Below are 72,089 nucleotides of genomic sequence, written 5' to 3'. Positions count from 1 at the left end.
TAATCTAACATTCTAGACCACACATAAACTTTGTTATCCTCACACTCATATCCTGTCTTTTCTTTGTACAATGATATAGTCTATTAAATGTCAATGTTTGTTGCAAGGGTGCATCCGCAAAATTATGTAGGTTAAGAAAAGACAGGGTTGGTGATGAGGTCTTAAGATGTACAACTCTTCCACTAGTGAGAAACTGTGGTTGTAGCTATTTATGACTTCATCTTCCCAAGAACTCCTTACTTTGTCTGATAATTTGTGCTTATGCTTGCATGAAAATCATTCAGAATTACAAACTTGTCTTCTTTTGTCTTGATAATGGTCTCCAGTTCTTCATAAAAAATTTTTTTTGATCTTATGAGGATCAACATGGTATGAGCATATATACTGGTAGCATGGCATTCTCTGGCAAGTGGCAATCATTGTCATGAGAATGTCATTCATTCCTTTTGGTAAGCATACAAGCTTATTGATTAAAATAGTTTTGATTTGCAAAACCTGAACCAGCTTTACAGTATTCCCTTTCACTATAGACATTCCAGAAAAATGTGTGTTCAGTTCTCATTTTTGTGAGCTGGCCTTCATTTGCCAGCTTTGTTTTACCAGGCCTGATATTTGGATGAGATACCTACTGAGATTTCTTGCAACAAGGACTATTTGTCTTTCATGCCTCCTGAATTTCATGTTGTCCATAAATCTGTGTACATTCCATGTATTTATAGTGAATAGAATCATCTTTGCAAAAGTTTTTGTATAATGTGTGTGTATGTGTTTTGACTACTGGGTGGGAACCTTGCCTGCTACAGTAAGTAGGCTAGGGTTGGATAAAGCAGATATTTTTAGGGTACCTTTTCTAGCTCCTTGAATAGTGTAGTCCTTTAAAAAGACTGATCAAACATACAGGAGGCTGCCCAATCTGATTGTGACTTTAATTCACTGAGAAGACAACTCTGTGGGTTGGGTGGCTTGTGTGCAGGATTGTAATGATAGCTCCCTGTGTATCCATAGCTTCTGCTTTGTCATTTGCTTTGCCACAGAATTTTGAGGTAGGTAAAAACACCGTGGATGTTATCTTTGGATTTGTCTATAAATTAGATTTAAATAAGGTAGAGTTGTGCAAACTTGTTGCTTATTATTCTGTCTTCCAGAGACATCAAAGTCCAGTAGCAGACACAAGTCAAGATGACTGATGATGGCTTGGGATGCAGTGGCTTGACTGGCATCTTTGGTGATCAAATCAAATTCTAATGTTCTAGAGCATCTGCTCTGGCTGCTTTCATGACTGTTGGAGATTGAAGCATAATGATCTCATCTGTTCATTCCACCAGATTAAGCCTTCACATGCTTGGGGTAGCTACCTCTCTAATTTACCAAAGGGTCTGGTTACCCTAAACCTGGTTTAACCCATCTGCCAAAATAGTTTACTGGGATGTCTCTGCTGCATATGTCATGGCTTCTTATAGCCACAGTAAGGGTTGGGTGAATTAGGTGAAGACCAAAGGTAGAAAGCACTTCTGGGGCAGAACCAAGATGGCGAAGAATATACACATTTTCTTCTGAACTTCTCTCATGACCTCAGACTAATATTAGTTCTGGACTAGCACAATCCACAAATATTGAGAGTGTAACAAATTACCAGCAGAAGATATTTTGAAGCTCTCCAAAAAATATCTGTTTCAATTTGGCACAGAGGGAGGCAGGCCAAGTGCAAGCAGGCTGAGTACAGATGCATAGTGCAGGCAGTGCACAGATCCAGGGTGGTGTGGGCTCCATTGTTCAGAGAATTTATGAGGAAGAACCAACAGCAGTGTTGGCTACTCTGCCCTAGAGGCAATCCAATAGATCAGCAGAGAAGTTATAAAACATCCAACACAAACAAAAAAGGTAAATAGTAAATCCCAAAACACCAGAATTCCACTAGACTTGACCATGCCCATCCAGCACCTGAAGTCAATCACCTAACTGTTGCTAACTGTAGAGGAAGCTTGGACAATCTCCCTTGCCCTAAAAGCAGATCTCAACTTTAAAAAAAATGAGTGAAAAAGTGAAAAGAACTCTGATCATAGATAGTTTTTATGGTGAAAGATAGAACAGATTTCAAACCCTGAGGAGACTAAAAGCAGATCATCTCCAGATGAAGCCCCATCACACAAGGCTCTCCTAGAACAAATTATAAAAATCTTAAAAGAGAACTAGAAGGAAAATAGAGAAAGGAAACCGACTCCCTGAAAAACAGAAGTTGTGTAATGGAAAAAGAAACTCCTTAAAAAACAGAATTTGTGAAATGGGGAAAAAATCCATAGAACAAAACAACTCAATTAAAAATTCAATTAGACAAATACAAAAAGAACTAAAAAAAAAGGTAAATGAAGAAAATAATTTACTAAAAATCAGAACTGAATAAATGTAAATGAATGACCCAATGAGACATCAAGAATCAGTCCAGCAAAACCAAAAAAATTGATAAAATAGAAGAAAATGTAAAATACCTACTTGGACCAGGAACAATTGACCTGGAAAATAGACCTAGGAGAGACAATCTAAGGATTATTGGACTTCCTGAAAACCATGAAGAAAAAATGAGCCTAGTCATTATTTTTCAGGAAATCAGGGGTAGTCATCCTGATCTCAGATCAAGCAAAGGCAAAAACTGACCTAATTAAAAGAGATATGGAAAGAAAATATTTTACTAAAGAGTACCACAGATAATGAAGCAATATCAATACTAAACATATATGCACCAAATGGTATAGCATCTAAATTCCTAAAGGAGAAGAAAGCTGAAAGAAGAAATAGACTATAATAGTGGGAGATCTCAACCTTGCTCTCTCAGAAATCAAACCACAAAATAAATAAGAAAGATGTTAAGGAGGTAAATAGAATACTAAAAAGTTAGGTATGAAAGATCTTTGGAGAAAATTGAATGTAGACAAAAAGGAGCATACTTTCTTCTCAGCAGTTCATGGAACCTATACAAAAACTGACCATATACTAGGATATAAAAACCTCATAATCAAATACAGAAAGGCAGAAATAGTAAATGCATTTTTTTCAGATTATGATGCAATAAAAATTACATTCAATAAAAGATCAGGGGAAAATAGACCAAAAAGCAATTGGAAACTAAATAAAATCATCCTAAAGAATGAATGGGTAAAACAGCAAATCATGGACACAATAATTTCATCCAAGAGAATGACAATAATGAGACAATATACCAAAATTTGTGGGATGCAGCCAAAATTGTAATAAGGGGAAATTTTATATCTCTAGATGCTTATTTGAATAAAATAGAGAAATAGAAGATCAATGAATTGGGCTTGCAACTAAAAAAGCTAAAAACAACAAATTCAAAACCCTCGATCAAATATCAAACTTAAAATAAAAAGATAAAAAAAATAAAATTAAAAAACTATTGAATTAATAAATAAAACTAAGTATTGGATTTATGAAAAACCAACAAAAAGGATAAATGTTTAGTTAATTTAATTAGAAAAAGGAAAGAGGAAAATCAAATTGTTAGTCTCAAAAATTAAAAGGGAGAACTTTCCACCAATGAAGAGAAAATTAGAGCAATAATTACAAGTTACTTTGCCCAACTTTATGCCAATAAATTTGATTACCTAAGTGAAATGGAGGAATAACTATAACAATATAGATTGCCCAGATTAATAGAAGAAGATATAAATTACTTAATTAGTCCCACTTTAGAAAAAGAATAGAACAAGCCATTAATCAACTCCCTAAGAAAAAATCTCCAAAACCAGAGGGATTTTCATGTGAATTCTACCAAACATTTAAATAACTATTAACTCCAATACTACATAAACTATTTGAAAAAATAGGGAAAGAAGGATTCCTACCAAATTCTTTTTATGACACAGACATGGTACTGATACCTAAACCAGGTAGGATGAAAACAGAAAAAGAAAAGTATAGATCAATTTCCCTGATGAATATTGATGCAAAAAATCTTAAATAAAATATTACCAAAGAGATTACAGAAAGTCATCCCCAGGAAAATACATCATGACCAAGTAGGATTTATATCAAGAATGCAGGAATAGTTCAATTAGGAATACTTTTAGCATTCAATATTAGGAAAACTTTTAGCATATTTAACTATATCAATAAGCAAATTAACAAAAAACATTATGATTATCTCAATAGATGCAGAAAAAGCATTTTATGAAATCCAATATCCATTCCAATTAAAAACATAGAGAGTACAAGAATAAATGGACTTTTCCCTAAAACAGTCAGTAGCATCTACTCAAAACCATCAGCAAGCATCATATGTAATGGGGATAAACTAGAACCATTTCCAGTAAGATTAGGGATAAAAAAAAAGTTGTATATTATCACCATTACTATTTTATATTATATTAGAAATGCTAACTTCAGCAATAAGAGATGAAAAAGAGATTAAAGGAATTAGATTAGGTAATGAGGAAACCAAATTATCACTCTTTGCAAATGATATGATGGTATACTTAGAGAACCCCAGAGATTCTACTGAAAAGCTATTAGAAATAAGCCACATCTTTAGCAAGGTTGCAGGATACAAAATAAATCCACGTATTTTTATACATCACTAACAAAATCCAATAACAAGAGATGCAAAGAGAAATTCCATTTAAAATAACTGTTGATAGTATAAAATATTTGGGAATCTATCTGCCAAGGGAAAGTCAGGAACTATATGAGCAAAACTACAAAACACTTTCATGCATATAAAGCCAGATCTAAACAATTGGAAAAATATCAAGTGCTCTTGGAAGGTTGAGTGAATATAATAAAGATGACAATACTACCTAGACTAATCTATTTATTTAGTGCTATATCAATCAAACTCTCAAGAAACTATTTTACTGACCTAGAAAAAATAACAATAAAATTCATCTGGAAGAACATTGTCAAGAATTTCAAGGGAACTAATGAAAAAAAAAAAAAAATGAAGGTGGCCTAGCTGTACCAGATCTAAAACTATATTATAAAGCAGCAGTCATAAAAATCATTTAGTATTGGCCAAGAAATAAACTAGTTGATCAGTGGAAAAGGTTAGGTTCACAGGACAAAATAGTAAAAAACTATAATAATCTAGTGTTTGACAAAGCCAAAGATCCCAACTTTTGGGATAAGAATTCATTATTTTGACAAAAACTGCTGGGAAAATTGGAAATTAGAATGGCAGAAACTAGGCATTGACCCATACTGAACACCATATACCAAGACAAGATCAAAATGGGTTCATGATCTAGGCATAAAGAATGAAATTATAAATAATAAAAGAACATAGGATAGTTTACCTCTCAGATCTGTGGAAGAGGAAAGAATTTGTGTTATTGATCACAAAATAGAAAATTTTGATAATATTAAGTTAAAAAGCTTTTGTACAAACAAAACTAATGTAGGCAAGATTAGAAGGGAAAAATAAACTGGGAAAACTTTTTTTTACAGTTAAAGGTTCTGATAAAGGCCCCATTTTAAAAATATATAGAGAATTGCCTCTATAAGAAATCAAGCCATTTTCCAATTGATAAATGGTCAAAAGATATGAACAGACAATTTTCAGATAATGAAATTGAAACTATTTCTACTCATGTAAAAAGGTGTTCCAAATCATTATTGATCAGAGAAATGCAAATTAAAACAACTCTGAGATACCACTACACACCTGTCAGATTGGCTAAGATGACAGGAAAAGATAATGACGAATGTTGGAAGGGACGTAGGAAAACCGGGACACTGATGAATTGTTGGTGAAGTTGTGAAAAAATCCAACCATTCCTGAGAGCAATTTGGAAGTATACTCAAAAAAGCATACCCTTTCATTCAGAAGTGTTACTACTCACTTATATCTTAAAGAGATATTAAAGATGGGAGAGGGAAATGCTTGTGGCAGTCCTTTTCTTAGTGGTTGGAAACTGGAAATTGAATGGATGCCCATCAGTTGGAGAATGACTGAGAAAATTGTGGTATATGAATGTTATGGAATATTATTGTTCTGTAAGAAATGACCAGCAGGATGAATATAGAGAGGATTGGAGAGACTTACATGAGCTGATGCTAAGTGAAATGAGTAGAACCAGAAGATCATTGTACACATCAACAGCAATACTATATGAGGATTCTGATGGGGCAATGAGAGGATTCAAATCAGTTGCAATTGATCAGTGATGAGTAAAACCAGCTACCCCCAGCAAAAGAACCCTGGGAAATGGGTGTGGACCACAACATAGCATTTGCACTCTCTCTGTTTTTTGCTTGCATTTTTGTTTTTCTTCCCAGGCTATTTTTACCTTCTTTCTAAATCCGATTTTGTGTATGTGTGTGTGTGTGTGTGTGTGCAACAAGATAACTGTATAAATATGCATACATATATTGTATTTAACATATACTTTAACATGTTTAACATGTAGGGGACTGCCTGCCATCTAGGGGAGGGGGTGGAGGGAAGAAAGGGAAAAGTTGGAACAGAAGTGTTTGCAAGGGTCAGTGTTGAAAAATTACCCATGGATAGGTTTTGCTAATAAAAAGCTATAATAATAAAAAATTACTCAGCATGATCCTTGGCTCATACATAGTAAGTGCTTAATAAATGATAAATGTACTAAATACTACTAAATAAGGCCAGCAAAATTTATAGATGTTACACATATCTTGGGTGTAAACATACTCTCAATTTTTCATTGTTTTCATTTCACCTGTTCCACACTCCTCTGTTATCATATAATTTAAATTTAAATCTAATTTCTTACCTTTTGACTGAGATATAATAAGCTAGTAGTCCAGAATAAGATGTGCATTGTCAGACAGGATCAGCATGTTGATCTGTTTTGTTGAAGAATACTTATATATCTTAAAGGCAGGACTTTTATTTGATGGTATGTGGTCTGTACATGGATATTGATGGTCAATGGATAATGATAGACTTACAAAAGAATCACTTAAAACCTTAAGAAGCATAGAGGAAAAAAACAAAATAGAAAACTCAGAAGCAGACCCCAAAAAATAAGGCATATTTTATTATCTACTATATTAAGTTTTACATATGCTTAAAATTATTTAATAAGTATATGGTTTAACCAAAGTAATAATATCTTTTCTTCTTTGTATTTCAAAACATTCTTTATGATTTTAAAAACTTTTACAAGTTTTAAAATTAAATTACTCCCCTAATTATTTTATACACATTTAGAGGCATCCACATTAGTTATTCCAAGAGGACTCTGGTCCCCAAGACTATGTATTAATTCATTGTTTAAATAAAGCATCATAGATAGAAGGAGGAGGAGGAAGAGAAGGAGAAAGAGGAGGAGGAGGAGGAGAAAAAAGAGGAGAAGGAGGAGAGCAAAAGACACTTCCTGCCTCCTCAAGGAGCTTACACTCTACTTGTCATTTTTGCCTTTATTTTAATATTCTGGATCTATAACTTTATCAATTGTGAATACTCAGTAAAACCTATTAAACATGTATTATTTACTAGAAATTCTGCTAAGCACTGGATATACAAAAAATAAATAAATGAATGAATGAATGAATAAATAAATAAATAAAGGCAAAAGATACTTCTTGCCCTCCTCAAGGAGCTTGCATTCCACATGATATTTTCCCCCTTTATTTTGATATTCTTGATCTATACCTTTATCAATGTGAATCCTCCTTTCATGGGAACATATTGTAACATTTTTATCTTTTTTCATTTTATGTGATTTGTGTCCATAAATTTCTAAGTCCTCCAAAGAGGATGCATACAATATGCTAAAGACCTTTCTCCTATTCTTTTAACATTTGGAAGCTACAAAGATAGAACTGTTTGTATTTATTTGTTGAATTAAATGAGTCCAATTGATCCCTCCATTTTTTTCCTCTTACCTCTTTTTTCTGAATATCCTTTTTTTGATTATTATTTCCTTACTAATTTCTTTTAATTTTTTTTCCCTAAATACTGTTAATTACTGGTAATTTGCTATCTTTCCATTGCTTTTTGAGTTACTCAAAATTTTGATTCTCCAGGGATTGCATGATCTGAAATCAAGTGGCAATGATAAACCAGAATATTGAAAGCACGGAACAATCTTTCTCTGCTCCAAATAACTAATCATACTTATCTGAATTCAATCAAAGGTTTACTGTTGTGACCCTGGATATCTTAGAATCAGCCAGAGTCAGGATAAGCAAAAGTCTTTGTTCTTGGTCTTTTGGGTCGGTGTCAGGGGATTAGATCTAGCAATCTCCACACCTCCTTCCTCTCTCTCCGCCACCAAAAGAATGATCCTGCCTGTCCTACTCCACCCTCTCATTTCTCTCTTTTCCTTCTTTGTCCACACCCACTGATCCAGCACAGAATAGTTGGGAGGCATATGTTAATAGAGAATTGTCCAATTGGTAATTAGCTCTACATGCTAGGTCACCTTGCATCTGCTCAGTTCTAGCCCTTTACAGTTTACAAGGAATTTTCCTCACAACAATCCTGAGGGTTAGATTTTGTTAGTTCCATTTTTTTAGATGAAGAAAATGAGGTACAGAGAAATTGACTTATTCCTGATCATATTAAAATAGCTAGTAAGTAGTAGATTCAAACTCATATCTCTATTTTTATTTATTTTTTACTTTTACATTTAACTTATTAATTAATTAGACTAATTTATTTAATTAACTAATTAAAATTAGTATTTCATTTTTTCAATTATATACAAAGAACAATTTTTATCATTCATTTAAAAACATAAGTTCCAAATTTTCTCTCTTCCTCTCTTACCTCCCCTCCCTTAAAAGATAAGAATTCAAAATGGATTATATATGTAAAAATATGTAAAACATTGTCACATTAGTCGGGTCAACTCACATCTCTTTAAATCCAATGCTTTTCTTACCATGATTTACTACTTCAAATTTATTAAATATGATCAAATCTGATTTCTTCCTCCTCTTTTCATGACCAAGTTCATTTTTAAAAAATTCAGCAGTAGTAGTGTAAGACAGAAGGACAATTGATGAACTAATGGGTTACCCATTAATTTCATGCATAATCTAGGAGAGAAATATTTTTCATTCACTTTGTTTATTAAATATATTTAGGCTCACTTCTTTCAATTGATAGCAGCTTTCTTTGAAGAAGAATTTTGTTCTATTTATTTAGTATTTAGTATTTTTAGTATTTAGGAGCATTTAAAGAATGTTGCTATCTTATCTGATAGAACAAAATTGATTTCATTTTGTTATTGTTGGGTTTGATTTGGTCATATCTAGTGCCTTCCAATATACTTCAAGTTTTCATGATATATTATTGAGGATTCTGAATAGTTTTGCAAGTCTTTCATTTTTCAGTCTTGGATTCTATTTTCCAATTTTTATTTAATTTTTTTTTTAACTATCTTCTCTTTTGTTTCACTTTGACATCGAAGTCATTGAGTTGCAAGACCTAAGTTGATTTCATTTGGAGAATCTTGTAAATTTTTTTTCATTGAATCTAATCCTTTGCAAAAAAGTATTGATACATAAGCAATAATTATCTCCATGATGGTTTGTTTGCTTCAGTCATCTGGAGCATTGCAAATCAAAATGACCAAGTGAAATTATGTTTCTTATTGCTTTGGGGAATATTATGAATCCATCTTTGCCAACTTTTTTTTCTTCTCTCTGATAAAAACCTGTGAACTGTTTCTCCATTGAGATAGAATTTCTTCAAGTTCTCTAGTTTCATTTGTATCAAATATGTCAATGTAAGTGAATTTTTGCCACCAGGAAATGAATTATTTAGGGAATAGTGACTCATAAAGGCTTCTTTCTAGGTATGAAATTATTTCAATCTATATAAATGAAATTACTAATATTTTGAAATAACAAAGTAAAATCTAGAAATTAAATCTTGGAGAGCTAACATGAAACTTCCTGCTTCCTGGGATCTGATTTACTATATATGTATCCCTTGAATCCATCATAATTGAATTAATAATTAAGTGTCCTCCCCACATAAGCTTATACCTTTTTTTTTTTTTTTTTTTTGTGAAGAGGCTTCTCACAACAATCTTTCCTTGAAAAAAATTCATTGTTCTCCAAACCTAATAGCTGTGCTGGTTTTTAAATCTTTCTTCCTTTTAGCCACCTCTCTTTCAGTTATATTTAGAGAAGAAGAAGAAGATAAGGGAAGGTAAGAATTATTTATTAGGTACCAACTATTTGCTAGGTACTTCACAAATATTGTCTTGTTTGATCCATACAAGCCTGAGAAATAGATGTTATTATTTTCCCAATTTTACAGTTTAGGAAGCTGAGGCAGACTTACCTAGTCATATAGATAATAAGTAGCTAAGGCCACATATAAATTCATGTCTTCCTTCCTCACTTCCTTACTTTATTCACGTACAACCTAGCTGTTTAGAAAAGATAGCAGAAGGTCCTTTTATTAATTTTCTCCTCCTCCACTCCATTCTTTTTTGTCTCCTTCTCACTTCTTTTTTCATGATCCACTTCTTCAACTCTTTTCTCCTGCTCCTACCTTCTTTAGTGTTCCTTCCCATTTACAACTGCTAACAGGCACCCATCATTTCCTTGACTAATGTTAAGAAAACTGCATTTGCAGAATTCCTTGATTCTGTTATTTCTTGCTGTTGTTTTAAAGATTTAAATTCTCCACAACATTTTTCATGACTTGTGTTCATTTCATGCTGTTACACTATCTCTCTTCATATACCTCATGATTTGCTTCCTTGAACTGCTACAATATCTGTAAATTAACTTCCTCCCCTTCACTATTCCTCTTTTCTAATCTTCTAATCTAATATAGCCATACTGGCAAATTCAAATTTTTGAAACAGTTATAGCAAGGATACTGAGGCACAGAATATTTAATTATCTTTCTCAAGCCATTTAGTTGGTTACAGGCAAAGGCATGGTTGGAATCCAGGTCTCAATTTCTAGCTCAGTGCCCTTTTTATTCAACTATTATAGTCAGATTGGAATAACTAGCTAAAGTCCTTGACCCTTCATAAAGGACACAGACCAATGAAAGACCTTCACAAAGAAGTCTCTCATATCCTGGACTGATGTTTCAATGCAATATGGGTTACATTAGTCATGTTATGGAAGGATGCAAAAGCTTTCACAGTAATGTTATATATTGAGTGAGATATGCTATGGCATGACTTTGAATTTTTTTAATAAACTCAAGTAAATTACAGGGTGACAATCCATTAATTATGCTGCTTTAAAATGGTCCCCATGTTGTCTATAAAAGATTATGTTTTTTTCCTTGTAGTTATCTTTGTTGGGTGTATGGGCAGCAGAGAATTTATTGTCCACTTCTGCTTTCCCCATAACTACTTGTTTCCTGTATCTTTAAGTCTTTTAAATTTAATTCAATCACTTTAATATCTTGTGCACTAAAGAGACTAAAAGCAAAAATCAGGTTTGTTCAGTTAGATTGATAAACAGATGCTAAGCCGATGTGACACAGCTGCTGCTGCTGAGCCAGGAAAAGCGGGTCAAGGTCATAGGGAGAAAGTGCAGTATCGTCACATAGCTGTAAGCAAAAAATTCCCCACGTGGAATCCCCACTCTCCCCTTCCTCAAGCTCTTCTATCTGTGGAATGTTTAGTGTGACAAAAGGAGATATACTTAAAAACGTCCCTGGAAGTAAAGAAAATTCAAGAATTGATCACTTTTTAGTTTGCAATATTTAACTTAGTCTTTCCTGATCTTCAGAAAAACCTTTAAGAGATCTTGTGTAAAATAACAATGAACATTTCTTACTTATTGATTATTTTTAAAAGAAAAATGGGGTCATGCTTCAAAGACACTAGACATTTTGAACAAATGCATCACATACAAAAAAAGCAGATCAGCATGCCACATAATAAATACAAGTCTTCTGATTTCAGGTTTTTTTTTTTTTTTTTTTTTTTTTTTTTTTTTTTTTTTTTAGTGAAAAGAGTTTAGGTAGCTAAATTTAATTATTTGTTCAGAAAGACTTGTTCTCTCTAAGGTTCTTTAAGTCATTCCACAGAGTTCTGATTGGAATTTGGAAGTATTTTAATTAGTGTCTTATAATGATAAAAAAAAAAAATCTGTCATAGAAGCATTTTAAAAACTATAACATCATCTTAGATTTAGAACTGGAAAGAACTTCAGAGGTCTTCTTTTCCAAATCCTTCACTTTACAGATGATATAACTAAATTCCAAGAAAGAGAAATGATTTAAGGTCACAGTGGTAGAATCATTCAAACAAATGCCTTCTAAAGCCAGCGTTTGCTTTTCATTGTTGCTGGTAGTTTAAAATTATTTTTAACTGTACATCAGGAGCTACCAATCAATAAATCATAATTTGTCAGTAGATCTTGATTGTTGACCCAGGAATCTTCACAATATACCCATTTCCATGGATCATTTTATTTCAAGGACAGTAGAAGCCCTACTCTCTTTTCTATCTTCTAATCCTTTTCTACAGCCTAGGGACTTTAATAGCAGTAGCATTTTTTTCTCCTCTCCTTCTTCAGAATGAAAAAAGGATCTTTATGGAAAAAGTCAAGAACAATTCTTTAAATAGGATTTTGGAATTTCTACATTGTGTCAATCCACTAACAAAAAGGGGTATATTTTATATTATATCTAACAAATAAAAAAACAAAAGCACCTAATCAATTATAAAAGGGTACCAGTGATGTAATAATGATGAGGATTTTGAGACTACTGGTCTTGGAGGCAGGAATTCTTAGTTCTACTCTGGCCAACTACCTATGTAATTGTCAGACTTACCACATGATGTCATTGATGATGAAGAACAGAACAAGTGTATATAATATTAATCACGGCACCTTCTTTCTCGAGACAGCTTCCTCATTTGTAAACTAAGGTAGTCATACCTCCAAGTATGTCTCTATGAATTCCTAAGATTCATTAATTTCAAAGAAGACTACTTATTAGTCTAAACAAGTTGACTCACAAAAGAATAAATCATAATTTTATATCTTGTAGAAGGATTTAATTAATTAATTTATTTTTAAATTTTATTTATAAATTTTTTGACAGTATATATGCATGAGTAATTTTTTTAAATAATATTATCCCTTGTATTCATTTTTCCACATTATCCCCTCCCTCCCTCCACTCCCTCCCCTTGATGACAGGCAATCCCATACATTTTACATGTGTTACAATATAACCTAGATACAATATATGTGTGTAAATACCATTTTCTTGTTGCACATTAAGTATTAGATTCCGAAGGTGTAAGTAACCTGGGTAGATAGACAGTAGTGCTAATAATTTACATTCACTTCCCAGTGTTCCTTCTCTGGGTGTAGTTGTTTCTCTCCATCACTGATCAACTGGAAGTGAGTTGGATCTTCTTTATGTTGAAGATTTCCACTTCCATCAGAATACATCTTCATACAGTATTGTTGTTGAAGTGTATAGTGATCTTCTGGTTCTGCTCATTTCACTCAGCATCAGTTCATGCAAGTCTCTCTGTGTTCCTCCTGCTGGTCATTTCTTACAGAGCAATAATATTCCATAACCTTCATATACCATAATTTACCCAACCATTCTCCAATTGATGGACATCCATTCATCTTCCAGTTTCTAGCCACTACGAAAAGAGCTGCCACAAACATTTTGGCACAAACAGGTCCCTTTCCCCTCCTCGGTATTTCTTTGGGATATAAGCCCAATAGCAGCAATGCTGGATCAAAGGGTATGCACAGTTTGATAACTTTTTGGGCATAATTCCAGATTGCTCTCCAGAATGGTTGGATTCTTTCACAACTCTACCAACAATGTATTAGTGTCCCAGTTTTCCCACATCCCCTCCAACATTCATCATTATTTGTTCCTGTCATCTTAGCCAATCTGACAGGTGTGTAGTGGTATCTCAGAGTTGTCTTAATTTGCATTTCTCTGATCAGTAGTGATTTGGAACACTCTTTCATATGAGTGGATATAGTTTCAATTTCATCATCTGAGAATTGTCTGTTCATATCCTTTGACCATTTATCAATTGGAGAATGGTTTGATTTCTTATAAATTAGAGATAATTCTCTATATATTTTGGAAATGAGACCTTTATCAGAACCTTTAACTTTAAAAATATTTTCCCAATTTGTTACTTCAGAAGGATTTATCAATTTCTAGTTTGTTTCTAGCTTTCACAAGAGATATTCACTAAAATGGTTCACTAAAACAGGAATAGAAATATAAACATATCTTCCCAAACAGGAACATGCTCTCTCTTTTACCATCTTAGTCCCAAGAAAAATAGGCTCAGCCTTAGAACAATTGATAGAAAGCATTTGATTCACCAAATTCAAGTCTGGATATGGCATAGCCCCTGGATAGAGCTGCTCCCTTGGCACTACATCTTGTCTGCATGGTTGACCTTCACATTGTTCTTCCCACTGGGCTCAGCAGCTGGCCTCAGTTATTGAATCTTTGCTGGAGCTTTTGAAACTCATAAGATCATAGGCTAGTCTGTTCTTCCTCCAGCATTCATTCATCTAAGATAAGCAAAAGGATAAAACAGGAAAGAAAGAAAATCAGACTCATTATGCACTCAAGGCTTTATGTCAGGCTGGGTGAGAAGAGCAAGCTACTGATATTACCTCTCTCCTCTCCCAGAGGCTTATACTGTGATTAACCTGATCCCCTTCAGCTAAAAATGATTTTTAGACATAACTTTTAAAATAAATTTTAGCCATTTCACTAATTTCAGTGATGGTCAGTGAGATAGTAAGAATATATGCTATCATTCTCATTTTGCAAATGAGAAGATTGATGCACAGAAACTCAAATCAATCATTCAATATTTATCAAGCCTCTATAATGTTTCAGGCACTGGAAATACAGAGAATACAGCAAAGAAATAACTTGCCTCAGGCTCATTCATTAATTTTGGGTAAAGTTTGGATTATAACCTACAGAATTTGATTCCTATGCCCATGGACAGAAGTTTGTTCTTGATCTGTTGTGTAACCGAGAGTCACTGAGGGGTTTGAGAAGGGATGAATACAGTATGGTTTAATTGGCATGCTTGATGGACAATTTTGCCTTCAATATGAAGTATACTTTGAACTTTCGATAAGATGAATGTGAAGATGCCCAAGAGGAGGAGGTGACAGGATTAATTATAACTTAACCATAGCCTGACAAATGCTTATGTCAAATAGGCCAGTAGGCCTGGAAGAGATACTTATTTATAAGCTAATTTGATCTTCTTTGCAAGGATCTGTTGGTATTTTCAGGCTTCATGTTAAAAATAATTTTCTCAATTTACAAAGTCTATTTTCCATTAGGTGCAACATATAACCAATTACAAATTATACACAAAGCTTTGTGTAAAGACATCTTTCAAGAGATATATGTCTGGGAAAAGTATGTATGCAAATTCTGATGAGGTATAGGGCTATGGTATCATTTCCTTATTTTTAAGAGACTTAGAGGAAGGTGAATTTATGACAGGATATAAAATAGAGTCCAATAGATTGGGAAGGTATGGACAGATATGTTTAAACATTTTAAGTATATTTTTATAATTAGGCTATTTAATATTTAATATATGTAGTATATTTTAATTTATGTTTAATATTTTTAAGATTAAAAGTCAGAAGGTTATAAGGCTTTAATTTGAGTATCAAAGTAACCCTGTGAGATAAGTACTAATATTATAATTGGTATTCTATGGATAAGGGAGCTGAGTTCATGGTGATTAGTTGACCTGTCTGGTCACATAGTAGGATTCAAACCTAAGCAAATCTTTGGCATTCTTACTGCAGTGCGTTATCTACTATAACCCAGCTTCTTAAACTGTGGATAGTGATCTCATGTGAGATCTCATAACTGAATGTGGGAATTGTGATGATTTATTATCAGTAAATGTTTGATTTGTATACCTATTTTATATATCTATGTAATTGGGGGGTTGTGTAAAAATTTCTCAGGGTCTCAAATGGAAAAAGTTTTAGAAGTTCTGCACTATACCATGCTATTAGAAGATACTACCTTTACTGGTACAGAATAGCACCCAACCATTTTTCTTCATCTTCTGTGGTTTTAGAGTTCAACTTTCCAGGAGCAAGCATCTCTTGAAGCCACCATTCTTCATACTCAGTAAGAATTAGTGTAGCACACAAATGGCTGTCCATGTGCTTATTCCTTTTACCCACAAAATCATTGACCTACTTCCTTTTTTAGGTATCATCTCTTTGATAAAATATTATGCATCATTTTATTCCTTCCCATTGCAAGCCCAGTTATTCTCCAGACTCCAAACATTAGAATGAAAAGAAGACAGGAAAAAAAAACCAAATGCAGACCTTAGCTGTCTCCAAGCCTATTGATAATAAAAAGAGTTGGCTAGAGTTGTTAGAAATAAGAGAGGAAGGGGGGAGGAAGAAATTGGAAAGCTTGTATATTCAAAGAGAAAAGGCTAGAAGCAAAGGGGCCTGTTTCTCTTGCTTAGGATCCTAGGGAGAGGAAGAAACAAAAAAGGGAGTTCCATTCAAGAATGTGCTGGAGCCAGCATTTCTTGGTTCTGAAAACCTGATTATTAAATTTCTAGTAGGCATTTTCATCTTAGAAATTGGCAAAAAAAAAAATAGGCAAAATCAGGGCTTGGTTTATTGTTTTGCTGATTGTCTAGACTAAAGAAAGTAATGAGAAAATGTTGCTAAAAACATATTTAACAATATGTTGTGCACTACCTTTTTTTTCTTATTCTTCTGAAACGGAGACAGAGATAGAGATGTTAAATAGAATGATGATTTGACTCATATATACTGTCTTTTATTTCTCAGGATGCTTTCTTATTTCTGCTGTGCCACTTGTAAACAAGAAATCATTTTTCTGAAACCCTTTTAGCCTCACTGTGTGTCCTATTCTTGCATTTTGGGTTGTCTATTACCAGTAATCATGACTTGTTGGCATGCTATTATTTCTAGGCACATAGAAGCACAGATAGGTTGATATTAGTTGATATTAAAAACACAAAACTTTTATAGCAAAGGAATAATTCCAAAAGAATGGAAAAAATAAAAATTGACAGGATATCTGGCAGGGTCTCTAGAATAGTGGTGGCTGACAGTTATATTTTTATTGAGAAAGGAAGATACATTGAAGAAAGTTTTCTACAAGGACACTGACATTCAGAATCCAGCAGAGTGATAAATATTCAACACAAGAATTTCATTAGAACTACACAAAAGGAAGACATTTTGTAAATCACTTCTTTGCCACACATATATTCTTTTTTTTTTTTTTCTTTTTTTCCTGAGGCTGGGGTTAAGTGACTTGCCCAGGGTGACAGCTAGGAAGTGTTAAGTGTCTGAGACCAGATTTGAACTCGGGTCCTCCTGAATTCAGGGCTGGTGCTCCATCCATTGTGCCACCTAGCTGCCCCCTTGCCACACATATATTCTAAAATTGAATCAATTTTCCTGTAGATCCTATGGGTACTTGTGGGAAAGTATGTCCCAGATTTTTGAGGAGAGTAGTTTTGGTACCAACTGTATTTATTATATTTGTTTAAAATAGCTCTAAAAAAGGGCAATCACTGGGAAGAGAAAACAGTACTAAAAACTTTCAATCCCTAGAATATAAAGGGAGATGTAGCTGACTCTCCTTCGGGGATCTGACATGTTAGTACAATTGAATTGGGAGGATGAGTACACAGAGATTGCGAAAATAATTAACTGATTTACTGAGAAAGATTATATCTAGATAGATCTATTGACAGATGATATATATCTGATATAACATCTATATATAAAAGATATAAGGATCACCATACCTATTGTTCATTGATTACAGAAAAATAAAAGAAAGAAAAGAGAGAGAGGTATCTTAAATGTTTTTGTAAACAAGATTACTCTTATGTTATCATGATATAAGATTCTAAGACAAATGTAGCACTTTGTTTACTAGTACATATCAGCATTAGACAAAAGGTGTTCTATGGAGTATATGTGTTTAGACAAAGTTGCAAACAGAAAAGGATTCCTGATCACTAGAGATGTTTTCCAGACTTTTCTGTTGGGGGATAATATTGTGTTGATTGCATCAAATCCAACAATAGCACAAAGACACCTAGAGGTCAGTATTCACTCAAAAGAGATTGACCTAATGGTCTATATTAGAAAAACAAAGTGGAATTTAACTAGGTTGTAGCCACATTTGGAATGACAGCCTATTGAATTTATTCATTAAGCACATATATCTTGGATTTTATACACACACACACACACACACACACACACACAAAACCCCCCCATACACACACACACACACACACACACACACACACACACACACACATTAAATTTGCAGATGGACAATGAATTGGGACTAGAATTAGATATAAAGAGATTGCCTGCTTCTCCCAATTAAAAGGTACTAGCCAAAGTATTAGTTGACAAAACTACTAGGATTTAAGTCCCACCTAGAACTGTTTGTGTTTTATAAGATTTTTTTGTCTATTTGTTTGGAATAAACACCAAAGAAATAAAATTATAAGTATAGAATTTGGGCTCATCAATTCAGTAAAACATTTATTCATAAACACTGTTTTGGGTACTACATATGCAAAGGGAGGACTTGCCTTCATGGAACCTACAATCTATTGGGGGAAACAACAGGTAAACAAAATATACAAAGCAAGTTATACAGAAGAAAAATGAAATTTAAGTAGAGAAACACTGGAATTAAGAGGGATTTTGGAAGATTTTCTGGATAAGATGGAAATTTTATTGGAACTTAAAAGGAACCAGGGAGATTAATTATTAAGGCAGAGAAGAAGAAATTTCCAAGTAGGGGACAGATAGTTAATGCCTGAAGCTGAGAGATGAAATATTTTGTTCATGGAACTATAGTTGCTGTATTTAAGAGTACATGTCAGGGAGTAAGGAACAAATAATCTGGAAAAGTAGAAAGATACTAGATGGTGAAAGGTTTTGAATGCTAAGCAAAACATTTTGTATTAAATTTCAGAGGCAGTAGGGAACCACTGGGTTTATTGAGTGGGAAGGCGTTGTTTGATGGTGGTAACATGATTAGACCTGTGTTTTAGGGAAAAAAAAAATTGTGGCTGAATGGAGAAGCGAGGAGATACTGGAAGAATCACCAGCATGCTATTGCAGTATCACTCTGTAGGTCTCCTTAAATTTATACTTCATTCCTAATCTGAATTATAGCCTATCCTGCTTCTACCCAAATTGATGATAAAAGACATCATATTCTGTAGCAGGATCCTCTCATAAGGTTCTTTCACAAACCTCTTCCAAATGTTTCTCTCACAAAGGGCAATCCCTTTGGTGACTTCTTTGCCCTTTTAAAGCTATGCATACAGTTTTCCTTAACCAGGGTTCACCTTTGTAAGAACATTGAAGGGAGAGAAGGAGCATTCAGTATTCTCTGAAAATCTCAAGGTTTTCTGTTTGTTTTTATTTTTTTTTCAAGAAAAGGAATTAAAAGTTCTTTCAATTTTTATAAGGTAAAACGTAGGCACAACTGAGAGAATTAGGGGCTACATGACTCCTTTGAGAAAATCAGGCAGGAAATGGTACTTATTCAAAACCTTCCTGAACCCTCAGCTCTGGAAATTTGGGTTACAAATGTCATGAGAACAGGCTCTCTGGCAAGATTTCTAACTGTATTCCTTCCAGTTCTGACTGGATATACCAGAAGACCAGCCTTTCCCAGGATATTTTAATGCTTTGGGTTCTGGTGCTGACTGGAATCAGGCACAACAACAACAACAACAACAACAACAAAACTCCCTAGTAAACATTTATAATGTTGGCAAAAAGTCCAATATTAAATATTACAATTGAATATGAAATGTAGCACTAGAGAATATGGACAAAATAAAAGGGTATATGTATATATGAGTTAGGGAAAAGAGGAGGGAAAGAAGGAAAGAGGAGGAGGGAAGGAAGGACAGAATTCGAGAGAAACAGAGAGAAGAAACAGAGCTAGAAAGACAGGATAGGGACAGAAAGAAAGAGATAGACATAGACAGAAACAGAGACAGAGACAAACAGAGAAACAGAGACAGAAACCCAGGGACAGCAGACAGACAGAAAGACAGAAGCAGAAAAAGAGAATATTTTTCCTAACATATCCCTGAAAGCAGGAATCCATTGAATATTTGATAATACTGTTCCCTAAACAGTAATGTTCTTCTATTCCACACTAACTCAGCTATATTGTTACTAGACTAATGTAATAGTTGTGCCCTTTATAGTTAATTGTTAATCAAGGCCAAGCATAATTTACAGTGTCACCCTGTGAGGAAGAAATACTAGAAAAATGAAAAAGTCATTTTATTACCTTTGTCCTCAAAAATGTCTGAAAAAAAATATGGGATAATAGTGACAGAAATGGCCAAGACAATGCTATTTTAAAACCCAAATAAAACTTTGGTTTCTAGTCTGGTGTCATTTCATCTATAAAATAAAATCTATTGAAAGGAAGCTGAAATAATATGATCCGTACTCTTAAAACTACTTTCAGCCTTCATGTTTCTGAAGATACTTATTTTGCAATTTTGAGATGCCACTTAGTAAACCTATTGTCAACAGGGGAGAGAAAAACACAACAGCAGTTAGTCAGGTTTTACAAGGTCATACATCTAAATCAGACTATAAAAACATTCTATTATTACTTTCTTTACCCTGTTCACAACTGTAACTTTTCTCCAAATCTAGGGCTCATACCATTTTAGATCCTTCTGCAAGATATCAGCCAACCATTAAAAGTTTGAAGTTTCTATTTTCTTTGCTAAGTAACCCCCATTGAAGCCTATTAACACCATTTTTATGGAGAACAGAGCAAGAAGCCACCTCCTGACATGTGTTGGCACTTTCTAAAAGGTTGTTAATAGTCCATATTTTCAGGGTATAACAAATCCCGAAAGACTGAGCTGAAGCCCAGCAGGTCTGAAATAAAAGTTAAAGAAATCACTGATTGACCTTGATAAAATATATAGAATTGGGGAACTAGAAGACATAATTTTATTTTCTAAAATCTTAACAGATTTATAGAAACATTTCGGATCCTATGGATTACATGGAAGAATCTAGAGAAACAAATACTTTAAAAGTAGCCCTTTGATTTATTTCAGTAACAAAATCCTCATTCAACAGATTTTTATGACATTAAAAGACATAGTGTAGTTTGGTAGATTGGCTTGCTTCCCTTGGCCCCCAGCCAAAAAATCTAAGAATATGTATGATACTGTCTAGTTTATTGAGACCTACTTGCCACTTATAAACAAGTGTTTCCACAACCTAGCCTCTTTCCGTCTCTTCAGTTTTCTTATTATTTTCTTTCTCCTTTATCACTACTCTCATATTTTGCAATCCAGTGATGCTGACCTCTCTGTAGTTCCTCATAATAGTTATGTCATCTCTTTACTCTGGATATTTTCATTTGCTATCTCCCTCCACATCTTTGGTTCCTAATTCTCCTAGCTTCCTGCCAAAATCCCACCTTCCACAAGAAGAATTTCTTAACCCCCCCCTTTTTATTGGTGCCTCTTTTGATTATCTCTAATTTATCTCTTGATATTTCTAATACATTATCTTGTATATATCTTGTTTGTATGTAATTGTTTTTATATAATCTCCTTCTTTAGTCTGTAAGCTCCCTAACAATAGAAAATATCTTTTACCTTTTTGTTTTTTACCCAGAGCTTAACATAATGCCAAGGTACTTAGGAAATACCTGTTGACTGACAGTTTCCAATATTATACATATTTTAAAAAATAACATAGAAACAAAAGAAAGAATCTTGAGCAGAGATTATGAAGTCTTATAGTTAGGAAGGACATCAGAAGAAAGGATCATAAAAGTCAGTTAGATCAACCTCAACCCCTTCATTTAAGAGATATCAAAACGAAGGTCCAGAGATTAAATGACTTACCTCACAAAGGTAAGGAGTAGCAGAGTCAGATGATCTGATTCCAAACCTTATGTTCTTTCCTCTGTATCGTCATAGAAGTCATCACTGAATAAATATACTCTCTACAATGTATGTACACATGTGCTCTTCCAATTTTTGCTCAACATCATAATATATTTGGACACTCTTCATTCCACCTTTGGGGAGCCATAATTGCTAGACACTTTTCCTTACTTACATCAAATCTACAATATGCCTGTTTAAAGATTCACTCATTATTCCTACTTCTGTTTCTCTGGAGTTAAGCAGAATAAATCTAATCTCTTTTCAAAATGATAAATTTTCAAATACTTGAAGGTCAAGCTATATATCATCCATCACCTTCAGTTTTCTCTTTGGCCTGAAAATTTCATCAACTGATTTTCATGTGGCATACATAATCTTGAAATCATTCACTATCCTCATCATCTCTCTGGATGTTATTTTTTTAGTTAATAAATTGTGTCTGACTCTTCCCTAGTGCCATTCATGATTTTCTTAGCAAAGATATTAATTTATCCTTTCCTTCTCCAGCTCATTCTATGGAATAGGAAACTGAGCAAACAGGGTTAAGTGACTTGTTCAAGAGTCATAAAGTGTCTGAGGCCAGATTTGAACTCAAGTTTTTTTGACTCCATACCCAGCATTGTATCCACTGACTGAATCACCTAATTATTCTTCTATCCTAATTTTTTGACATATATGTAAGACTTTGAATTTATATCTATTATATTTTTTCTTATTACATTTGGTCTAGGGTTCTAACTTGTCAAGAGCTTTTCAGATCCTAACTGTGTCAGCTAATAGAGATATTCTTCTTTTTTCTTTTATGTCATCTGCAAATATGATAAGCTGTCATCTATGTCATTATCTTGAATTATCTCTCCTCAGCTTATTTTCAGTATCAGTTATTTTTGCTAAGAGATACATCATATGTTGTAATTTTTAATCTTTGACTTTGCTCTAATAGTTCTTGTTGTCTCCCTAAATCATTGAGTTCCATTTGTTTTATTATGTTCTTATGAGGTCCAGATATATTTTGTCTTCTATTTTAAGCAGTTTATTATCTTGATTTTTTCCTCCATGCCTATAATTTCACTTTTTATGTCCTGTTTCATGTTGGAGTCTTTATGTCCAGGTAATTCTTTTTTTCTGAGACTTTTCTTGTATATGTTGTGGAATTATATTTCAGTTTACCTCTTGGGTTTTTTTTTTCAAACTAAATATTAGGAGGATTTTTTAAAAAAATTAAACTTATTCTTACCTTCAACATCAATTCCTAAATCAGAACTTTGAGTGAGGACCAGACTTTGTCCTTTCCTACAAGGTCCTGATCCTTTTTCAGCTGTAGTCTAGATGCTACTGATTCTATCTTGCTATAGTTCTAGATGGAGTGTCTGGATTTCAGTTTCTTTTCTTCTCTTCTCTAGCATTAACTTTGGACTCTGCCTTCTGAAATCATCTCTTGGTGATCCTATATGGGACCCTTCTCCATTATTTTCTCCTTCTGCAAAGGCACAAAATTTGAACTGAAACTGAAACTCAAACTTGGCAAGCAGCTATGCCAAGGAAAAAGAGAGGTTCCTTGGCATGGCATGTTTCTGCTTTGGGCATCTGCAAGGTAAATGGAGGCTGACACTGAGAAGAGAATGCCTTCTCAGCCAGCAGGGTCAGAGCAAGCAGCTTTGGCCATCTGTGAGGAGTGAATTTAGAAACTGTCCTTTAAAAGGAGTCTTGAGGTGTCAGGAAGCCAAGGTTCCCAGGCCTAGATGCTTATCAGTATCCAGCCCAGATCTCCTATTGGAATTAACAACACTTCAAAGGGGTGCTTTTGGACCAGGATTTCTAATTGAATCAAAGGATCTGGCATCCCTGAAAGATAACTTATCTGGGGGGAATGCCTTCCCCAGGAGGGAGTGAGCCTCCAAAAGGGATCACAGATCAAAAGGGAACACAGTTTCAGAGTGATTATCTTAAAGGGAGCACAGCTTCAGTAAAGGGAACAATTTCTCTCCCCCTTTAATATGAAAAGGTGCTCAAAATCATTATTGATTAGAGAAATGCAAATTAAGACAACTCTGAGATACTACTATACTCCTCTCAGATTGGCTAAGATGACAGGAAAAAATAATAACGGATATTGGAGGGGGTGTGGAAAAACTGAGATACTAATACGTTGCTGGTGGAATTGTAAATGGATCCAACCATTCTTGAGAGCAATTTGGAACTATACACAAGGGGCTACCAAATTGCATACTCTTTGATCCAGCAATGTTTCTACTGGAAAATCTCCCAAAGAGATTTTAAAGGAGGGAAAGGGACCCACATGTACAAAAGTGTTTGAAGCAGCCCTTTTTGAAGTGAAAAGAAACTAGAAATTGAGTGCATGCACATCAGTTGGAGAATGGCTAAATAAGTTATGGTAAATGAATATTATTGTTGTATAAGAAACGATCAGCAGAATGATTTCAGAGAAGCCTAGAGAGAATTAGGTGAACTGATGCTAAGTAAAATAAGCAGAACCAGATCATTGTACATGGCAACAAAAAGATTATACAATGATCAATTCTGATGGACATGGTTCTCTTCAACAGTGAGATGAGTTAGACCAGTTCCAATGATCTTGTGATGAAGAGAGCCATCTACACCCAAAGAGAGGTCTGTGGGAACTGAGCGTGGTTCACAACATAGCATTTTCACTCTTTTTGTTGTTGTTTGCTAGCTTTTTGATTTCTTTGTAATTTTTTTTCCTGTTTGATTTGATTTTTCTTGTGCAGCAAGATAATTATATAAATATGTACGCATATATTAGATTTAACATATATTTTTACCATGTTTAGCATATATTAGATTATTTGTCATTTAGGAGAAGGGGGGATTAAAATTGGAATACAAGGTTTTGCAAGTGTTAATGTTGAAAAATTATACATGCATATGTTTTGAAAATAAAAACGCTTTAATAAAAATAAATTTTGAAAAGAGAAAATTCATTTCTTACAGCATAAAAATATTATATTGCATTCATATGCCACAATATATTTAGCCATTCCCCAATCAATGGATATTTACTTCGTGTCCAATGTTTTGGCACTATAAAGTGTTATAAATAATTTGGTGAATATGAATGAATATTTATCTTAAAAATGAAGCTTCCTCAGGTTATAATCTTAGTAATAAATTTCTAGTTCCAAAGATATGGATATTTTAGTTACTTTATTTGCATGACTCCAATTTGCTTTTCCAAAATGGTTGTACTGATTCACAGTTCCATTATTAATGCATTGGTGTGCCTATCTTCCTTTTCAGTGTAGGGTTGACTATTTCTAACATTTGCCATCTTTACCAATTTTCAGTGTGTGAGGTGAATCCCCGGGGTTATTTTGATTTGTCATTCTCCTATTATTAATGCATCATTATTGGCACATCAGAATAGCATTCAATATTGATTTACTTTTTCTCTTATTGTTACAATGGTTATTTATAAATATCTGGATTCTTTTTGTTGATGTGGAGCTCATATTCTCTCCTGTTATTAAAATCTTCCCTCCAGGTTTATTTTCTTGTGCTCAAAGTGACAATTTGAGTTTTCTTCCACCTGAGATTTTTGGTAATTTTATCATTTATCATTATCATTTGTTTTCTTACTTTTCCCTTTGATGGAATTTTCCCTCAGGGATGGACCTCAAAGTCTCTCAGCCTTTTTCATTTGAAAATTCACACTTCACAGAATTCTGTCTCTGCCCAAATGAGTTCTAAGGGGTTAGAATTTGCTCCAACTTGATGCTAGACTCTTGCCCTCAGGCTTAATGGAGTACCATAGAGCTACACACAAATTCTGCCCTAGTTCCCTTTGTTCCCTGGTTCTCTGATTGAGTTCTGTTGTGGCACAGAATGTTTCCATGCTACTGTTTCCATCCTGAGCAAGCTTCTATTTGAATTTCTACAGCGATGAGGGAGTGAGAATGGAGGGGAATTCTGCAAGTTCATAAGTTAATTCATGCAGCCCTTCTGACTGAGTTTGGTGAATAATGGGACAAAGTATTAGGTATTATTGTTTATAAATTGATCTACTTAATTTATTTATACCTATTACTACTGAGTTCATTAGAACTACTTAGTTCCTTCAATTGTTATTTCATTAGAGTTCTTCATGTTGTAGACCATGGAAATAACTAAAATTGATAAATCTTTGGCCCATAATTTCTATTTTGGAAATCTTTGACAGGTAGTGAAGAGGAAGTGTTTAGTATTCCATCTTGTTGGTCATGTAAACTGGACATCCTAAATGAATTTTTTCTTACAAAACAATCAGAAGTATACCAATTCAAATTATATTACATTTACTTTCTTGTGGAATTCTTTCCATTTGAAGTAGTTTTGTTTTTTGTTTTAAGGTAGGAGGATAATATTATCAGTTATTTTATTAGGTAGATAGGTTATATCACAGGCCATTTATTGAGAATTTACTGTAAAGAATCCAGAGAAAGTGGATCAAACAGTGGAGAATAAAAAGGAGCAAACACATCTGTAGGATAACAAAGAGATTGTAGAAATAAAGAAGAAATAATCAGAGGTAATATAATAAAGAAGTCAAATGGTTTAGAAAGTCAAATATAATAATGACTGAAAAAAGGCTGTTGGATTCGGATTTGATAATTAATAGATTACTTGAAGTCGTAGAGTACATTTTCACTAGAATGATGAGAAAGAAACCATATTACAAGGAGTTAAGGAGTAGTAGGTGAAAAGTCACTAGCATAAAACTCCTTCTATACTCTTTCATAGCAGAGATTGTCCTTTTTTGCTTGTATTTATATCCTGTGGTGCTAAGTACAACACTTGACATATAGTTCTTGTTGACTGACTTCATTAGACAGTTTAATGATGAAAGGAAGAGAATAAAATCCTGTAGATGAGGGAGAACTAGTCTTTTCTTAAGTGGAAAGGAAGGAGTTAGTGGGGAGGGAGAATTAGAAATTAAAAGAGAAAGTATATGAGAAGTGCAAGGTCCTAGAGAAATCATGAAGGGATAGAACCAAAAAAGGTGACTGACTCTCTCTCTCTCTCTCTCTCTCTCTCTCTCTCTCTCTCTCTCTCTCTCTCTCTCTCTCTCTCTCTCTCTCTCATTCTCTCTTTCTCATTCTCTCTCTCATTCTTTCTCTCTCTCTCTCTCTCTCTCTCTCTCTCTCTCTCTCTCTCTCTCTCTCTCTCTCTCTCTCTCTCTCTCTCTTCCCCTCCTGTCCCTCCCTCCCTCTATGTGTGTGTGTGTGTGTGTGTGTGTGTGTGTGTGTGTGTATGTGTGTCTGTCTGTCTGTTTCTCTATGAATTAGGCAAAGAGGAGAAGATGAAGGAAGATACAGAAAAGGGAAGTTAAAGGAATTTATATTAGGCAATCTTAAACTTTTCATTAAAATAGTTCATATATTATAAAATGAAGCCTTTAATGGAGTGGGAAACATTTTTAATTTCTTTTGTGGGGAAGGTGACAAAAATAACTAGAATAGCTTAGCAGTATAGTATGGGGAGAGAATAATGGATTTGGGATCAGAAGACCTGTGTTCAAATCCCTGATTTGCAATTTACTTTCTTTGTGGACTCAAGCAAATCATTTAATCTATCTTAGTTTTAGTGTGTTTTATAAAGTATGAGAGATGGATTAGAAATCCAAATAAAGTTTATTCCAGTTCTAAATTTTATAAACCTATGGTCTATGACTAGAAAGTTCTTCATGTAGTATCGATTCAACTGGAGTTAGTTCAGATTTATAGTGGAGCCACTTGTTGAGTTTACATGACTATTTTTGATCATCAATGACCTGAAACAGAGAAAGTAAACTGTCATTTACTTAGGACTGATGATGGACAAAGAATATCATAGTAGAAGGTCAGAGATTCTAGATTTCTTATAATTGCATAATGGAAATTACCAACCATATGGTCCACACTGTCAAGAAGCCAAAACAAAATTAATGACCTGGGGAAATAGGAAGACTCAAAAGAACTGGAGGTCATGATGAGAATAACAAATAACTTGAGGTTACTATCAGTGTATTCTTTCCATTGGCTTATTACATTATCCTTTAGTATCTTCTTCTGCCTCTGATGTATAGCTATAACTGCTACCTCCTGGCATTCAAGTTTTTTTTTTTAACTTCATCCAGGAAAGCATGCAAATAGAGAATAACATAGAAGCTTACTACGATTTATTTAATCCACTATTGCTTCTTTCAGGCACAACATGATACTGTAGATACCTGAGATATTATCAAGGAAAGTTAGCAGAGGAACTGGTTAGAATTATTTTTAAATGCTTCATTATTTATTTATTTATTTCCCTCCCTTTTTTTTCCTTTGAATATTTTATTTTATTTTTCAATTCATAGAAAAACCCCAAACATTTCCATTATATAGGACAATAAAAATGATAATTTCAAATGAAACTGCAAATATGCCATGTACAACTTGCAACTCCTTCTAAATGTACAATAAAGTTATATAAATTTCTTTCCCCCTCCCTTTTTTCTTTTTTCCCACCTTTAACCCTAGAGTTAGCTACCATTAGACACAAGTTTTCATTTCATTTATATAGCTGATGCCCAATTTCTGTTTTTTATGAGGTAGAATAGAGAGAAAAATTCTTTTCCAACTGAAAAAGCTACTATTTTATTATATCTTCAATTTGATATCTGGCTGTCAAAGTAAGAACAGGCAACTGGCTTAGTGTTAGTTCACATAGTATGTTCTTGCTGATTCTTAAAAAGGGGCATGAAAAATAAAGTGAAGTGACATTAAATGAACCAGCAATCTGAGATTTCCAGAGTAAACCTCCAGGAAATAATCCTTGGGCTTGACAGAGTAAGAGAACAAAAAAGAAAATTAAATGATGTTGTAAACTTTAAGAGAAAATCAGTAAAGCAGAGGAATTCAGAATTTTCATTTTAAAAAATAGAGGAAGAGAATGACCAGTGGAAAATTCCCTTCTTTTCAATTTAATCATAACAAAATAGAGATGATGGGAAAGATTTATAGGAAACATTTTTAAAGGTACAATCACCATGTCCATAGAGCAGGCAGTGTCTGAAAGACCCTGTGGCATTTGCACTTTATAGAAATTGACAAAATATAACCACTGCTACAATAAACATCACTGTCTAAGCAAAGAATGGAGAAAGAAGAGAGAATAGGGAATATGAAAAAGAAAGCTGGGGTAGATTTTTACTGCCAATACGATCTTTTTGATTTGAGGAGAATCTCCTCAAAAGGTAAGAGACAAAAGTTTATTGTTTAGTAGATTGAATATTGTACTTGGAGGCTGAAGACCAGAATTTAAATCCCAGTTTAAGAATCAGTTCTGTTATCAATAAAATAAAGATGTTTCCACTTCCTACTTTTTAAGGTTATTGTGATATATAATGTATATAAGATACTTCAGAAAATTTCAGATACTATAGAAATAAGCTATAATTTTTGTTAAATACATTTTTCGTGAATGGAGAAATTGAGGTAGAGAGGTAAAATAATTTCTTTACAGTTACATACATATTACACAGGAATAGGGTTGGGAGTGGAATTGGTAGTGGGATTGGTACAGAAAAAGTTCCAGTTTTGAATTTCCAGCTACCTTTTTCATATCCATACTTGGATACCCTACTAGTATCTGAAACTCAATAACTAAAACATCATCTTCCTTCTAAAATTGACCCTTCTCATTTTCTCTATTTCTGTTGGTGGCACTTAGCTTATTTTTTAGTCATATAGACTTGGAAACCCAGTGTCACAGAATTATAAGGCTATATATTTAGGAACTTTAGAAGTCATCTTATATAAATCCATCATTATGCACATGAGGGATATTGAGGCTCACTGAGGATAAATGACAATTAATTTAATTTAATCCAATAGGTACATTATCTTTTACTCTCTCCTATACATCATGAACTGTGGCTGTTATCACAATCTCTTGAATGATATTATTTGGGGGTTCATAATCTAGGGTTTGTGAACTTGTTTTTAAAATATTTGGATAACTTCTTTTTAATACATTCAGTTTATAATCCTCTTTATTTATTTATTTATTGCATTAAAAATATAATTGAGAAGTTCATGGGTTTCATCAGGCTGCCAGAGACCATAGCATATTAAAAAAACAAAACAAAAAAACAAACAAAAAAAAAACAACCCTTGCTCTTACTACTTAGGCCACTGGAGAGGAGTGAATGAGAAATTTCAGAATAAATGTAATTAAGGGTTTAGTGTTTGTTGAGTTGGTGTTATGGTAGAAAGTATTAGATCTGATGTTAAAGTACCCCATTCAAATAGTGTTACCAGAATTTTCTCTGTACCCCCTTCTTTCTTTGATACTGTCACCACTCTAGCTGCAGTTTTTTAATCATCTTATACCTAGATTATTGTGATAAGATGCTGTCAGCACTGCCTTCCTGAGTTTTCTCCCCATTTGGGTCTATTCTGTATTCAATCACTGAAATGATTTTCTTTCTTTTTTTTTAAATTAAAGCTTTTTTATTTTCAAAACATATATATAGATAAATTTTCAACTATGACCCTTGCAAAACTTTGTGTTCCAAATTTTTCCTCATCCCTTCTCCTAGATGGTAAGTAATCCAATATATGTTAAACATGTTAAAAATATATGTTAAATTCAATATATGCATACATCTTTATACAATTATATGCTGCACAGGAAAAATCAGATCAAAAAGGAAAAAATGAGTAAGAAAACAAAATGCAAGCAAACAACAATGAAGAATGAAAATGCTATGTTGTGATCCTCACTTAGTTCCCACATTCCTCTCTCTGGGTGTAGCTGGCTCTCTTATCTTATTATCTTATCACAAGATAAGAGGGAATGGCCTTAAACATCTCATTGTTGAAAAGAGCCTTATTCATCAGAATTGATCTTCCTATAATCTTGTTGTTATATACAATGATCTCCTGGTTCTGCTCATTTCTCTTAGCATCAGTTCATGTTAAGTCTCTCCAGACCTCTCTGAAATCATCCTGCTGATTGTTTTTTATAGAACCATAATATTCCATAGCATTCATATGCCATCATTTATTTAGCCATTCTCCAATTGATGGGCATCCACTCAGTTTCTAGTTTCTTGTTACTACAAAAAGCTACAAACATAAAATGATTTTCTTAAAGCACAGTTCTAACCTCCCCACCCTCAATAAACTCCAGTGGCTCACTATTGTCTCCACAAGCAAATATAAAATGCTCTGTTTAGTCTTCAAAGCTCTTCATAACCTACATCCCTCATCTGCATTTCCAGTTTTCTTATACTTTGTTTACTCTTTAACATATACTCTCTGCTTTAGTAATAATGGCCTCCTGGCTGTTCTTTGAAATGTAATCACATGTCAAAGCATTTGAAGTAAAATTAGGCCTCTTCATCAAACAAGTAAAGGAGGAAAACTTCTGCTATCTCCCCCCAACTCAAAATCTGTTAGCAGAAAAACCACTGATTGCATTCCCAAACAAAACATGTGTGGATTCATTGGAAAAATTGCAAAAGGAGTTCCAGTTTAGATTTAAAGAGTTTCATCTCCATGAACAGGACATACAGCTTTTCCGTAACCCATTTTCTATTGACAATGAAAATGTGGATACAACTTACCAAATGGAACTGGCTGAACTGCAGAATTGTGACTCTGAAAGATGCATTCAAGTCAAGCAGCCTTCATAATTTCTATGCATCTCTCCCCTTTGAGATATATCCTCATCTCAGGAACCATGCACTCAAAATGGCAACCATCTCTGGCAGCACTTATGTCTGTGAACAGACTTTTTCTAGAATGAAACATTTGAAATCTCCAACCAGATCAAGACTAACGGGTGCACACTTGTATCACTTGTTATGGCTAGCAGTGACAAATATGGAACCAGACATTGACCATCTCATTAGCCAAAAGCAGGCCCATAGTTCCCATTGAAATACTGGTAAGTTTGTTGATTTAACTTTACTTCATTTTAAATATTGTATTTGTTCCCATTTTGTTTCTTCACTTCAAAATAAGATATATGAGCGTTGCATAGGAATTTGTTCATAGTTTTTGTTTTTACTATAGTCTGGCCCTCCAACAGTTTGAGGGATAGTGAGCTGGCCCCCTATTTAAAAAGTTTGAGGACCACTGGTCTAGAAGGTTACTTAGTCATAGGCAATTGTCCTATAACTTTATGATCCTATATCAGGGTTCTGGCCAACTAGAAAGTCACATGGATCAATAGGAATAGACAAGAAGAGGTAGACAAAGAAGTGGCAGGGTACTCAAGTTAAATTTTGTTCCTTCCAATAATTTTGCCTTGGGTCAGATTTCAGCAGCTAGAGTGACTGAATAACATGGAGCTAATGATAACATGGGCAATGAATGTTTCTTTCCTTGTACAACCTTTAACCATTTCTCTTCTTTGTTTGGGAAAGAGAGCATCAGTCCTTCTTTTTTCTCCCCTAATTTTACCTCTCTGAGTACAAGCACCAGTGACCTAGATTATAGCTTTGTCTAAGCTTATGGCATCAAAGTATTAAAATCATGCCCAGAATTTGCTTCACAGCTCTCTCACAGCTGGAGCCATATTTGATCAACTGATGACTCATTGGACTGTAGGTTCCAATTTTCTAGTATGAAAGATAATGAGAAAAGGAGATGCCCATGGCAAAAGAGTTATTAAGGTAGCTTTTGGCTTTCTTTCTGAAGATATAAGTCAATATTTATTTTTCAGGCTTCAAAAAAGATGCTATTTGGAAGTAGCAGATTCCATATCCTTGTTTAAGTAGGTTTTCTTAAATAGATCTTAAGTGTTTTTCAATTTTTCTTAAACTTAATCGACAGTTCTTGGGTATTTTGTGATCAGAGATTTAATAGTAAATGAGGCATTTTATTAGGCTACCTCTTATAGATACATAGAAAGGGAAATAAACATTTGTCAGCTCTGTCTACTTAAGGCAGTTTTTGAGAATTATTTTCTTTTTCCAATTCAGAAATTCTATTTTCTTGAGACTTTTTTATCTTTTCCAATTCAGAAATCCTACTTTCCTGTGTTTTTTTAACCTTTTCTAATTCATAAATTTTGTTTCCCTGCATCTCCTGTGAATTCTTTATTTTTTCCAACTCCAATTTCAGGACGTTGTTATTCTCTATCATAGCTTCCCTTTCCTTTCCCCATTTTTCTTCAATCTCCCTTAATTTTTTAAGAGTTTCTTCTAGGAGAGAGTTATGTGATGGGGGGCAGGAATCGTTCCCCTTTAGGTTGTTATCTGCTGACTCTCTGCTGTTAACTTCCTCGGGGTTGGATACCCGCTCTTTCTCTGTATAGAAGGAATCTATGGTTTTTCTTGGCTTTTTGCTCATACTTAAAAAATCTTTTGGGGTCTGTCCCTGGGGTAGGAAATTATTTATTTACTTCTTTACCAGCTTCCTCCCAGACCGGATGGATGCAGCGGCTCCTGTGCCTGAGCTAAGATAGAGCTCTGGGAGAGAGTTCCCCACCCCCTCCCTGGAGGTGCCTCAGAGGTGATTAGCACTACTGTGCTTCGAGGGCGTTGAATAGTAAAGACAGCACAAAGCCCAGCCTATGTGTCCGGGTGGGGAGTGGATGTCTGCAGCAGGTGAAGTGAAAAGCCCCTGTGCTCAAACTGGAAGTGTCTGCCAGAAACCGCGGTCCCTAGTTCAAAGGTTCCGCTTCTCTGGGACTTCCTGGAGCTGAGTTCCACTCCCTCCAGCTAAGCTAGGCAGTGTGTGTTGTTAAGGCAGTTTTTAATGGCTATTTGGACAAGGTTCACCTAAGATATATCACTTTTCCCTTCTTTCCTTGAAAATTGTTGTATAGAAATAGCATGGATACAAATAAGTAAATTCAAATATATATCCATATTGATGTAAAATAAGATAAAATTTAAATATCTCTACTTATATAAAATATTATGTGTGCTCATCCATGCAAATAAGCAAATAATATTATAATTATATGTGGTTTATAAAATTTATTTACTGTATAAACATATGTAGCTATATTATATAATAAATTTAAATCTCTATATCTGTATACACATACATAGAATATCTATAGCATACATTTTATATATATATATATATATATATATATATATATATATATATATACATAAATATATATATAATAAACTTAAATTTCTAGATCTATGTGTAGAAAGATATAACTATTTATTTAAGTAGCTGAGCAAAATGAGCAATGATGTGGGTAAACCCAGAGTTCCTTTAAAAAAAATCCTCATTTAAAGTTCATTCTTTGAAGGTTGAACTTTTTCTTCATCACACCCATGTGTTTCTTATAAACAACATATTTTTATATTCTGAATTTTAATCTATTCCAATATCTGATGTGATTTAGGAGTTCCAAATGATACATTCAAGAGAGTAATTCCTACTTCAAATGATGTGTTTGGGGTTTAGCCTCAAATAATGAGATTGTTGTAGGTACCAAATGTTAGGGTTTGGTCATGTGAAGAATTCACCAATGGCCATTCTATTTGGCAAAAGGTAGTTTTATTGAAGAGAAGTTGCAGAAAAAAATAAAGAGAAACAATAGATACTAGGAATAGTAAACATGAAATAGAGTTGAGCAGATAGCAAGGAAAGGAGTTTTAATAATTAATGATGGAAAAGACAAATCCCCAAGTGAAATTCACAATTAACAGGAGAAAGGAAATACCCCATAAGGTTGTAGTATGTCCTTAGCTAGCAGGCTAAATCTTAGAAATGATTTAGCACCCTAAAAGAGTTAGTTAACTACAGAACTGCACAAAGGACAAAGATTCAATGCAGCATGATGGGGTGGGGGGAGATAAGAGGAGAGATTCTACATGGCCTAGAGGAGAGGTGAGGGGAAAGATTCCAAGAGGCAAAGTGTCATGAGGACTATAACCCCAAAAGAGATTCGGCAAAGATGGAGTGAGCAATGGACAGATTTATAGGAGAAATTTAACCTCAGGGATTTGACATAATTTGGATTTCTGATTGGGCATAGCAAGGCCAGGCTTCCCACAACCTCCACAGAAGCTAAGACTATGAGATCAAATTTATTCCCATCAGTGCCCTTTTCTATTTGCTTCAGGGCGTAATTCCATCAACATGTCAGTCTTTTTCTGCTGACCCCCCTACTTACTTAGGACCTCATCACTATCCATTTCTGTTTTATGGGTGAGTTCATCCCATTCACATTCAAAATTATAATTATAATTTGTGAATTTTGCTTCATCCTATTTTTACACACTATTTTCCTTCTCAACCTCTCTTTTTACTCTATCCCTGTAATCTTTTCTCCCCTTACCTTCTTAATACTTTTTGCATACATCTCTTTAAAACTCCCTCCTTTATTTTCTCCCCCCCATCCTCCTAATCTTAATCTATATACCCTTCTAAAAGTCCCTCTCCTACCTTGTTCTCTAGTTTTCTTGGCTCTTTAGTCCAGAAGACTTTTAAACTTTTCCAGATGTATATATATTGTTTCCTTCAACCTTGATGAAAGTAAAGTTCTAACATTATCATTTCTCCATCTCTATTTGCTTCTTCTATATTAGTTTTTCCTTTCATGTCCCTTTTTATGACAAAATTGTTTCTTTTTTAATCTTTTCCTACCCAATTTTGTTTTTTTAAAAATTACCCCATCATATAAAACTCAACCCCATCCTTTTTTTCAAATTATTTTTGTATAATAACAATTTTAAGAATACTGATAATATTTTCATATATCAGATCCTGCCTAACCTTACAAGGTATTTAATCTAGGGTGAATTTCCACCCAATGTGAAGAAAAACTGAGAATGACTCTGAGGTTTCAAACCTGGGTTCCTTTTGCAAAAAATAGGGAAGCCACAGAGGATTTATTGGGAAAAGATAATAAAATCTCTTTTATACATGTCAGGTTTGAGATTATTTTCCATTTGAGATTCTTTTCCCATTAGTTTTTTTTCAGTAATATTTAGGAGCAAATTCAACAATTTTTTTCATCTGTTTTAACCTTCAATTTTACCTCTTAACACAAATGCCAATACTTTAAATTACAATATTATTTAAGCCTATCACAGCAAATAATTAAAATCATGCCCAGATTTTTCTGGCAGCTAGTACCATATTTGATTAACTTAATTAATCTTATCCAGAAACTTTTTTTTTTTTTTTTTTTTTTTGCTGGTCTGCCACAGTGCTTGACCCTAACTGCCCTCTCCTCCCCCACACACTTTGGGGTCGTGCCTTTGTAAGGGATTGTCTAGAGAAGAGCCTTTTAAAATGCAAATGCATTGCCAAGAAGGGGTAACACATTAACCTTTTATCATTCATTAGCACATTAGCATGGTAATGCTTTCTCTTAGCTGAGAACTAGGTCCTAGGGGAATGGGATACCTAAGGTAAATTTTTATTTGGTGACTGGGGAAGGGGCAGAAATATCCAGGGCTGGGGTACTGTCTAAGGTTAGATTCAGGTCAGGTGCCACAGTAGGAGATATTGGATTATCAGGAAGCAGCATGAGGGCATCTGATACCCAGGATGGGGATTGAAGCACCAAAAGAGTTGAGGAGAATGAAGCATTCTAAAAGCATGGAAGGGAAAGGAAAGCTAAATACAAATTTTGCCTCCTGCACAATTTCACCCAAGGCCAGTCCAATTGGAAATTCAAAAGGGCCTACCTTAAAGTACCACAGACACTTTGGGTTATGTTGATCTCATTCTTCCCTTTCAAAAGCTTAACTATTCAGTCATCAGTGTCTAACCAATTGTTCAAACTCTTAGCAGTTTTCAAAGTTACTAGGTTTTACTCAGATGATTTTTCTTTCTGTCATGCTTCCAGAACTTTCAAATAATGGGGTCAGATTATCTAGTTTTAAGTGCCACAGAAATGAAATCAATAATTGTAATTCTTATGTCAATTAAACCAAAAGCCTCTTATATTTGTGAGTTTCTGTATATTTTATTTAATATGCAATTTATTGTTAATTACTTTGTTAGACCAAATTGTTGATCTTAATTATGTTATCTTAAAAAATAAAATAATATTTTGTATTCAAAAAACTTTATGATTCCAAAAAAGGGAAGAAAAGGCTGACCTTAGAACTTTCCATTCCTTATGTGAATTCTTTACCAAGAGCCTTTATATGTGCCTGCCCCTCCCCCATCCAAAAACCAAATTCATAAAAGATGATTTTTGTAATTCAAAATGACCAGGTTTTCCAAATGATGTTTCCAATTACAATTTCATTATGAAATTGTCTAATTCTTAAGTGTGGGATGGGTGCTAGATCTCCTTTTCCCAAATTAACTAATCAGACATATCTTCAGGTACAAAGAGAAAGCAGTTATTTAGTACCTGCAAGGAGAGGCTCAGACACACACTTGGGAGCCATCCCAACTCCTGCCACATGTTCATGGAACCTGACCAGCTTCCAGCTTATTGAGATTTAAAAAGCAAAAGATCCAAACATTTTTATTAAATAGACTAAAAGAACATAACCATCCTTGACCAATGGTCACCAGTGTTGTCTGCTTCCCACAGGTCACGTCACTTCTGTAACTTCCTGTTACTTCCTGTTGTTGGGGATCCAGGCTTATGGTGTGTGAGGCAAGGTGCAGTCTCATGAAAGAATTCACTCTCAGTTCTAAGGCAAAGAAATAGAAAAGTTTACTTCCCAATATCATAAAAGAACAAGCCTCTTGGCCGACAAACGCTCCAAAATGAGATTAGGAGTTTTGCAGGGTGGTTCATCCAGAGTACTTAGTTTTATGATTAGAATTCAGGTCTTGGGGGCTATTGAAACAATAGGGAAGTTTGGGTTTGAATAGGCTTCAGTTCAAAAGTCTGATTAGTGTTAGTTCAACTCTATAGAAAGTTTGATTGTGTGAACTCAACTCTGTAGAAAGTTTGATTAGTGTCAACTCAACTCTATAGAAAGTCTCATTAGTGTCAGCTGAACTCTATAGAAAGTCTAATTAGTGGGGGTTGGTTTCTAGAGTGAGATAGGATTAAGGAATCTGGGTAGGATAGGAAGACTAAGTTCAAGGTGATTGACTTCTATGAACGAGGGGTCTCCTGTGTCACTGTAACTTAGGATCTGACTTTTTAGAGATCTTGTAACTTCCCAGGGTAATTTTTGGACCCAGAGTCCAAGACCTGATCTTCCTGCTCTGGGAATAGGGATCATGTGACTTAGTCTCAAACTGAGAAACTTCATCCAGTCAGTCCTATTCAGGAAACATTGCATATTTTAAGAAAAAAAATTCAAACTTGACAGCATATTTTGTTGGATACTTGGGAAAAGGATTGATTTTTCTCAAAATGTATTGCTTCTTCCAGAGTCTCAGTCCTAGAGCTGAAAGGCAGCTCTTCTCTTAGAAAAGTATTGCTTGAGATTTGCTCAGTCTTGAGAGTTCTTGGTTTGGGAAAGTCTTGAGAAGGAGTAGAAACAGCATTTCAACAGAGAGGAACTGGACAATCAAGAAAGTTTCTAGGCTTTAACAATTCTTTACATAGTCAATTTTGTTAATAGTTTTCGTAATATTGAGCTAGCTCTACATTCCTGGTATAAATCCTACTTGGTCATGGTATATTATCCTGGAGATGATTTTCTGTAATCTCTTTGCTAATATTTTAAGAAAAAAAATTCAAACTTGACAGCATATATTCATTAAGGAGATTGGTCTATAATTTTCTTTCTCTGTTTTCATCCTATCTGATTTAGGTATTAGTACCATATCTGTGTCATTAAAAATAATAATAGTAATTTGTTAGGAGTCCTTCATTCCCTATTTTTAAAAATAGTTTATACAGTATTTGAGTTCATTGTTCTTTAAAGGTTTTCTAGTATTCTATTTACCTTTTTAACTTCTTTCTTATTTATTTTGTAGTTTGATGTATCTAGTTCTGAGAGAGCAAGGTTGAGATCTCCCACTATTATAGTTTTGCTCTCTATTTCTTCTCGAAACTCTCAACTTCTCCTTTAGGAATTTAGATGCTACATCACTTGGTGTATATATGTTTAATAATGATATCGCTTCATTATCTATGGCACTCTTTAGCAAGATATAGTTTCCTTCCTTATCTCTTTTAATTAGATCAACTTCGCTTTTGCTTGATCTGAGATCAGGATGGCTACCCCTACTTTTTTTTTTTTTTTTTGCTTTACCTGAAGCACAATAGATTCTGCTCCAGCCTTTTACCTTTATTTTGTATATATCATTCTGCTTTAAATGTGTTTCTTGTAAATAATATATTGTAAGATTCTGGCTTTTAATCCAGTCTGCTTCTCCTCTTATGCTTTATGGGAGCGTTTATCCCATTCACATTTATAGTTAAACTACTAATTCTGCATTTCCTGCCATCTTATGAACTCCAAATTATACTTTTCTCTTTCCTTTCCCCCATTTCCTCCTCTCCAGTATTCTTTCTTTGAGCCAAATATGATGAGAGTAAGATTCATACAATATTCATCACTCTCCCTTCTTTCCATCAATTATAATAGATTTTCTTTGCCTCTTCCTGAGATGTAATTTCCCTCATTTTACTTCCACTTTCCCCCCCCCTTTTTTTTCCTATTACAATCCTCTTTCCACCTCTAGTTTCTTTTTTATATTATAACAGTAAAATTAGATTATACATGTACTCTCTATATATACCCATAACAAATACAGTTCTCAAAAGATTTTTTTCTTTTTACCTTTTTATACTTCTCTAAAGTTCCATATTCAAAGGACACATTTTTTGTTTAGCTCTGGTCTTTTCATCAAAAATCACTTTTCAATCTTAAAGTCAGGAACTATTTCATTTTCTCTTTGCACCTCCCCAGGAACCTAGGACATGTCTAGGCATATAGTAAACACTTGACAAATACTGCTTGATTGATGATTGAAAATCCAGGGTTTAGTCAGTCCCTATATCCTTTTAGAACCATATATTTGAAACTAGAAAATATATTATGCAGGGGTATAGTAAATAGTCTAATAGCCAGGGATACAGTAAATAGTCTAATAATAGTCTAATTTCCATAAAATATACTTTTAAGTTTAATTTGCAACATTAATATTTTCCCATCACTTTCTTAATTCTAGACAATCAGTGAAACAAATTAATCCCTGATTATTGCATTTGCCACTTTTAAGATTCATTTTTAAGGTTCATCCTGAAAATTTAGCATACTCTTGATAGGTTCATCTATTCTATTCTATTACAGATGAGAGAACTAATAGAAGAAGATTCTGACATCATCATCATCATCACAATACTAACATTTATCTAGTTTTAAAGTTGGCATGGCACTTTATAAAAATCTCATTTTAACTTCAAAACAACCTTGGGAAGTAGATGCTATTTTAATCCCTTTTTTCATAGATCATGAAATCTAGTCAGACAAAAGTTCAGTGACTTGCCTAAAATTGCTAGGCAGATAAAGCTACAAATATCTGTGGTTGAATTTGAACTCATTTCTTCCTGATTACTAGTCCAACCCTGTGACACTTAGCTGTCTCTAACTTCATTTAGAACAAAATCCACAGATAATAATAGAACTGGGTTTTGAATTGAATCTCTCTGGTCTTAAATCTAACATCTTTTTATATTCTGCAGGACTCTTCTGGATCTTTTTTTTTAATCATTAAATTTAGGAAAAGCTTTCATATTTTCACAGATTCTTAAATGGGTTAATAAATTAGCTTTAATAATTGGACTGATGTAACATGCCCTTCTAGCAGTTACTTTTACCAGTCTGTCCTAGGTCCAACAGAGTACCTTTGACCACTGACCTTGGCAGTGTCTACCCAGCTCGCCTCCTGAGTCCTTCAAAGGTCTCTGGCCACGATTTCTTGAATCTATAGTTTAATAACTGATAGCTTGATCAAGAACAGTCACATGTAATCTTAAAAGCCTTTATTATACCTACTCACATAATGCTCTGACAATGTCCTGACTTGTTAACTCCTTAGTGAATATCTGGTGTGAAGACCCACGTGTTCACTACCAAACTCCTTACTTCTCTGCTATCCATCAGCTTGGCTTGGCTACCCCCAGGTTAGGGAGCCAGGTTAAAGAGATCGACTTGCTGCCTGCAGTAGGCTTATAAAGTACCTGTGAGGTCATACACACAGCCAACCAGTGAAAGAGCTGTCACCCATTACGAAGCTATCTCAATATGGCCAGGATCCCACCCACAGGGTAGTCCTATACTCACAGAGATTATTTCTGGGCCACTTAGTCTCCTGTTGCTCAGTGGCCGTCTATTTAAAGGATCCTTACAGACTGATAGCTATTTGTCTTGACTGATAGGGTTAGAATCAAACCTGTTTTGAACTTTAGGAGACTGGATTTAAACCATTTAGTTCTATAAGTTTATGAATAATATAGTCAGTAATATTTTATAACTTGTTAGGTTATATGAGAACTAAAGTAATGGCAAAACAATCTTATGCCTGGTTTCTGTGTATCAAAGTTAGTGATCAAGTGATAAAATGATGAATTGTTCAGTTTCTAGACTTTCTCACCAGGAAATTCTACAAAAGATATCTGTTTAAATTTCCTGATATTGATAAAGAAAACTCTTGAGCAATATAGCAAATTTCTCAGAAGTACCAGTCTGGCTTAAGGGAGTCTGTTTTATTATTCACTTCAATCTGAGCAAAATTTTACCTAAAGCTCAAAAAAGAGACATTTTTGTTAGGAGGGAGAGAGAAATACTACAAAGCTTACCATATCTAGGGAACCAGCAGACACATAAATAGTATTAAACAGAGTTGCAGAACCAGTTCCTTGGGCTAAATATGTAATGGTACCTGGGTAATATCTGAGAACATCAAAAAGAGACAGTTACAGTTAAACCAAAACAAATATACAACCATTTCTAACTTGAGTAACTCTTGAAAGAAAGTCCTTGTCTTTGACAGAAATTCTGGCTATGGGTACGTGAAAGAAAACAGAGTTTGAAAAGGATTGAAGATGGAATGGGATTAGTGAAGAAAGCTCAAAGGTTCTCTAATCTAACTCATGCCTGGAGTGGATCCCTACTGAAACATATTTGATTAATGATCTTCTAACCTCTGCTTAAGGATCTCTAAATGGGAGGAAATCCATTATCTCCTGGGCAGACCATCCCACTTTTGGATAGCTCTAATTATTAAAATAGTTTTTTCTGATATTAAGCCTAAATTTCACTTGTTGTAAAATCAACTGATAATTGTTGCTGGTTCTTCCATCTGGGAACTAAGGGAACTTGTCCCTTTCTCATGAAAAGGTATCAAGTACTTAATATATGTTATGATCTTCCCAGTTTTCTTTTCTTTAGGTTATCATCCTCACTTCCTCTAATCACTTCTTATATGACATGGTCTCAAAGTCCTTCTCCATTTTATTTGCTCACATTCTGGATGCTTTATAACTTATCATTATTCTCCTGAAAATCATGCCTCAAACTAAAATAGTATTCAAAATGTAGTCTGAGTAGGACAGAGTGCAGAGAAAGCATCCCTTAGCCTTGAAAGCTATTTCAGTTCAAGATTTCATTGACTTTTTTTGGCTGCTATATTATATTGATGACTCACATTGAATATGCCGTCACTAACCCCATTCCATCTTCAATCCTTTTCAAATAAAGTTATTTACATTCTTTTTATGAAAACTAACCAGTATATATGGAATATACAAAAAGCAATTAAGTGTTGTGTGGTACTGATTATTTACAGTTTATAAGCACTGAAAATTTCAGTTAGTTTTAGTCCAGTATACATTCAGATGACTAGATTATAGGGATGAGGTATCATACTTCAAAAATAAGAATTAAGGTGGTATCTCTAACTCTGCTAGCTAGGGCAGCTAATTGATTAATGGATTGAGTGCCAGGCCTGAAGACCCAGGAACACTCATCTTCATGAGTTCAAAACTGGCTTTAGACATTTTCTATCTATGTGTGGGTACCAGAGCAATTTATTTAACCCTGTTTACCTTAGTTTCCTCATCTCTAAAAGGAGCTAGAGAAGGAAATGGCAAACTACTCTCTGCCAAAAAAACCTCACAAATGGGGTCATGAAGAGTCAGTTGTGACTGAAAAGTCACTAAACAACAACAATCTTAATTCTGGGGGAAAATAATTGAAGGAGTTTTAATGGATGAACACAAATCTATATAGGAGGCAGCCATTTCAGGGAAGGCATTTGGGAAAATTAATCATGCGGGGCAAACACAGAAATGGTAGACAGAATATTTTGCTAGAGCTGCAGACATGGAATCTAATATGTCCTTTGTTTTCCATTACCTTCATTCCTAGAAATTAAGAATGAAATCTCCTTGGTGAAAGCATTCATTGCTTATTTATTTGAGCTGAGGTTTTATCTCACTTCAAGTTGAAGAACACCATGACTATTCTGTTTATTATTTATTTTACATATTAAATACTTAATAAATAATTCTTTTGAGGTAATATATAATAGCTGAATCTGGATTCAAATTTGGGACTTCTGACTCCAAAACTTGTTTTCTTTCTATTACCTGGTATTTGGAAATATAGGACATAGCTTTAAATACTCTCTTTGCCATTCATTGTATGTGGAATTGTACACAAATCAATTTAATTTTCTGGGCCTTTATTTCTCGGCCTATAATTCTGTTGCCACTTCTAAAAGCTCATTCATTATCTGGCATGAAGTAAAAACTTAATACATGCTTACTGACTTGCCTAACCATTTGCTCACTTTCCATAACTTTTCTTTTGCTTCTCACATCCTTTTTTTTTTTTTTTTTTTTTTTTAATCAGCAGAGAAAAAAAAAATTACCAACTTTGCCCTAAAGTCTTTCAGTTTCCATCCTAGGACTTCATAATACTTCAGATACATTCCAGATTCTTTCTAGTGCTGTCTTTCATTCCCACATATATCACTAAAAATAGTCATCAGGGCTAGCTTTAGGAGAATTTCTGTCATAAAAGTTTAAGAACAGTGTCAGGAATAATAAAGCTTAGAATAAGTTGAGACAAGTAATGAGAGGTAAGGACAACAGCAATAACAGCAGCAACAAATTAGTTATGCTGGGGACAAGAAGAAGTAAGATAAAAAAGTATTGATTAAGCACTTACTATCTGTCTGGCACTATGCTAAATTTTTGAGGGGATGAATAAAAACAAAAAGAAAGTGTCCCTACCCTCAGTGAGCAGACAGCACACAAAAGCTGAAAAAAAAAAGAATAGAAAAAAAGGAAGTGGTACTAGATGGAAATGAAAGTGTGCAAGTGGGAGCATGGTTTAAAGTCTAGAAAGTCAGGGTTATACTAACCAGAAATCCACTCATTTCCAAAGATTAATAGGAGTTTTCTCTGAATTATGTATCTCCAGCAACCCATGTCTTGGTTGTCTCTTGCTAGTCAACCAGTTACTGTTTGCTTTTTCTTTTAAACATAGACACTTTTTTTTTGGGGGGGGGGAGTGAGGTATGTGGGAATCTCTTTTTCTGATTTAGGGAATTGTGCTTGTTTGTTCTCACTCTCCTAACTTAGAAAATCCTCCAAGTAGAAGTCAGATTACTTAATCTTGTATCCTAGATTATAAAAATCTGTCTCCCCTTATATTTGGGGGAGAACAAGCTAAAGATGCCAGGTTTCACTTTGTTATGTAATGGGCATTGATTGCTTAATAAATCTATATGCTTGGGAGCTCAAATCTTTGTTTCCTGAATTATTTCAAATTTCATCCATCACAGAGGTTAAATTACTTGTCCAAGGTCACATAGCAGTAGATATTAGAAATGGGACTTGAATCCAGATTTTCCTGATGTTGAGACCAGCTTTCTATGCTGTCTCTAGGCTCACAGTACTTTTTCCACTAGAACATACAGCTCAACCACTGCATTAATGAAAACAATGGGTATTTTGTAAAATCCTATGCTTCTCATGAGTGTCACTTTATTGTATTCTTTTTTTTTTTTAATTATTACTTGTATTCTGAAGTCATATCAGGACTGCTTTTTGATTTGGGGTAACCCAAGGTGGTTGAGGGAGATACATACAGAGTGAAAACAATCTGTCATTTCTTGTCTTAATCAGGAAACAGTTCACCTGAAGGAAGACACCAAGCAAGTAACAAATGAAAGCCATGAACTTGATAAACTGACTCTTCAGCAGAGGTATTTCCTGTCTCTCCAGGTGAACCGTTACAACTCAGTAATATGCAAACAGAGAAAATGAATTTGATGATCCTTAATCCTACTGATTTCCTTTTCCTTGGTTTCTGACATGTCAAAAGAGTTCACTGGTTCAGGTTAGCAAATATAAAAGCATTAGTATCTCCCATCAAATCAGAACAGATGATTTGGAAATAGAAAGAACCTGTATACTTTTATTTGATGGATGAAGAAACTGAATTGTATAATCAAAGTTATTAGCTAAAGGTCATGTAGATTCTAATAGTTAAATTCAGGATTTTTGCCCAGGTCTCTTGTCTTCAAATACAGAATTCTTTTCTAGAGCCATAACTAATTCAGGGGAACTGGGGCTTTGTCTCAGGACACATATTTGGGATTTGATGACTTCCAATACAGTGGATCCAACTACTGTCATAAAACTCACTGTCCTTCACCATATCTCTGGGAAGGTTATCTTATCACTGTGTTCTAATTGCAAGGCCTACCTTCCTCTACTGATATGATTTTGTCGGATTGAGACATACTATTTGCATTGTGCTACTGGGATATGGTGGGGATCCAGACACATGGTATTCCTAGATACCTAGGATGAATGGCTGTAGTTAAGTCTAGATTTTTTTGGTACCATATTGTGAATACCTTCTTTGGCTATCTAGGGATCTCTCTTTCCATCCCTTATCTAATAAATAAATACATTTGCTCCTGTTGCTGCAATTTCTACCTTTGAATATTTTCTTCTTGCTATACCATTTGACTTACATCAAGACATATTATGGGGTACTTAATCAATGCCAGCTCTGAAGTTAAGAGAACTTGAGTTCAAATCTGTCCTTATGTATTGACTAGCTGTGTTACTCTGGATAGTCATTTAACACTTTACCTCAGTTTTTCAGCTGTAAAATTAATTGGAGAAAGAAATGGCAAACCATTCCATCATTTTTTGTCAAAAACATCTCAAAGGAGGAACAAGGAGTCAGATATGACTAATCAACCAAAAAAAGTACATGCAGGGGTTAAAAGAAGGCCATGAGAAAAATTAATAAAAATTGTATAATTGAACTGAAAGTAAATTCTCCTTTAGATAATGTTTGCAACTGTAACTGATAATTATATACTTGACTGTGTTTGGATTAAACCCAGGTAAGTGGGAAAAATTGTGAGGCAGGTGAAAATGAGGGGGGTTGGTTTAGATGCTCTCCAAAGTTCATTTCAGTTCTAAATCTTTGATTCCAAGATCCTAACATTTTTGTCTTTACTATTGTAAATAGTAATTTTAAATAATCATATTCATTTTTATTTTTAATTTAACAAATAAAGTGAGTATTTCCATATACAAAATAAAAAATAGGATTAAACAATAAACCATGAATGATTATTATATAGAATTTCCTTTTCTATAAGTATATAATAAATTCAGTGTGATTTTCAAAATTTCTTGCATGTTTGTGGTTCCTTCTTACCTTATATTCTCTTCTATATTTTAAAAATGCTTCAATAAGTGTCTCTTTTAAAAAAAAAAATCAATATTTTAACAATCTAGCCCATTTACTCATCTCCAACTCCTTTTCTCTATTAAAATAAAAAATTAAGCTCTTGTAACAAATATGTATAATGAAAGCAAAACATGTTCAGACTTAGGCCATGTCCAAAAATATATGTTCTATTCCTTGAGTCCATACCTTTCTGTAAGGGGATGGGCAGCAAGTTTCATCATTTTTCTTCAGGAATCATGTTTGGTTTTTATATTGGTCAGAATTCTAAGTCTTTCAAAGTCATTTTTCTTTAAAATGTTTCTGTCATTACATAAATTGCTTCCCACATTCTATTATTTCAATATGTATTGGTTTATACCAGTCTTCGCAGGTTTTTCAGAAAATTATGCTTTTAATCATATCTTACAGCATAGTAATATTCCATTGCATCCATATACCATAATTTGTTCAGCAATGACCTAGTCGAGTCTTATTCTCTTATTTCTAATTCTTCACTATAACAAAAAAGCTGCTATAAATATTTTTGTATAATGTATATGGATCTTTTCTCTCTTTGATCTCTTCAGGCATATAAGATAGTGGAGGAAAAAGAATATTCAATTCACTGAACTGATTCATTTCAATTCTATGTTCTGATTAAGGCAGGGGGACTTTCATATACCAATGAAATCACAAGTCCAGCCACATACTCCTTATCTGCCAGCTACTTTTCTAGAAACAAAAATACACAAATGAGACAGTCTCTTCCCTCTAGAAACTTACTTTTTTTTTCTGTAGAAAAACAATTTTTACCTAGATCAGTAAATAAAACATGAACAAAATAAGTACATATTTTTGGGGAGAGAGTATTAACAACAGTAAGAATTAGGAAAGGCTTCATAGGAGGTGGCATTTGAAGTTAGCCTTAAAAAGAACCAAGAATTCCAAAAGGCAGATGTGAGGAGTAAATGGATTCCAGGCATAGGGAATGAGGCCTTCTTCCTAACCTACATTCTACCAAGCAATCTATCAACCCACAAATATTTATCAAATATATCTTATGAACCAGGCACTGTACTAAACCTTGCAGATACAAGTATAAAGAATGAAATAATGTGTGATCACAAGTAGTTTACAAAAAAGGACACTTTACATACAGCAAAGGTTGTAGCATGAGACTTTGAAGAAAAATCAATTAATCAATCAAGTATTTATTAAGTTTCTATTATATGTCAGACACAGTATCTTAATAGTCTTCTCTTTAGAGATCAGTCCATAAACTAATAATGCCTTACTAAAATAAAGAGAATGAAGAGTATGTGTGGTATACTCTTAGGACTTACCAAAAGTGATAAAGGAAATGGCTGTTATTGTCAGACTATATGGAGAGAAGCACAGTTTAGAATAAGGAAGATACCTGATTCAGTTTTATGATGGAAAAGGCAGAGAAGTCCTAGAGTAGTAAGTATACACATTATAATTAGTATAGAACAGATATATGGCAAATATATTAGGAAAGGAGGAAGATAGGACAAGGCAGCCATGTTTCACTCCTAGGAGGGACTGACTGTGAAATGAATATCATTGTGACTATTGCTGAATAAAAATGTAGTCAAGGACCCATGTGGACTAAGGGGAGGTTGCTACTGAGCATGCCCCAAAGATGGGGGAGATAGATTCCCCTCTCCCTACTTTCATAATGTGTTGGAGCTTGCTCATTTTCAAGTTCCATGAGCTAGTCTCTCACCACTTTAGAGATTATAGAAGTATAGAATACCTGAAAATAAAAAGAGGTTAAACTATGGATATGAATCAGTTCATCTTAAAATTTTTCTTTAAAATGCAGTATGAAATGGGCAAGGGGCATGATGTTAATCAACTACGGCTAGGGAAAAGACCAAACATTTTTAAATATCCTTTGGGTGAAAACGTTGCCCTTTATATGCATTAGTTACTGTTATTCAGAGGCATAATTCCAGCTAACATTGATATGCTGACTAGACATAGGTTTATGTTTTGATCTCAGGTAACCCTCTGGAATGAAATTCTGATTTAGTTAAATACATAGACAATAGGCAATTGGAAATTTTTCTCAAGTTAAATTTGCATGAAAGAATTCACTTTAAATGATACAACACTAATATCTTTAAGATATTTTACATTTGGAAGCATGTTGCTTAATTTTATGAGGTTGTTTCCTCAAACGAGTATAGATTACACACACACACACACACACACACACACAAACATACAGAAACATACAGGTACACAAATATACAAATATATGTGAATATATAAAAGTATTTATTTAAAATATAAATATTAATACATGGGTTTAAAGACATAATAAATAAAAATTAAAAATACATATAATAAACAAATACAACAATAAAGCCATGAACAAATTAATTAAATATATAAATCTTGCATATAGTTGCATAGCAAGTAAGTATCTGAGGCTATATTTGAACTCAGGAAGATAAGTGTTTCTAACTCCAGGCCCAGAACTTTTGCTACTATCTACTGTACCAATTCACATTTGCATTCTTTCTCTATCGCTCTCTGTTTCTCTGTCTCTATCTCTCTTCCCCCCCTTTCTTTCTCTCTCTTTTTTGTTTCTCCTCCTTCCTCCCCTTTCCTTCTTTCCCTTTTCCTCTTCTTCTGCTTTCTTTCCTTCTCCTTCTTCTCCTCTCCTTTTCCATCCTCCTCCCTCTTCTTCTTCCTTTCTTTTTTCTCCCTGTCTCTCTCTCTCTGCCTTTGTGTGTCTATGAATTTCTCTTTCTCCACTATCTCTATCATCTCTATCCACATAAACTTCTATATCTATAGCTATACCTATATCTATATCTGTCTATCCATCCATCCATCCATCCATCCATAAATCCATCCATCTACCTACCTACCTTCTATCTATCTATCTATCTATCTATCTATCTATCTATCTATCTATCTATCTATTCTAATATTCTTTCTACTTGATCTTAGCTTCTTTGAGTTGGGTTAATGGGTCATTCTTTTTTTTTTTTTTTAAGTTTTGTATCCCCTGGATTTAACATAGTGTCTTTAATATAATAAATGTTTAATAAATATCTATTATTTAACATGTGATCCATTTGTTAGTAAAATTCTGATTTTTTTTATTTAGGACTATTTAAACTACTCCAATATAGGTCTGTGCCTTAGTGCAGTAAACACAGTCTTGGAATAAAGTTTCATTTATGCTTTTATTTATTTTCTTGTTGTTTTATTAAATGATAAATATTTATTGAATAATTTGTTGTCTTAGAGAATTTCCTAGAGCACTGAGTAGTTGAATTCCCTTCGGACACAAAGTCAAAGTGCCAGTAAATCTAGACTTTCCGAGATTTGCAGGAATCTCTCTATCCACTATGAAGATGCCAATCTAATCTGATAGAGTTTACTTACCTTAAAGGTCTCTATATCTATGAATCACAAGTCTAATCCCTATCTCTTATTGAACATCAATTCTGGGGAAGTCTTCATGCAAAAAAAATGCCCTAATTAAGGGCATTTCTATTTCAAGAAATTATTTGGGAAGCCTTTTTTGTCTTTTGATAAAGAAATCAATCACGTCCTAAATAATTAACTTTTGTGAATTCTAGATTTTCATATGTCAGAAATGTTTTAAGGGAAATTCCCAGTTTATTATTTATCAGTTCTCTAAAAGAAGGCATCTTAGAGAAATGGTTCTTCCTTTTCTTTTCCAACAACAATCCAATATATTGAAATGTAATGAAACTTCATTGGCAAAACTGTCTCAATTGACACTTGTGAACTTTATTTTTCTTTTTATTTTGTTTGCTTCAACATAGCATTTGTTTATTCAGGAATCAGTTAATTTACTTATATTTGCCAAATATACCCCACCTTCCACAGTATTTTTTTGAGGGGAGTAGATAATATGAATATTTCTGATGGTGTTTAACTATAACTGTCTAGAGCTTAGCACACTGCCTTGTACATGGTAGGCACTTAATCAATGTTAATGACTGACTGACAGGTTCATAGTGGTACACACACAGATGAGTAAAAAGATATGCCTTCTATGTAACTACTATAAAAAAAATTGTAGGCCTCTGAATTTCTTTGTTCTTATGAATTTTCTGATTGAATCTTTAATGCTATTTTCTTTTGTATGTTTTCTTCACCCAGAAATATTAATAGTCCTAATCACTAGCAAATTTCAGACCCCATCAAGTTAGCTGACTCAGATTCCTGAATTACAATAAAATAAAAATTTTAAATAAATAACTTGGATGATCTATGTAATGAGCATAATCAGTTATATACTGTGATCTTTGTTGCTTTTAATATAATGTGTGGCCCAGAGAAGCTGGGTATTCCCATTAAACTTTTAACATTTATCTGTTCTTTACATCTCATGAATAAATCAAAGCATTTTTTGTTGACATCATTGCCATTTTTTGATTATATGACTGTCCAATGTTGGAATAAACATCAATTAATGTTCAATCATATTTAATAAATGTTTACCAACAACATTTAAAAGATATTTATTGGTACATTTTAAATATGGACTCTACTACCCAGAACCTGTTTACCTTTGAGCAAAAGTTATCTTAATCTTTTAATACTTTGGTTTCCTTCTCTGTAAAATAAAGTGGTTTGATTAGAAAAATTCAAATCCAAATTTAAGTCTTTGGATCATATGGCCTCATAGCTCATTAAAGGACCACTTACCATTGTTCTAGCTCTTTGCTGGACAACATGAAGAGTATTTTGGTCTGTGAGGCTTTGGGTTTAAAAAAGCTTTTGTGCTGTCTTGCCCATTATCCAACTATTAGCAGTTAATATCCTCTAGGTGAATATCTGTGTGGGAAACATTACTTCAATGCCAATAGGTGAAAGTAGAACTCAATGTATAAGTAATGTATCATCTGGTGGGATCAGCTGGGATGATAAGCAGTCAGATTGCAGATAGTGAAAATGTCAATTATCTCCTTGGATACTTTTGATGAAGGTAATACATATCTAATTCTATATAGCTGCTTCTGGGTTCTTCACCAAAATTTTCCATGACTAATTTAAGTACAAAGGTTTTATGAATAGTTCTGGACAGCAATGAAATTTGAGAATGGATTGCTTCTTTTTATGTAGTGAAAAAGTTTTACTTCTGAAGTCAGTTCTTATCAGTCAGTGCTTGTCTGAGTTTGAGTTTGCCAACAGTTTTTTTCTGAATGTTAATTTGCTGGGACTCAATGACTAGCTTATTTGTGATCGTCTTTTGGAACATCTCAACACTGCATATATTCAAGATTATTAGCAGACTTAGACTCAGGCACCTGTCACATAAAACCTATGATGAGCTGTTTTTCATAATTATCCTAAAGATATAGTTGGTGACTTTGGAGATGGTGGTTATCTTGAGTTAGCCAGTCTACTCATCTTCCTGTTGTTGTTCAGTCATTTCAGTCCTGTCTGAGTCTTCACGATTTTAGTTGGGGTTTTCTTGGCAAAGATATTGTAGTGGTTTGTCCCTTTTGAATTAATTTTGTAGGTGATGAAACTGAGGTAAACTGGCTAAAGTAATTTGCCCAGGGGTCATACAGGCTAGATTTGAACACAGGTCTTCCTTACTACAGATCCAGCACTTTATCTATTGTACTACCGTCCTGCACATCTTAAATTCTACTAAATATCCTGAGAATGATTTTGATAAAGGCTACTGTTAGCTTGAGCAGTAGGAGGGGATGAAGGACTTTTGCAGAAGTTAAGAAAGCTAGTGTATTTTTAAAAAGCAAAATAATTGGGCTATAAGTGGCTCTGCTTTGGGGAAAAATAGGTTCTTACTATAAAAAAGTAATACAATAAATAATATTTATACAAAGGTTTCTCCTACTCAGGGAAGGAATCTTCTCCCAAAATAGGGATTGCACTTGTGGATTTAGTATAAAATAAGTTGCAATGATGATATCATTGGCTTAATTTATCACTTAGTCTCTCTTTTGTAGGTAGAAATTCATGTTAGGAGTAACATCTTTAAAGATTGTGAGGTGAGTCACAGGTACTGGCTAATGTAAAAGTCACCTAAGACACATATGAGGAATTATACCAGAGTTGTTGGAAAGGAATTTCAAAAATTGGTTTAGTTTCCTTTAAAAACTTAGTAGACTAGAAATTCATATAGCATAGAAAAAGGACTTAAGTATTGGTGCTTATCAAAAATAGATGCATTTTTCTCATCTATCTCTTCAGTTTCAAATATCTTACTTGGCAAAAGAAACTTCTCTCTTTTATGATGTTCATACAACATGTTACATTTGGCCTCCTAAGAGTTAAGGTTACCTTGCCTTTGCTGCTATTTACATCAGTGGTGGGTAAAGAGAATGCCCAGGTTCAATGAATGACAAATCATTACAGACCATGCAGTGTAATTAAAAAGCACAGCCATTGATCAGTGATGAGCTAAACCTGAGACCAAAAAGTGAGAGACCCGAAATAGCTGGCAAAACTTCTCATTGAATCTGTCTGAAATGGAAGATGTTTGCCCCTGCAGGCATTGGCGTGAGTCCCATTGTGCATTTCCATTAGAGACACACACTGACTCAGAACATGCCATTGATGTTGGCCTATTTATGAAAGGCTGTTGAAAGAGGTTTCAGAGTTAATTGAAAAGTGCTGTTTCTGAAGTAAAGTAGCTTCAAACAACACAGCTCCAAAATCTGTTTTAATGGATTGGAAATTGTGAGTTTTCCATATATCCTATGTGAAATAAAGTGATGATTCAAAATGAAAGCTTCCCTGACACATAGTGAGATCTGGTTCTTTTAGGGGGGAAAAAAAAAAAAAAAAAAAAAAGTTGTTCAATGGACAGGTGACTGAGTTTATTATAACAGCCCCTGCTTACATCTGTTGATGTTTTCATTCTGTTGTCTAGCCTTGTTTCTAAGAATGCATGGTTGCAGCTGCATAAATACACCTCATTCAGGGAGTTGGCATGTAGGCTTTAAAGGGATGCTGTCAACTACTGTTCAAAAACAGAGTATGATCTTCTAGGAAAAGAGGAATTTTCCAAAGTGGGTTCTATAATAGACCACAAAAACTAAAACATGCTTTCACAAGCTTTTTTTTTTTTTTTTTTTTTTTTTTTTCCTCAGGATAGAATTCAACAGATAAAAAACTATAAGAGCGGAATCTACCACCTTAAAAACTGAGTGAACTTATGTGAATAAATTATAAACAAAAAAAATTTTTTAAATGAAATAATTTTTCCAAAGATGGTTTTCAGGTATCTAGATTATCCTTATATCACTTTTAATAATACAGAATGAAATTTGCATGGTACTTTAGAGTTTTCAAAGCACTTAACATGAGTTATTAAAACCTTATGATAATGCTATAAGGAAAGTTCTAGAGACATATTATTCCAGTTTTATAATGAAGAAACCAAAGCTCAAGTTTAATGATTTGCCCATGGTCAGACAGCTATTACGTGTCAGAGGTAAGATTTGAACTCAGGTTCATCATAATATGCAGTATGAAATGCTTCCTTACTTATGCAAATTTGTTATTTTTCTTGATATTCTTTTCTATTTCAGGGTAGAAAGAAGGATCATATAAATGGTCAAAGGATATGAAAAGGCAGCTTTCAGATGAAGAAATTAAAGCCATTTCTAGTTATATTTTAAAAATGCTCTAAATCACTATTGATTAGAGGAATGCAAATTACGGCAATTCTGAAGTACCACTACACACCTCTCAGATTGACTACAATCACAGGAAAAGGTAATGATAAATGTTGGAGGGGATATGGGGAAATTGGGGTACTAATCCATTATTGGTGTAGTTGTGAAATGATCCAACCATTCTGGAGAGCAATTTGGAACTAGGCTTTGAAACTGCATATCTTTTGATCCAACAGTATCTCTATTGGGTCTGTATCCCGAAGAGATCATAAAAGAGGAAAAAGGACCCTCATGTGCAAAAATATTTGTAGTAGTCCTTTTTGTAGTGGTAAGGAACTAGAAATTGAGTGGATGCCCATCAGTTGGGGAGTGATTGAATAAGCTGTGGTAAATGAATGTTATGAAATATTATAATTCCATAAGAAATGAACAGCAGGATGATTTCAGAAAGGCCTGAAGAGGCTTACATGAACTGATGCTAAATGTAGTGAGCAGAACCAAGAGATCATTGTACACAGCAACAAGATTTTGTGATGACTTGGCTCTTTTATTGGCTTTTTTCAACAATGAAGTCAATCAAGGCAATTCTAATAGACTTGTGTTAGAAAGAGCCATTCCCATCCAAGAAAAGAGCTATGGAGACTGAATATGGATTAAAGCATAATCTTTTCACTTTTTAATTGTTGTTTGTTTGCTTGGTTTTTTTTCTTTCTCATGTTATTTTTTTCCCTTTTGATTTGATTTTTCTTGTGCAGTATTATAAATAAGGAAATATGTTCAGAAGAATTGCATATATTTAACCTATAATTAAGTTGCTTTCTCTTTTTGAAAGGGGAAGGGGAAGAGAAAAATTTAGATACAAGGTTTTGCAAAGATGATGTTGAAAACTATATTTGTATATATTTGGAAAAATAAAACACTAGACTCTCCCACCAAAAAAAAAAAAAAAAAGATAAGAAGGATCATAAAAATAAGTGAGTGGAGACAGGAGAATAGGTAGAGGATTTTGTTCTTGTTTTTGGCTTCTCTAAAATGCTTTTACCAAATGCCTGTTATGCCCAAGACATTTTGTCTCTCTCCCATGTAAAAATAGACAGTCTTTCTTTCTTTCTTCTTTCATAGTCCTCTAATATGGAGAATAAAATGTAAAATAAAACTTATTTCCTGACTTTACAGAGCTTACAGAGGGAGAGAAGACATAATGCACATAGATAACTGTATAGCTAATAATAGCTACACTATTATGAAGACAATATAAAATAGAATCTGAAAATATAATAAGATGGATAGAATGTAGAATTCAGGAGAATCTGAGTTAAAATCTCAGACACTTACTAGTTATTTGAGCCTTGGCAAATCACTTAATCCCAATTCCTTCCCAAAAAAGGTATAGTAAGAAAAGTGAAACTATTACTATAATTCAAAGAAGTAAAAGGTCAATTGCTGGTGTGGAGATTAGGAATTGCTTTAACACTATCCCTATCATATCTGTGATTAAAACAAAATCTTTGTGTTGTTTTACAGTTGAGAAGACAGGGACAAGTGACTTTTCTGGAGTCACATATGAATCTGGTGTTTAGCAAGAAATATAACACAATTTGTTATCTCTGTAATGTTGAGTTGCTTGGCACTAACAATTTTTATAATGTATTACTTGTCACCTCTGTATGGGTAACCATTCCTATTATTTATGGGTTGAGCTATTAATTAGATTGCTCCCAAGCTCTTTTGGAAATATGAGAATTAGGATGATTGGAGGAAAAACCCCAAAATAAAGCTAGATCCAAAACTAGGTTGCATCAATTAATTAATCTATCTTTGTGGACAATTGTATCTACTATGTAGGTATCTGACCGGTGGTCTGATGATTGCTATAAGAACTGAGAAAATTGCCTTGTTACCACCCTTCAGAAGGCACACTTAGAAACTCGATTTCCTAATATTATGTGCATTTATTTCCTGAACTCAACTATAAATTTGAAGGGTTCTGTACCAACTCAGGGATGTTAGGTCAGGATGTGGTGGGGAAATAAATGGGCAAAGAAGGCTGAGAAACAAGTAGTTGTCAGACCACATCCAATTTTGGCAGCCCTATAAAATAAAGAACACTGTGATCCAATCCTCTCCACCCTGCTCATACCATTAGTATAGAATTAGGTCAGTTTTAAGATTTCCCACTTCCCTTTTATCCCTATCATTAGAGGCAGAAAGTGTGACACAGTGGAAAGAGCACTATATTTGGAGTCAAAGGATCTGAATTAAAATCCTAGCTTCTACTTATTATGTGTGTGACTTTAGGCAGGTTACAAATGCTCTGGACTTTAGTTTTCTCTATTATAAAAAGATGGGGATTAGATAAATTCCAAAGTCTCTTTCAGCTCCAAATCTTATTATCCCATGAACATGAGATGCTCTATAGATCCCTATAACACTTTGCCTCGAATTAAAACCCTGCAGATAATGCCTCTAACTCATAATGCCTAAGAGACCCCCAAATAACCCCATCTCCTAGCAGTCCTATAAAACAGAAACATATCCTTTTGGAATGACTGTAAGCTTCTGGCTTTGATTCAAACTGGAGATCTAGGTCTGATGGTAGTGATAGTGTTATTTCCCAACAGCTCTAAGGAAAGAAATGAGTGATAGCCAACAGGATACAAAATGTTGCTGTTTCTAGATACAGTCTTACATATAGAAACCAAATAAATATTTGTTAATTGATGAACTTATTAAAAAAGAAAAAGTCCATGATATGCTTCAGGATTTCCTTATCTCTGTGTCATTGGCATCTATTGGGCATTTACCAGAGAAGGGCACAGAGAGAATAGTAAGGACATATAAAAGTTGTATTTGACTAAAGCTGAGAAAATAAATGAAAATATCAAGGAAGAAACACTTTAACAAGAATCTACTCCATAGAATTTCCAATAAAGGTTCATTTCTTGACAATCTCCATGCTGTTCATCAGTCATGTTAACTCTTCTTGACTCATTTGGAGTTTTCTTGAGAGTAATTTACCATTTCTTTCTCCAGAAGACTTCCATTGAGAGGGAAAACACCAACTTTTTTCTTTTTTTGAATGTAAAATTGTTTTCCTAGTTTATTTCTTTCCTTCTAATCTTGTCTTCATTAGTTGTATTTGTACAAAAAGTTTTTAACGTAATATAATCAAAATTATCTATTTTGTATCCAATAATGAACTCCAATTCTTCTTTGGCCATAGATTAATTCCTTCTCCACAGATCTAAGAGGTAAAATATCATTTGTTCTTTTCATTTGAAAGCACCAACTTTCAAAGTGCCTCATTTCATCATTAGATAATATAATCGTTAGGAAAAAAATTCCTTATAAAAAGGACAAAGCAACGGATGACATGGTCTACTGTAGAAAAGTAATGGATAAGTTCATGGACAAACCTTTGTTTTAGGAAGAAAAAAAAAACATGGTAGAAAGAAGAGAAAGAGAAAGCGGAGGGTAGGGGGAGAAAAGGAATATAGTGCCCAGTTTTCTGCTTTCATTTTTGGAGGGACTTTTCTTGCTTCTTGCTCAGATTAGAATAGTGTTTCTGTGTTAAGCTATAGAACCTACCAGATTCTGAACATGCAAGATTCTTAAGATGATGTACAAATTGTTATCCTAGTGTTTCTGGCTCTCCTAAGCTGATGGCTGGAATTTATTCATAACTTTTCATTTCCGAGAAGATAAGATTTTTAAAAATAACTGTAGGTATTGGTAATGTTTTTTATTATATATTTTCTTGATATGGGTGATATATTCATATCAATTAATCAAATTGTTCTCATTTTATTATGACACATGGCCAAAATAGTTTTAATTACTGGATTTGAGGAGTTTCCATTGGAATGAGGGCTGAGTCAAAAGTAGATTGAACCCAAATCACAAGTAGATTATCAGGGAGTAAAGAGGTATTCTTCAGCAAATTGAACACTCACCCTCACCACTTTATAACTTATATCATTCTAAATTTGTTTCATTTGATCATTCCATTCCAACTAATTATCATCCTTTATCTATTCTCAACATAGGTAAACTTATGAAGGACATTGATCATAAGTACTTATACTTCTTTTCTTCTTATTCTCTTCTTAATTCCCCATAATACAACTTCTGATTTTACAATTCAAGTAAAACTGTTCTCATCAGAGTCATCAGTGTTCTTTTAATGGTTAAATCCTATAGTCTCTTCTCAATCTTCATTCTTTTAAAATCTCTGCTGCCTTTGATACTGTCAATCACCCTTTTCTCCTTGATATGCTCTAGATTTCTAATACATTACTCTCTCTTGATTTTCCTCCTATCTGTCAGACTACTCCTTCTAAGTCTCTTTTGTTGAATCCTCAACCAGGCCATGCCTACTAACTGTGGGTGAACCACAGAGCTCAATTCTGTACCCTTTTCTCTTCTTTGTATCTCTTCACTTAAGGACCTCATCAACTCCCATGGATTTAATTATCATGTTGACAATTCTTAAATCTACCAATCTAGTCCTAATCTCTCTTCTGACCTAGTCTTTTTTTTTTTTTTTTTTTTTTCCCAATTGACCTGAAACTAAGAGTCTGGTCGACATCTTACATTCAGTTCCTATTGTTGCTTTTCACCCCTAAACACCCCCTCCCTTCCAAGGTTCCATATTAATATCGAAAGTATCAGTATCTTCCCAATCTCCTAATCTTGCAAGTTAGGTGTCATCCTTGACTCATTCACACACACACACACACACACACACACACACACACACACACACACACACACATCATTGTAAACTCTTATCAAGGCCTATTGATTTCCCTTTTGTATTATCTCTCTATCATTACCTTGGTGTAGATCCTAATCACCTCACACTTGAACTACTGCTATAGCCTATAGATTAATCTGTTTGCCTTTAAAAGTCTTTCCTTTCCAGTCCTTTCTCCATTTTTGACTGCCAAAGTGATTTTCCCAAAGCAGGGGTCTGACCATGTCCCCCATTTACTTAATAAACTCAAACAGTTCCTTGTCATTTCTATGATCAAATACAAAATGCTCTATTTGTCATTCAAAATCCTTCATAACCTTCAGCTCCCTCCCCAGCCCTTCTAGTATTCTTATACCAACACTTCGCTACATACTTTTTGATCTAGTAATGTGACATTTTTACATCTCTTGACTCCAGGCTCTCTAACTGTTCCTCATGCTTGGAATGATTTCCTTCCTCATTTTTGTCTCCTGGTTTCTTTAGATTCTTTCAAATGTTAGCTAAAATCCCATCTTCTATAGAAAGCCTTTTCCCCATCTTTCTTGATTTTTGTGCTTGCTATCTTTTAATTATTTTATAAATAATTAGGATTAAGATCACAAAATATTTGAATTCAAATTTGAATTCAGCTCTTCCTGATTCTAGTTCAATACTCTATCCCCTGTACCACCTATCTAACTCAAGATACTTAGATTCTAGCAAGTGAAGCAATATGTGCCCATGTAAATAAATATAAAATATATTCAAGGTAATGTTTGTTTTTCATTTTCTTTTTACAGCCCCTTTGCTCAGATGACTAGAAACTTCTTATTGTCCTCTGGCAGTTCAGGGACCTCCACTTAGTAATCTCACCTCTTTAAGTAATGCTCCCATTAACATCTACTATATTCTGTGGTGGTGTGTCATTTTATTAATGTCTAATTTTTGTGACCCCATTTGGAGTTTTCTTGGCAAAGATACTAAAGTGGATTGTCATTTCCTTCTCCAGCTCATTTTGCAGATGTGGGAAAATGAGGCAAACAGGGTTAAGTGGTTTGCCCAGGGCCACATAGCTGGTAAATATCTGAGGTCAGATTTGAACTAAGGAAGATGAATCCTCCTGAGTCCAGGCCCAGGGCTCTGTCCACTGCCCCACCTGAGTTTTCTATTTATATGATCTTGGATAAGTCACTTAACCCCTGTCTGAGATTTCTATAAGTGGGAATAATAACAGCACTTAGCTCCCTGAGTTATTGGGAAAATCAAATGATATAATATTTATAAAGTGCTTAGAACAGCACTTGGCACATTGTAAGTATTATATAAATGGTAGTCATTATCATTACTATTATTTTACTTCATTTTTTAAGGGTGGAAACTTTTTGTTTGTTTGTTGTCCTTTTATATTTTTAGTGCCTAGAATTGTGCCTGACATACATTAGGGACTTAAGAAATTCTTGTTCATTGGTAAGTCAATTCTTAGGATCAGTTCTGCCTCTATTAAAATAGAATGTGACATGGTAGGGTTTGTGGGGATGAAAGGCCAGGTTGCTATGGGGTGAAGTACTTCTGTTGGAAAAAGAAGACGAATGTCAAACTCTCCTTTTTGTTACCAGCTATATGATCTCAAGGTATATAACTTAACCTCTGAATCCTTCTTCCCTCATCTGTAAAGGGTATTAAAATCTTTCTACTTGTGGATTAGAATTAAATCTAAAATAATAGACTTTAGATTTCATCGCAGGATTAATGAAGTACCAAAGATATTTTCATAAAGTGGTTAAATGCTCTGTCATGCTGATGATTTCTTAATCTAAGACTATTGAAAGGATAAACAAAGCACTTTACATACTTTAACCAATGAAGTTTAACTACAAAATATTATGTAAATATGATAATTATGATGATTATAATGATTATAAATGGCTGGATGAGAAGTATACTTCATTATTTAAAACTATTATGTAAATATGATTTATACTTTTGTTGTCATTGTTATAGATAACTGAATGAAAATCAGACTTGACCAAAATTTTCATTTTAAACTATAGTGAAAGGAACAGAAATGATTACATGTAGGAAAGGGTGAAAAGGAAGACTAAGAAGGAGAAAAGGGGGAAAATCCAAATTTGTTTTGGAAAATTCATAGTGTAGATCTTACCCATTGAATTTTATCATCTAAATAAATCTGGAAACTAGGAAGAGGGGGGAAATTTGAATGAAATGGGGTTGGTAGAGTTGAGAGAGAGCTAAGAAAATATTTATAGGGGGTGAATACAGGATTATGATTAGACTGGATTTTTCTGTTGTTTCCCTTTTTCCTCTCACATTAAAAATTTTGACTTTTGTTGACAATCTATGTTCATGGTTTCTGATTGGCTTTTCATGGAAAAGAAGAAGAAATGTAATACATTATTTCTTTTCTATCCATTCTCAATTTGCTGCCCTTTAATTTTAGTCAAGTGGCCCTTGTTCATGCATTATTGGACAGGCTATAAAGGAAAGCCTGTTTGTTTCCACTCTGCCCTGTGTAATTTGTGCTCCCTCAGGGAAGTCTTTTGTATTCTCCTTTACACATGTAAAATGGAAAGACATCAGAACAATGGGGTTACATGGGGACTCCACCTACCTTCATGTTTATCAGCTTTCACCCTTCTCCAGTGTATCATATTTAACTCATGCCTCCAGTTTATAACAGAGTCTCATAGTAACCTGGCTGTCTATTTCTAAGAAAAAGGCTCTGGATCAAGGAAAGTTAATGAAGGGTGACCAAGGGAGGATAACCAGCATGGTGAGGGCACTTGAGATCATGTCATGTAAGGACAGACTCAAAGTATTTAGCTTTTTAATGTTTAGGTGGTGTTTAGCTTAGAGGAGAGAAGATATGCTAGAACTATCATGTGGGAAAGGAATTAGCTTTATTCTGCTGAAATCCAAATTGTACAAAGTTAGGAACAATGAAATAAAGGTTGAAAAAAAAGACTAATTTAGCCATACTATGAAGAACTTTTTGAATAAAACCAAGAGAATTCTGTACACAATAACAGTAAGATTGTGGGATGATCAACTATGACAGACTTAGCTCTTCTCAGAATCCCAATCATTCAAAATAATTCCAATAGACTTGGAATGGAAAATGTCATCTTCAGCCAGAGAGAGAACTATGGAAATTGAATGTGGATTGGAATATTCTATTTTCATCTTTTTAATTAATTTATTTTTTCTTTTTTGTTCTGATTTTTCATTCACAACATGACTAATATAGAAGTACTTTAAAAATGATTGTATATCATTTAACCTATATCTTGATGTCTTGCTTGCTATCTTAGGGAGGAGAATGGGAAAAGAGGGAGAAAATTTTGGAACTCAAAATTTTACAAAAATGGATATTGAAAACTTTTCATGTAATTGAAAAATAAAACACTGTTAAGTTAAAAAGAAGAAAAACTTCCAAACAATTAATTCCAAAGTAGATTAACCTGACTCTATAGAGAGTTTCTTCCTGCTTAATTGAAATCTTCAAAAGCAAGCTGGAGGATTGTTTTCCCATATTGTATGTTTTAGAATGTCTTCCTATTCAGAAATGGGTTGAATTTGAAAGCCTTCAAGTTCCCTCCTAATTCTAAGATTCTCTACAATTCATTCATAGGTGGGCCTTAATTGTGATACAAGTTTAATTTAACTTTGTTTTTCCTGATCTAAATAAATCCCTGGAATAAATTCTGCCATAAATCTTTAAAAAATCTTTTCTAATCACCAGGGAATATTGTGATATGATATATACACATACATATAATGCTAGATAAATAGATGATATAAAGATATTCATATATAGCTGGGGACATATATAAATATACATTCACATATGTATATGCATATATCTGAACATATATACATAAATTTGCATATAGATGTGCATAATATATAGATGTATATATTTTATTTCAAGTTATTTGTCTTCTCTTTTCTAGTCAGTAGATAGTTAATGATAATGGATTATAGAAGAAAGGTGAACTTTTCAGCTCTTCTATTTTCATTTTTATTCTTTTTTTTCCCCTTTATCCACAAGAGCATTCTTTAGAGTAAGAAGGATAGCACATAAATAATTAACAGGAATTTGAAATCTAAGGGATTTGAGGAGATGTTATGAGAGTAGCTTGATTCTCTTAATAAATTAAAATCATCACATCTAGATAAATTACACTCCAACATACTGAAAGAGCTGACATATATCAGTCAATAATAGACATTTTTTAAAATGTTGGTTCTATTTTAGGTATAGAACCAGATACCTACTAAATTCTCGAGACATAAAGAAAACAATGAGACAATCTCTGCTCTTAAGAAGTCTACATACTTTTGGAGGATATAATTTTCATATATCATAGCATAATATGGTGGAAAGAGTGCTCATCTTGGAGTTAGACTATAGACTCTAATTGCATATGCAGTGTATCCCTCCCTAAAAAAAAAAGTTTGAATCTTAGCTCTGCTGCTTCCAATCCTTAACCTTGGGAAAACTCTGGGTCTTGCTTTTCTTTTCTGTGAAATGAGGGGGTTAGAGTAGAGATCATTCTAGACCCCTTTAATCTTACAGTATATGCTCCTAATGACCTGAATGAAGATTAAATGTATTTAAAGTAAATAAAAAATAGTTTCAGGATAAGGAATTAGCAGTTAGAAGACTTAGGTAAGGTCTCATAGCATTTCATCTGGGCGACAAAAGAATGTATTCTAGACATAGATTAATCTGTTCAAAGGCATAGAGATGGAAGGGAAGGAGGATTGTTTGGTTTAAGAAACAAGTAGGTTACTTTAGCTGGAATATAGATTACAAAAAAGGATATATATATATATACATATATATATATATATCAAGATGTATATGCAGAAGCTCTAACTTACAACATAGCTGTCATCATAGACTCCTCACTTTTTCTCTTTCCATATTCCAATCAGTTGCCAAGTTCTGTCATTTCTACCTTTATTTTTTCCAATTACATGTAAATATAGTTTTTAATATTAATTTTCAGTTTAATATTTTCCCATTACATATAAAGCAATTTTTTATATTTGCTTTAAAAACTTTGAATTCTAGATCTTTTTTTCTCCCTCCCTCTATTAAGAAGGTACAGGTGAAATTATGCAAAACATTTTCATAAAAGTCATGTTGTGAAAGAAAACAAAGATCTTCCCTACCCCAAAGAAACCCTCAAGAAAAATTAAGTAAAATAAGTATGCTTCAATCTTCAACATTCATTTTTGTAAGTTTTCTAGCTCCAATTTTTTTCCCTTTTCTTCCTTTCCTCCCTCCTTCCCAATATAGCAAGCAATCATTTCTACCTTTATAATGTGGAATAAAAAAAATTTCTATCCTATGACACCATCACCACTTTGGTCCACACTTTTATTATTTTATCATTTAAGTATTATAATTTATATCTACTAATTGTTCTGAAATTTCTCCTTATTCCAATCCATTCTCTATCTAACTTCTTTTCTAAAGCACGTTTGTTTGATATTATTACTCCTTTAGGAGTCTCTGGCTCCCTATAATTTCCAGGATCAAATATTACTTCCTCTCTTTAGCTTTTAAAGCCTTCCATAACCTCTTCTCTCCCACTTTTCCAATCTTCTTATACCTCACTGCCCACATCATTCTCTTCAATCTGGTTAAAATGTCCTTTTCCCATCTTCACACATGATACTGCATTTATGGATTCCAGACATTTTCTCTGGCTGTCTATCATGCATGGAATGTTGTTCTTCCTTCTCTTTAATTCTTGTCTTTCCTTCTTTCCTAAAAAATTAGCTAAATTCCAAATTTTTACAAAAGGATTTCCCCCAAAATTTTTCAAAATCTTAGTGCCTTCCTCCTGAAATTATCTCTAGTTTACCCTGTAAAAATCTAATTTATTCATAGTTGTTTGCATGTTATTCCCCCATTAGACTATGAACTTCTAGAGGGTAAGACTGATATTTCTCTTTTGTTTGCTTGGCAGTGCTTGGCACATAGTAGGTTTTTAAAATAAATCCTTGTTCAACTGATTTGACTTGTACCCAAATTATGAAGGGTTTTCAATCCAAACAAAGGAATTTGTATTTTATTCTAGAAGTAATAGGGATATAGAGTTCTAGAAATTTTGTTGTCAGGAATAAAAGAGTCAGTACATAGAGGTAAATTGAAGATCAAGAAGAGTAGGAGGATGATTGCAGATACAATTAGCTAGAGGTGATGGGAAGTGATGCAATCAAGTGTAATAACAGAAGGATTGAATTTAGTGAGAAGCTGAATCATCTTTTCATCAGAAAATAAAGTAAAGGAGGATAGGCTAAGGGGGTAATGGGAAAGGGATTTGAATTCTAGAATAGGAAAGAAGAGGAAGGTCAAGGTGAATTATCCTATTTCATCAATAAAATATAAGGTGTGATCCTCAACTGAGATTATGAAGGAGGGAGTAGTGCAAGAAACTTTAGGAGGAAAGAGAAGGTTTTGAAAATGCAGCTATGGGGGAAGTATTAATCAATTATGACATTATTATAAAAGAGAAAAAGAATTTCCTTATGGTAGTGAGGACCAACATAAAATTAGGTAATAAAACTGTAGTGAACAAAGTCAGTTGATTATATGAATTTCTTCTACTCTTTTTTTAAGCATGTCAGTAGGAACAGAAAAAAAAAAGGTTTATGGGCACAATCTAGGTCAGTGGTTTAAAAAAAATTGTCAAGAACAGAAAAGATGCAGCAAGATTGAGAAAAACAGATGGTCTTTTTAATTGTTATATTGAATTGTTTAATGATTATGTTATTATTCTCTGTGGAAAATATACTGTACAAAAGACAGACATAAAAAAAATCACATAGAATAAAAAGGCATGTGGTGTGATTGTAAAAATAAAAGAAGGCCTTACATTAATGAGTTCAAAGTTTCATCTAAGCTTCAAAGTATTATATTCAAATGCAATCTAATTTTCTTGGGTTATTTATTAATTATTTTCCATTATAATTGGAAACTCATTGAGCTTAAACATTGAGGTTAAAAGAAATATAGTATGCTTTGTTCCTTTAGCTATCTTGCTTTTAATAAGCATTTTATAAATTTTATTGATTGGTTGATTTTGTTTTGATAATCATTAATTATGCATGCAAATATATTTGCCAATTATTTATTATTTTCAACTTGTACATTTCACAGTTGTCTATTTTATGTCATTAATAATGAAAGAAGAGTTCCTTTTTGTCCGACTTGATTTCAGTAACATCAAACAAGAGCAGATATATAAAGACAAGCTCAGATACCTGGGATACTTTTTTGGAGGCCTCCTAAGATGTCATTGAAATGTTAGCAATTAATCTTTGGGTCCAACATTTCAACCAATTCTGAATCCACATTATTTGATTACCAAAACTATATATCTAGTGCTTATATTTTTCCCTAAGCTACAGTCCTACATTTCCAGTGGCCTGTCTATTTATCTCCAACTGGTGTCCTATAATAATTTACAAATTTCAACTCATTACCAATATCTCTTTCAAAAATTCCCATTTTTCTATCTCAAATTCCAAACCTGGAGTCATCCTCCACTATTCATTGTTTCTCATTGTTCTTCCCTTTTTCTTGATCCATTTAATAGCTGAATCTTATTGATTCTATCTCCTCAACATTTTCCATCTCTTTCACTCTATACATAACACAACTACCAAAATTCAGGCCATGATTACCAGTGGACTAAGCTATTGAAGCAGCCTCCAAATTTGTTTTTCTGCATCCATTTTCTTTTCCCTCTAATTTATCTTCCCTCTAACTACAAAATTGATATTTCTAAAGTATAAATCTGACCATGCCATTTCCCTTGTGGTTACACATTGTTTTCCTTATGTTTACTATATGTTCTAGCCTGATTGTTTTCTCTTTTCTGCCTCCATCTTCAGAACATTTCCTTCTCCTTATTCCTGCCACTTGAAACTCTTACTTCCCTTCAAGATTCATCTTAGGTGCCATATCCTATATGAAGCCTTTCTCATTTTTCACAGTTATCCCCTCTTTCTCTAGCACTGTCCTTGTTTCATATATGTCCTGTGCAGGTTTTCTTTTTATTAGTGGGATAAATCCCCCTTGTGAAATGTAAACTCCCTGAGTTCAGAGTATATATCATTTTCTATTTTTATCCTCAGAGCCACCATAATGCCTGGCACTATGGTATATAAGGCAATCTTTTCCACATGAATAGCATGAACAACTTTATTAAATGTTTTGGTAAGAGAAAAAATAAGCAAAAATGAACAATGATAAAGAACTTAAACAAGAATATGTTGCTTACATTCTAATATAGGGAAATGACATATGGGTCACCTTTGAAGCCTTTTATCATTAGTGGTCAGAGCAGAAAATCTAATTAGACAGGATCCAGGAATGCTTCTCTTATATCCTGATGAGAGAAGAGTGTAAAGAAAGAGAAAGAAAAACATGCTAGAGGGAGAAGGGAAATATTATTAGGAAAACTCAGATCACAAAATTCAGTGTAAAAGTAATCTATACAGACAAGGAGAAAGCTGTGATAGGGGAAGTGCTTATACTTGAAATTCATTCTCATGTGAACTGGGCAAAAAAAGGAGGAACTCACACATAGATAAGTACTTATCACTCAATTTGGAAAAAGGATAAGAAATTAGAAGGAAGGACAGATTAAAGGAAGAATTATTTCTAAGCAAAAATAAATACAAACAAAAAATGCTATAAGCATGTCTATAAAATACTTATAGCTTTTTTTGAGGTCTCAAAGAAAGAGGGGAATCCATAAATTGAGGAATGGCTAAACAAGTTTGCTTACTTCTAGCCTGCTTCTTAACTTTGGACTGCTTTTATGTTAATGCTAGGCTCTGCACACTTATGGAAAGGATGTCTAGTTTGAGATTCTGGCCTCATGTAAACTTTTATTGCTTTCACAGCATTAGCAGGGGTCCTGCAAGCTTTCAGTGCTACCAAAATGATGCAATTGGCAGGGGATGGGGGGGATGTATGTTCATTGCTCTCCCACTCTGAGTTCTGCAAATTCCTGACACAGATTTGAGTCTATTGACTTGTTTCTGCTTGAGAATTCCAGCAGCTTACTGCTTGTTTCAGTCACTATTGGCCTGAGAGAAGACCTTGCATTTTTGTAATATATGAATTGCCTACTCTTTTTTGCCTTGAGGTTCTGTACCCCGTTTCTTGTGCTTCCCCAAAGTTGTTTTGTGCCCAGTCACAACTAGAGCCAGTACTCATGATCAATCCCCTCCACCCTACGTCTGTGACTTGGTACTGTGCGCTGGTGACAGAGCTGTTAGATAGAACTTGTACCTGTACCCAGCACTTTCTCTCTCAGTCTTTACACAGTCTATGAACTCTGAAATGCTCCTTATAAGTGTAGCCACCGCTGCTGTAGATGCCTGTTCTCTTAGACAGACCCTCTCACCAGAGATAACAGCTTTGTAGCCATCTCCTTAAGCCATCCTGAACTGGAAAAATGACTCACTATAATTTCTTCTTCGCTCTACTGATCAGAATTTACTTAAGTGCATTCTCTGGATCTTTAATGATCTTAAATGAAGAGATATAGGGGGAGAGCTAGACTCTAATACTTCCTTTCACCCTACCATCTTGAGTCACTGGAACAAATCATCTTATATAAATGCGACCCTGGGCATACTTTAGGCAGTTCATTAAGACTGTAAGATGCAAAGAAGTGCTGATCTGCAGTGATAGTTTCTTCATCCAAGAGCACACAATGTTCAATAAATTGCGGTTTCATTCTCTATTTCTATCTTTAAAGCATATTTATCAAATAACTTTAGACTAATTATATATATATATTTTTTAAACTTTTATTTATAATTTTTGACAGTATATATGTATGAGTAATTTTTTTTATAACATTATCCCTTGTATTCATTTTTCCAAATTATCCCCTCCCTCCCTCTCCCTCTACTCCCTCCCCTTGATGACAGGCAATCCCATATTTTTTACATGTGTTACAATATAACCTAGATACAATATATGTGTGTAAATCCCATTTTCTTGTTGCACATTAAGTATTAGATTCTGAAGATATAAGTAACCTGGGTAGATAGACAGTAGTGCTAACAATTTATATTCACTTCCCAGTGTTCCTTCTCTGGGTGTAGTTGTTTCTGTCCATCATTGATCAACTGGAAGTGAGTTGGATCTTCTTTATGTAAAGTAAAACTCAACACTACTTTTCATGATTTAATTCAGCAAGCATTTATTAAGTGCATAGTATGTTCAAATTACTAACTTTTCAGAGTAAGTTTGCTAAAATGAAACTGCTTTTTATTGAATAATTCTTCTTTTAGATGTTAGAGAGAAAAAACCAAAGCAAGCAAACCTTTGATTGGGTAGTTGACTTCCTTGTAAAAATGAATATTATGACAGCTGAGATGTGTTTCATTTTTTGTATGGATCACTTCTAGATTGGCCTTCATCAGGTAAGTAACTTTATGACATTGCTCTCTTTGCCAGGAATTTCCCAAATTGTTAAAATTATATATGTCACAGTATTTGCAACATTGGGTGATGATCAACTACGAATGACTCGTGTCTTCTCAACAACACAATGACCCAGGACAAGTACAAATCACAGAGGAAGGAAAATGCTATCTACCCCCATTCAGGTAAAGAACTGATGGAATCTAAATGAAGAATTTTTTTTCACTTACTTTGTTCTTTTTCATGTTTTTTTTAAAAATCTGTTTCTTCTTTCACAACTGTAAGTAATATAGAAATATGTTTTAAATGATATCACATGTATAACCTATATCAAATTGCCTACATTTTTGAAAGCAGGGATGGGAGGAAGAGAGGAAAAAAACTGGTACTCAAAATTTTATAAAAATGCATGCTAAAATTGTTGATATGTAATTGTGAAAAAATAAAATACTATTTTTTAAAAAAAGAAATTATCTTTGTAACAATGGATAAGTTATTTAAATTCTGTGCTTCTGTTATTTCATTTATAAGTAGGTCAAAGATGAACTCTAAATTTCTTTTCAGATCTCAATTATTTTTATTTTTTTAAATCAAATTGGTTAATTTGTGTTTTCTTTGTGAAGTAAAAGAAGCTATTTTACCTACATGAATGATGAAAGTTCTACAATGAAGATGTTAATTCTAATAAAGTGTAACATAGAATAAGGGTGGCAAGATCCTGCTGTGAATTACAAGCATCCAGTTCCTTTCCCCCCAACCAGTAATTGGTTCTTATTAGTATCATAAATCAGCTCTTAGGGACCACAGAGGTTTAGGGATCCACTAAGAGATTTAGTCCAAATCTCTTGTTTTACAGATGAGAAAATTGAGACTGAAGGAAATTAAATAATTTGTTCAAGATCACTCCAATAATAAGCTTAAGAGACAAGATTTGAACTTAAGTCCTCTGGCTTCAGAGCATTTTGTATTTTCCCAGCTATAGCACATTAAGCAAAACAATGTTATAGCAGCTGAAAAATAGTAGAAATGTTGTACACAAGTGTTTGGTGGAATAATTTTGTAGAGAGATTCTGTTAGTATGATGAAACGAGGTTTAATGAGCTAATACTATCACAAAATTATATTAATCAGGGCGGCCTCATGTGGACTTGATCCAAGTTACTACATATAAAAGAAAGTGAAAAGGTAGAAAAGAGTCCAGTATCTTAGAACTTGGTGTTGTGATCATTTCTGTTTCCATCTCATTGCTACACCAAAGACAGTGTTGTTCATGAAGGTACTCTGATCTGTATCTCAGGAGTCTGATACTTGATACAGGATATTGTTATTTTGGAATATCTCATTGCATAATCAGCCTAGTTCTTACCTTCTGGCTCCACCAGATTCAGCAGGCCATCCACTGAAGAGAAAAGACGAGAGAAAACCCTTCCTCTGTGGATCCCTTGGGAAGGCAAGACATGCTTTCTGCCTCTGAATACATTTAACAGAGATTTTCATTCTGAAGTTTTTGACAGCCTGACCGCAGACGTGCAAAGTGGAAAACTTGGCTGAGTATTATATGGACAATAGGCATAGAACATTATACATTATTGTATGATGGCTAAAAACATTTACTGAGTGCCTGATGGTATTTTAGATGTTGTACAGAATACTGGAGCTGCAGTAAAATTAATTGTTTCAGTGCAGATAATTCTGCTTAACATGGTGAAGTTATCAGATGCCCATCTCTTCAAATCCTTTACCTATATTGCTGCTTATCAGAAGAAAACACAGATAATAGTTCCCTGGGAGTAAATTTCTGGTTTCCCCCACCTCCTTGTCATAGATCAAAATTGCAATATGAAAAGATAATTCTTGCCAACTGTCAGATCCCATTAGAATTTCTGTAGCCTAATGCCATTTAAGGTAAACACACTGCATGAATTTACTGCCATAAACTCATTGTATTTACATTTTGATTATAAAATACTGTACAAATTGAATATAATTGCCTTCTCCATGGATATCCTCTTGGTATTTGAAACTTCTGAAAATCCTCCTCATCTGGAATATGGTAACAGATTAATATTCCCATCAGATGAAGGCACAGGAAATTGTCTTCAACAGTGATATCCTGTGAGGATACTGTTAATTAGGAGTCATTTCCTGCATTCTGACCACTTTCTAACAGCATTACCCAAAGGTCCATAAGATACCACATGACAACTTTTGAGATGAAGTTCTCTGTCATCTGTAAGATTTGTCTACATGTAGGGCTTGGAAATAGTCAGAATACAAATCATTTCCAGATCTATATTAATTGTTAAGGTATTAAACAGTTGGAATCACCCTAGGTTCCAGCAGTCTGGTAGAAAGTGTGTCCATTGCATATTACAAGAAGCAATGTCTTTCATAAAAAATGTCTAGCTCTACTCTCTAATCCTAAAGGATCAAAAAAAAAAAATTAGGTTCAGCACTGTTTTTTCCTCTTGCAAGAGATTTTTATAGGTAGAAGGGAGCCTAAATAAAATTTCATCTGATCCCTTTATTTTTTTAATGAAGAAATTAAAACATAGAAAGGTTTTTGACTTGTTCAACTTTCTAAAAGATCCAGGTTTCCAACTTGGCTCCCTATTCCATTTGCTTTCCATTAGACCATATT

Source organism: Sminthopsis crassicaudata, chromosome 4 (assembly GCF_048593235.1).
Source record: "Sminthopsis crassicaudata isolate SCR6 chromosome 4, ASM4859323v1, whole genome shotgun sequence".
Classification (NCBI taxonomy): Eukaryota; Metazoa; Chordata; class Mammalia; order Dasyuromorphia; family Dasyuridae; genus Sminthopsis; species Sminthopsis crassicaudata.
Note: the sequence above shows the minus strand (reverse complement) of the source record.